Source organism: Malaclemys terrapin, chromosome 1, assembly GCF_027887155.1.
Source record: "Malaclemys terrapin pileata isolate rMalTer1 chromosome 1, rMalTer1.hap1, whole genome shotgun sequence".
NCBI lineage: Eukaryota > Metazoa > Chordata > Testudines > Emydidae > Malaclemys > Malaclemys terrapin.
This window is the reverse complement of record NC_071505.1, coordinates 87,042,687-87,108,305: the sequence shown is the minus strand read 5'-3', so window position 1 is coordinate 87,108,305 and position 65,619 is coordinate 87,042,687. Positions and strand designations below refer to the sequence as shown.

At 46.1% G+C, this 65,619-nt stretch overlaps 2 protein-coding genes across 2 annotated transcripts in view; one reads left to right on the top strand and one right to left on the bottom strand.

Annotated features, from left to right (window-relative positions):
* Window positions 1–7,164: 7,164 nt before the first annotated feature.
* WDR91 (WD repeat domain 91) lies at window positions 7,165–30,194 on the bottom strand. The gene is made up of 15 exons (XM_054029122.1): window positions 29,980–30,194; window positions 25,871–26,050; window positions 24,788–24,994; window positions 22,735–22,818; window positions 21,022–21,152; window positions 19,084–19,261; window positions 18,633–18,791; window positions 16,215–16,414; window positions 15,695–15,845; window positions 13,694–13,788; window positions 12,641–12,809; window positions 11,539–11,647; window positions 10,005–10,117; window positions 8,377–8,574; window positions 7,165–7,719 (listed from the first exon to the last, which is right to left on the bottom strand). Exons 1-15 carry the CDS (start codon window positions 30,100–30,102, stop codon window positions 7,555–7,557), a joined length of 2,262 nt encoding a protein of 753 aa, XP_053885097.1. The 5' UTR covers window positions 30,103–30,194; the 3' UTR covers window positions 7,165–7,554.
* Window positions 30,195–35,025: 4,831 nt separating this feature from the next.
* The window catches only part of STRA8 (stimulated by retinoic acid 8), a 33,124-nt gene continuing 2,530 nt past the window's right edge, over window positions 35,026–65,619 (top strand). Inside the window, exons 1-7 of the mRNA XM_054016216.1 lie at window positions 35,026–35,232; window positions 37,103–37,178; window positions 38,630–38,714; window positions 39,158–39,310; window positions 52,248–52,518; window positions 54,794–54,870; window positions 58,010–58,121. Coding sequence (XP_053872191.1) covers window positions 35,041–35,232; window positions 37,103–37,178; window positions 38,630–38,714; window positions 39,158–39,310; window positions 52,248–52,518; window positions 54,794–54,870; window positions 58,010–58,121 — 966 coding nt within the window. The 5' untranslated portion in view covers window positions 35,026–35,040. The remainder of the gene's footprint in view (window positions 35,233–37,102; window positions 37,179–38,629; window positions 38,715–39,157; window positions 39,311–52,247; window positions 52,519–54,793; window positions 54,871–58,009; window positions 58,122–65,619) is intronic.

Genomic DNA, 65,619 nt, shown 5'->3' with positions numbered 1-65,619 from the left:
GAACAGCATGCCAACAATCTGATTCACAAACCTGCTCGAGAGGAAGAGCCAAGATTATTTGTACAGCTTCCTGACTAGGAGATGGAACTCTTCAGTGTAAGCTACTGACCTGTTGCCATTAATCACTGGATAATGTATGATATAATCTTGTGACTCTTTCTATTAAGTGTTTATAATATGTTTTCTTTGAAACTAGCCTATGAAGGGGTCACAATTGGACATGACAATGAAATCTGTATTGGCCTAAATGTATACAGAGGGGTAAAGAGTCTCAACAGTTGGTACTTCTTATTTAGGTGTCTGACTTTCAGAAGAGCAGTGCACACAACAGCTCCCACTGAAGTGAGCACGAGATTCTTGGCTCAGCTTTCTTGAAAATATGGATTTGGGTGTCTAATTTTATGTAGACACTTTTGCAAATCTTGGCATTCATGTGTGTAAGGGTGTAACTAGTTCCATGAACACTGTAATTTCTTTAACTGGTACATAACAAACCAACACTTTAGTCCTGCCAAACAGATGTCGGATAGTATCAGACAGGTGGACGGACACACATACTACACTTACACAGGTGTGTCTATAATTTCAGCTAACTCAAACTAAGAGCAATATTCTTACAACGTCTCTGTGCATGAATGCCCAAGGGTGCTTACTAAAAGAAACAGCTTCATCCTGAAGCCAGAGGAGAAGCTGTTCAGATGGAAGTCGGGCTCTGGCCAGTCAAGATGTTTTATGTTAAGGTGATCCTCTTGAGATGAAAGTTTTTCAGGGGGAGGGGAAGTTTAATGTCCTGATCTTTCTTCCACTGAAGTTAAATAAGAGCTTTGGACTTCAGTGAAAGTTGATCAGGCCCTTTACTGTCAGAACAGTTGGCTGGTTTAGGAAAAAGAATAGGTGGGTAGCTTATTGTTGCAGAAGAGAGGAAAATCTAGAAATAAAGTAACCGTTGGCTAGAGTAAGACATTGGAGCATAATTCCTGAAGGGGAGATGGGCCAAAAGGAAATAGGTAGACAAATATATATTTGTAAAGTTGAGATTTTGCTTTTAAGACAGTAAAATAATAGGTAGGAATGAATATGAAGAACTGTTAAAGAGCAGGTGCTACCTTTAAAAGGTTCTCCACAACAAAAGGAACGTCTCTATGCACACGGTTATTCTTATCTAACCACGTGGGGAATAGAGGGGTTGGGTTCATCTTGTTTCTAAATTCTAGGGTTTATTTTGGGATTCTTGCATACGAATTGCATGCAGTGTAAGAACTGTCCTCTCTGGCTTGAGGCGACAGGTGTGCTACAGTGATGTGAACCCACAGTTGATGAATTCTAGAATGTGTAGCAGGTAATAATAAACCTGATGTGATCACGCTCCAGATTGGAGCAACACACTGTAGAAAACTGAGGAGTTCACAAAATGTATAAGCACCTTCCCAACATCAAGCAGTGAAGTGAGGTTGTGGCTAAAGGCTGAGAGTTATGAAGTCCACAGGCTTTGCCTCCCATAGACTTCCTAGGGGTCAGATTTTGATGCCCTTATGCAAACTAAACAGAACATTATCCCATTGATTTCAGTGAGATTACTCCAATTGAATAGCACCTTTGTTCACAAGCAAAAGTATCTAAATTCTGTTTTTCCATTCTTTGCAACATTTAAAAAGTCATGACTTTTTAAATTGCAACGTGGAATTTCCTGACTTGATCAAAGGATCTGAGAGGGCAGTGGGAGCTTTTGATTGCTCAGCCCTTTTGAAAAGCCGGCCATTAAGATGCTTTGTCACTGACTGAAGAGCCTGATTTTAGGTTGAAAATCTTGGCCTGTGTGTGTGTGTTTAGGATCATGTCACAGTACCTATACTTAGCCACTGATCCCTCTCTAAATAAAAAAACTGTTTGGCCTCAATTATCTAAGTGTATGTGTGGATAATGAAGGGTTGATATGACTCCATGATAACATCTTATATCATACGCCCCATAAACTCAAACTCCTGTGTAACTTTACTTATGTGAGTATTGCCATTGAATTATATGGGACTACTCACCTGAATAAAATTACACACTTGCTTTTATTTACAAGATTAGAGCCACAAAACCCACTTCATTGCATACACTGATCAACTCCTTAATTGACTTAAAAACTGCACAATCTTCCCTCTTTTCTTTTATGTTCTTTGTACCTTTCAAACACATTCCTTGTAGGAGAATAATACAATTAATCGCATCAAAAAATTTCATGTAACCTCTTTTGTGCCTGTGAGGTGCCCTTATCTGTGCTTCACATGAACACTGAAAATGACATGTTATGCGCCTCTGATCTTCAAAACTGAGTGATATTGTTCAAAACTGAGTATGCATTTACAAATGTTAACTGAAAATAAAATGTAAAAGGAGATTGTTTCTATTGGATGATACAAAACCAGCCCCATTTGGATTTACTTTGTTAATTTCTTCTAGTGCCTCATGTTTGAATGACAACTTTTTTTTTATTGTTTATATCTCCTTTTGTGTACTTCAGGTGTTACAGTTCTCAGCTCTCTCTCCCAGACTCAACTGCAAAGAATTAATTGGAGGCTAACTTTATTGCTTCATGGCTCTTGCTGTGCAGCCAAAAACATTTAGAAACCTGAAACGATCTCCCTATGAAATGTGAAGTTGCTGCATGAAGCAATTTGGTCTAATTAAAAATATTTCCAACATTTATTCTCTTCAGCATCACCAACAAAATCCCACTCTGCAGAAGCAAATACTTTTTCTTGATGACTAGAGAGAAAGGAATCTGCAGATATTTTAGCCGAATCTCTCGTTCTGTGCGGTTGACCAGCCAGAAGGCTGAGCAGATTGATTCTCGTGTATTGGGACAACAGCTTGCAGTGTAATGTAATAGAGACAAAATACGAAGGGCCACACTCAAAAACACAATATAGATAGGAAGCATCTACAGGACCAGTCACTCAGGCCTGACCACAGTGGCTTGAGCAAACTAGGTAACTCATTATTCTAATCCTGAAAACACATACATCATTGCATGCAGTGTTGTTATAGCCCTGTTGGTCCCAGAGAGCCAAGGTGGGGGAGGTAATATCTTTTATCGGACCAACTTCTGGTGGTGAGAGAGACAAGGTTTCGAGCTGTCTCTTTTCAAGCCAGTTAGCTGCATAAGCTTGAAAGCTTGGCTCTCTCACCACCAGAAGTTGGTCCGATAAAAGATATTTCCTCATCCACCTTGGCTCTCTAACACATATACCAGTAACTTAACTCATGAGTTTCCTACTTGTGTGTGTGTGTTTCTAGGCTCTGGCCCTAAGTTTGCAAGAATCAGAGATTTGCTGATGTATGAAGGAAAGACCTGTTTTGACAACACATAGATATATCTAATATTGAGTTAATAAGAGAATGGTGAATATAAGAGAGCTAATCCGATAGATAGACCATTTAACTCTGGGGTGTCTTACAACATTCTACTCCCATTAAGGGGACAGGTGATTTTGGATGGGTGAACAACATATCATTCAGGGTTTTTTTTTCATTCTCATCAGTCGTTGTGATAAAGGGCAGGAGAGTAGATTTTTTTGGTTGGAAGTGGCAAATTTTCATGAGTTTTGCAAGGCTGCCTTGGGTGTTCCTAGACTGGCACCTGACTAGCTATTAATTCCCCTTTTGTAATAGGGTTATCAAGTGCAACTGCTTGCTCTTCACTAAGTATTTTGAGTTCATTTATCTAAAAAACACATCACTTCTAACTGGACTGTAAGTAGCCATAGATGTATGATGCCTACTATAAAACTGTTCCCAAACCTGATTTATTGGAGTGGGATCACTGGTAATAGTACCATCCTCGACAATGATAGATGGAGCAGTAGGAATCTATCTACTCCATCGCTCCTGCGTATCCAAGCCAGCAGCTTACTATTTTTGTCAGCCCATTCATAATCTTTCTGCTTAGCTCTAAGTAAAATACATGGCACAGAATGGGTATTGGTCAGGCCAAATTCTTGTTTCCTAGTGCTCGGATGTTTTAGGAGATCAATCTGTGTAAATACTGTTTGATTTCTAAGACAATGTGCTTGGGAACTAGAAGCTTGGGAGATTTTCAAAGACACAAAGAGGAGTTAGACACCCAATTTCTAGAAAAAAGTGAATGGCTGTTTTTGTGCCTAACTGCCGCCATTTGTAGCTTTTGGAAATCTCTCCATTTCGTGTTTCTTTTTTAATACCTATTGGGGAAACAAACAAACAAACTGGTTGTCCCCTAACTAGCTTTTGAAAAGCTTTGTGTTCCATTCCAGGACTTGTAATATCCCTTGTATTCATGTGAATACATTCCCTTATTTGAGCATGAGCAAGTAATAGAAACACCCTCAATGTAAGGAGATAGCTAGATCACCTTTTCCAATCTTGAGGAAACAGAGTCAGCATAATTAAATCCTGTAATTAGTAAAAGAGGAGAGAGGACCAAAACCAAACTGCATCTAAAACTCTAAAGAAAATTATAAGGCAAAAAATAAGCAAAAAATTTTTATCCAAGACCATGTATTAAGATGGAGGATAGCATGCAGCATGACAATTCTGGGGTTGTTTTCCTACAGTCAGGTCTCTACTAACCCCAGCTCTTTAATCAAAGATGAAGAGAATTTAAAAACTCTTCAATGACCAACCTCAGTAAGGAAACCTACTCTTCTCTGGGTACCCGTCCTATCCCCTACCTTCCAAATCAGCCTTTTGTTTCCTAACATGGAGAGGATTACCCCTTCCCGGAGGCGACCTGTTTGCTTCCTAATATGGAGAGGCTACGTTTCCCTAGACCCTTCCTATTTGATTCCTTAGAGGGCATGCTTTGAAGCCCTATTTTACTCGCAGCAGATTGGGTAACTGAATAGCCTAATTTACGGTAAGGCCCCAAATTAGGGAACTTGTGGCTTAATTTATGAGAGGACGCTACTCCTGAGGTAATACTTGTATTGCCCTTTTTCCTGTTAGACAGGGGCCCCCCATGCAGCTGAGAGTCGTCTTGCTTCCAAGCTGGGGTTTCTGCAGAGAATTATGAAGGCAAGCTCTTATGCTTGGATCCTGCCCTCAGCTCCCTGTAGGCCAGATCCAGCCCTGAGACTCCCTTTATTCCCGCACCCACAGTCACCAAGAAAAAGAAAACAAAACACGCAAGTTTAAGCCTAATACCTGTAATCAGTTTCTTAATGTAATATCTCATCCTCAGATGTTCCAATAAGCTTCTTTCCACAGACTAGACTCTTTCCTAGTCTGGGCACAATCCTTTCCCCGGTACAGTCCTTGTTAGTTCCAGCAAGCATCTTAAGTGGAAAGCGGGGGTTTTCTCAAGACTGGAAGCCCCCACTTTCTTGTTACACCCCTTTTATAGCTTTGGCACAAGGTAGGAATCTTTTGTCTCTCTGGATCCCCATCCCTCCTTCTAAATGGAAAAGTACCAGATTTAAGATGGATTCCAGTATCATGTCCTGTGAGACCTCATTCATCATCATCCACGGGCTGGCCAACATGTACACAAGGCTTGCAGGTAAATCATAGAATATTAGGGTTGGAAGGGACCTCAGGAGGTCATCTAGTTCAACCCCCTGCTCAAAGCAGGACCAATCCCCAACTAAATCATCCCAGCCAGGGCTTTGTCAAGCCTGACCTTAAAAACCTCTAAGGAAGGAGATTACACCTCCCTAGGTAACCCATTCCAGTGATTCACCACCCTCCTAGTGAAAAAGTTTTTCCTAATATCCAACCTATACCTCCCTCACTGCAACTTGGGACTATTACTCCTTGTTCTGTATCTGCCACCACTGAGAACAGCCAAGCTCCATCCTCTTTGGAACCCCCTTTTAGGTAGTTGAAAGCAGCTATCAAATCCCCCCTCATTCTTCTCTTCTGCAGACTAAACAATCCCAGTTCCCTCAGCCTCTCTTCATGAGTCATGTGCTCCAGTCCCCTAATCATTTTTGTTGCCCTCCGCTGGACTCTTTCCAATTTTTCCACATCCTTCTTGTAGCGTGGGACCCAAAACTGAACACAGTACTCCAGATGAGGCCTCACCTATGTCGAATAGAGGGGAATGATCACATCCCTTGATCTGCTGGCAATGCCCCTACTTATACGGCCCAAAATGCCGTTAGTCTTCTTGGCAACAAGGGCACACTGTCGACTCATATCCAACTTCTCGTCCACTGTAATCCCTAGGTCCTTTTCTGCAGAACTGCTGCCTAGCCATTCGGTCTGTAGTCTGTAGCAGTGCATGGGATTCTTCCGTCCTAAGTGCAGGACTCTGCACTTGTCCTTGTTGAACCTCATCAGATTTCTTTTGGCCCAATCCTCTAAATTTGTCTAGATCCCTCTGTATGCTAGCCCTACCCTCCAGCGTATCTACCACTCCTCCCAGTTTAGTGTCATCTGCAAATTTGCTGAGGGTGCAATCCAAACCATCCTCCAAATCATTAGTGAAGATATTGAACAAAACCGGCCACAGGACCGACCCTTGGGGCACTTCGCTTGATACCGGCTGCCAACTAGACATGGAGCCATTGATCGCTACCTGTTGAGCCTGACGAACTAGCCAGCTTTCTATCCACCTTATAGTCCATTCATCCAGCCCATACTTCTTTAACTTGCTGGCAAGAATACTGTGGGAGACTGTATCCAAAGCTTTGCTAAAGTCAAGGAATAACACATCCACTGCTTTCCCCTCATCCACAGTGCCAGTTATCTCATCATAGAAGGCAATTAGGTTAGTCAGGCATGACTTGCCCTTGATGAATCCATGCCGACTGTTCCTTATCACTTTCCTCTAAGTGCTTCAGAATTGATTCCTCAAGGACCTGCTTCGTAAATAAACCCTTTCACAACCAATTGCCCTAGTCAATGAGTGCCATCAAGATTCTAAGCCACCATTACTGGCCCACACGTTGCATAATTACAATAGGACCTCAGTTACACTTCATATTTCTAGCTTCAGATACAAGAATGATACATACATACAAATAGGAGGAATATATTCAGTAGGTTATAACCTTTGTTTTGATACCTTACAAGAGACCTTTTGCATAAAACATATTCCAGTTATATCATATTCATACTCATAAGCATATTTCCATAAAACATATGGAGTGCAACATCACAATATGAATCTATTGCAGCAATAAGTACAAAGTCAAATGCAAGGGAACAGTTTATTTTAAGAAAAAGATTACATACAGAACACTGAGTTTCAGGCAGGTATTTTCAGCTGGAGCCGTTGTGTTAAAATGCAATTCAGCATTCAGCTTACATTTGCATGTAACTTCCACCTGCCCTACCCCAACCACTTAGAGTCAAGTGGTGCTTGAGGCTCCGCAGCTGCCAAAACAGATCATCTTAAGAGCGTCAGTTCTTCAGTGCAGCCACTGTTCCCGTAGCTGAACAGGTTCCTATCTGCAGTGGTTTGCTGTTTGTAAAAAAGTTTTGGTCCAGCTAATTCGCCTTCTTCTCTTCCATGTAGTTTGTTCCTCTACGGTTAATACTGGATTTCATAACACATCTGGTTCTTTCCTATCAGTGCTGCTCAGTTTAAGATTTCTGAGCAAGTAAGGTTGTTAGTTTGATCTTCCCATCCATTGAGGCAGTGAGGCAGGTCCCACAATCCATGGCTGTGCACCAGTCCACGGTGACTACTGGGGCTCTGTGTCCTCCCAGGGAGAGGCAGCTCTCCAGGATCTTCTCGTCGCTGTTCAGCTGCAACAGGGGTTGGGAAGACAGATCACAAGAACTTATTAAAGCAGGTTTCTGCAGCAGAAGCAGCATGCTCAAATGGGAATCTAAAGCCTGACATAACCTAGGAGCCCCAATAGGCCTATGGCCTTCAGTTGTGTTAGGAACAAGTTTGGGCTTTAGGTAGCAGATATGTGGAGGAGGGAAAAGGTCATTTTTCTTCCTTATTGCAATTTAAAGAGGCACCCAGTAAAAGAAAATTCATACCAGATCCAGCAAAAGCTTGCACAGAACACATCAGATCAGGTAGAGCAAAGGGGCAAAATTAACAAGCAAAATGCAACTTTGGTTGTGACTTTGGCACTAAGCTACCCTGGGCCTGTAGAAGTCTGTATCCCAGCCAACACAGATCGGATTCTTCCTAGGCATTTACAGAAAGGAAAACTGCTTCAAATGGGGCTTTTGTAACAAAACAATCTACCTGCTGTGCACCACTGCTAGTGTGTATGCACCACAACATCAGACTCACCAGCGAGCCCAGCCTGAGCTACAAGTTGGTGGTGGTCCTTTACTGGCTCAAAGCACTAACAAATTCTTGCAAAAGGCTGCAATTCCAGCCTCTGGATAAGGAAGCTTGTTTGTATCAGTTCCAACAACCCCCATTGTTTTTCATACCCTTACCTTGTAGATGATGCCCCCAGTGGAGGAACAGGTCAGCATGTAGTTTCCCTCAGCATCAAAAGCAAAAAGCCTTCCTCGCGGGACCTGGACTTGCTTATACCCACTGTACCCTGAGAGAACGAAGGGGCCTGTGGCATCCATGGGAAGGACGTACTCAGACACTTTTGAGCCACTTTTGTGAATATTCCACTGAATAAACTAGGACAGCAAAAGAGGGGATAAATGTCTCCAGTGAAATAGATTTGTGCTAGAGGTATCACAGAGTTCAGTAATATTCATAGAGTTTAAGACCAGAAAGAAACATTATGATCTAATCTGATCTGTATAACACAGCCCATAGAATCTGACCCAGTTATCCCTTTATCAAGCCCCTAATTTTTGGCTGAGCTGGAGCCAATCTTGTAAAACGACACCCAAGTGATGGGGAATCCAGCCCATCCCTAGGGTAAGTTGTCTCAATAGGTTATTGCCATCACTGGAACCTGCCTCTCCCCCGGGCTGTGCTGCCACAACGGAGATCCAAGCAGATGCTCTAAGTGGAGCCCTCCATTATACAGTGTGCTCTCTGCAGAGGACCCCTGGCTCTGGAACTCGCTCCGCATCGGTCAGGCACCCCGCCAATGCATCGCCCTTCAGGGCATGTTACAAAGCTTATCTTGATGAAGGTTCTCGGGCAGGAGAATGCTGCTTCAGGCCTGAGTTTGAGGCATGGTCCATTTTCTCTTAGTTTTAGGTTAAACTAGCCATTGCTGTTCTATGGTCCAGACTGTTGCTGGCCTCTATTTATGGTTATTAGTGGCTTTAAATAATGGTTGGACGCACTCAGCTTATGATGAAACCTTAAGCCTGGGCAGCCAATATCTTTAGTCTCATAAATCCAAATACAGCGACTAAGCGACTTCCCAGCTTCGGGCCTCCCCGGGGTTAGCCATCCCAAGAGTCACCTGACTTGTTTGGACATTTAACATATACACTGAAAGGAAGATGGGGTTTGGTTGGTTGTCTCAGCAGCACAGCGACAGGCATCAGCGCTTGTCCATCATTGACCCAGTCTCAATTAAAGGAGTAGTCCAAGGGGGAGGGCTTGCGGGGGGAATAGGAGTTCTCCACACTGGGGAAGACATTCAGGTTTAGTGTAGGAAGATACTGAAATCAGATTTTAAGGTCCTTGGGGCAAGGGCTGTGTTATACCTCTTTACAGCGCCTGGCACACTGCATGCATTCAATACACAGTGGGGTGAACAACTCTTCACCCACCTCTTCTCTCCAGTTGATCAACTACTCCCTCCTCAAACCAATCATCACTACCTCCTTATTACAATACTTGCATCACAGCGCTTGCACCCACCAGGAACTGCTCCCAGTGTGCATCAGAGGTAAGCGTCCTCCGCCCCCCACCCCCGAACATCCTTCTCCCTTGTGGATTGGCCTGCCTACCAAGATAGAGAAACGGCCCAAGAGATGGAATTGTCAATACACAATACAGAGCCCGTCCACTCTAGCTGTGCAGGAAGGAACAGCACACAGTGCAAAGACAACACAGCTGATGAGCAGGGAGAACATGTCACTACCACATTAGTCTAGGATCTTGCTACCTTCTCCTCGCTGTGAGGTCGCACAGAGCCTACCTTCCCATCTTCTCCTATGCTGTAAACTGTGTTTTCATCATAGCTGAATTCGACAGAGTAGACCTCCCCATCATGTGCCGTCCAGCTCAGAGCACACTCATGCTGCTGCATATCTGAGGGGAGAGCAATCACTGAACAGTCACTATGCACAGAGGTGGGAAACAGAGAAAGGGCTCTTAAAACTGAAGGCAGGGTGTCCTGTGTCTTCCCTCTGCCCACCATGCAGTCCCCCATTCTCCAGCCATGGGAATTTCCCTTCTACCCACCCCACCTCCAGGATCCCTCACATGTATTGTTCTTCTATTATCCACAAAGCCCTGTATCCAAGCACACTTCTTCTGGCTTTACAGAGTGTACACCCATTGCTCAGAGCATCACCAGATGAAGGGAGAGGGAGCCAATGGCAGCCCAATGGCTTCTCTGGGCAATCCCATCCAGCAGTACAACATGCCAGGACAGACCACCCCACAGAGCGTTATTTAGGAAAACAGGATAGCATTTTTCCCAGCAATCTTCTTAAGCGGGAAGACACTAGGTTTAGCACAGAACGTAGTGGTCTTAAATGCCTCCCTTCAGCTAGAGGAAGGTTCTGCCCTGGAGCGTGGAGGGGAAGTGGAACACGTAGAAAGGTAGAACTACCTCTTGTGGAGGGGTGAGGTGCAATGAGGAAAGCTGTGGAGAAGGCTGCAGCCTACCATAACAGCCCACCTGGCTGGCTACACAAATTTGTCACTAGATCAAGGACACTTGAGAGCATCAGATGCAATTTTGCCTTCCTTTTTAACCTCTAAACTCATTTGGACAGGGAAGGAAGATTGTGCATGCCAACAGCCTGATGCAGGGCCACATTGAGCCAGAGAACAAGTGACCTCCCTCAGAGAGGCCACAGTGCGTTCAGAAGACAATGGCACTCGGTCCTTTTAAACGGTCATTTCAGTCATTCTAGGATCCCCATTTCTGCCTAGCATTAGCATGGTCTCTCAGCACATCAGTCTGAAGGCTTTGCAAGGCAAGTGCAAGTCCACTGCTGACAGAGGACAGAACACTGAGCAGGGTGGGGGAGTACATTCACGGGTATAGGCTAAAGCATATGGAGAGAATGAGCTGGGAACAGCTGACGGGAAGGGGAGAGAACAGCTTGGCTGGCAGTCTGCATCTTTGGACCAGATGGTCATGCCCTACTCCAGAGCCTGGGCTCACACCAATGTGATTTTGGTGCTGAGTTAGGGGTAACTGCACTGCTTGAAGTGCCACTCTCCAGATGAGAGATTAAGCTGAGCTTCCTCCTGTTCTTAGGGGCAGGAAGGGAAGGAGAAGGATTTTACAACATTTCCAGGAGCATCCAACTTCCCCTACTAAAAACTGGTTCCAATAAATCATGCTTGCCCTGAGCAATAGCTCCCAGACAAGGAGCTGCCACATCTGCCTTTAGTCACGACACTACCCATGTGTACCTCATCGTGCTGAGGAGTACTCTGGGGACAGTTCAGCTAGGAAAGGCTGGAGAAAGTTGTCATCTGAGACCCCTGCTTACCAAAGAGACGAATTATTCCATCTGCTGCTCCAGTGACCAACAGATTGCCATTGTGGTTAAAGGCTGTGCAGTTTGTGGCAATGGGCTCTGGTTCAAGAGAAAACTGGAGCTAAAAGATAAAGTCACCATTAGTGGATTTCACTTTGTGCTTATGTCCTTACAAACCTCTTCCATGGGGCAGATACCACCCACGTATCAAGTATGTTTAGCCAGACTTCAGAGTGACAGCCCTCCCTCCACAATCTGGTATCCCACCCCCTCACTTTCACCCTACCTTTGCACCTCAAGACCACCTCTAACTGCACCCCAGGATGGTAGCTGCATTTCGTCAGGACATGTTAGTTGACAGAACCAACTGTTCAGCTTGGCTGAGTCAGAGCTTTCTTGGTCATGGGCTCCAAGACGGTGGAACCAACTTCTGCCAGTTATTAGACAGGGTCTGAGCATAGCCTGCTCAGACTGGTCATTGGGGCAGGATGACAGGGCCCATGATTCCCCTTTGAGTCTTACCCTTCCATATAAAAAGCTAGGAAGCAGACAAGCCAGGAGAGCTATATCCGCTCTGGGAAGCTTCCCTTACACAAATACGTCAATAAAAGCATCCAGATGCTACAGGCACTTTAGAAATAAAAGGAATAATGTGTTGTATGTTGATCCCTTTATGTTCAGCCTGACAACCAACACAACCAGCCAAGGCTGTGGCACTGAGCGTCCACAAGACTGTGGTTTGCTGAGCTACCTCAGCACCAGTGCTAAGTGGAGAACGTGAACCTTGAACATGTCCCTCACATGCTAAACAGGCAGCACAGGGGGTGGCAGGAGCAACCTGACTCTGCTAATTATACCTCAGACTGGGACAATGGAGGCTGGAGAAAGCAACATTCAACCATATAAGCCCTCGCAAGGGCTGGGGAAAAGAAGAAAACAAGGGGCTGGGGTATTCTGAAGGAACCCTCAAAAATAAGCCTGGTTACCCACCCAGTTGTGGTTTTATTTGGGAAGTGGAGGAAAGTGAGATTGCTAATTAAAGAGGGGGCTAGGAGAAAAAACACTTCCTTGTTCTTAGTGAGCAGATTCAAAGAGTGAAGACACAAGACAATACCTGCTGCTTCATGGTTTTAGTGTCCCACAGAAGCAGCTTCCCTGGAACTTGGTTCATGCCTCTCCCTCCAGTATCAGCAGCTGCAAGGTCCAGCTGGGTGATCAGGCTTGGCGCTGCAGCGGAACAGACAAAGGAGGCACCACTTGGGCTGCACGCAAGTGAGAGGATCCTGAAATACACAGCACCCACAGTCAGCTGGGTTCCTCTGGATAAGAAACCCAGAGAGGGAGCCTGGAGTGGGCACCTTTCCTAGCTCTCCCCCTCACCCAGGTAGAAATCCCCCCCAGAAAGGCTGCTTTGGCAAGGCCTTCAGAGCAGCAGCAGGTGGCTATGCAGGGTTAGGACTTATGCGTCTCATGACTACCTGACATGGCAACCACACCACGCCCCCAACCCAAGACAATTCTTGCTGCTAACAAAAACAATCTGTGCTGAGGGGGTTTGGTGCTGCTAGCCAGAACGCACACACATTAGCGTGCCTTCAGCAGCATCTGCTCACCCACTGGAGGAGGGGGTTATTTCCGTGTTGGGACAGAACTTGATGTTGTGCATAAAGAACATAATTAGTCATGGCAGAATGGGGTGGCCACCACGGTTAGTACTAGTTAAAAGAAATTCATACTGGACTAATTAAAAGAAACACAAAAGATGTCAGACTTCTCAGTTTAGGGATATTAAAGCCCACTAACACACTTTGGATTACAATAAGTGTCCTGCTTGTCTGCTGCTAGACTAGACCACATGCAGAGTTGATTTGTCACTTCAATGCTGTGTCCATCTTCTCGGCAAGCATCTATGTGATGACTCAGACTTAATAAGCATCCTGGAAAAAACTCTACAGAGGACTAGAAGCAGGTTGCTATCAAGAAGTAGTGTGCAATCAATCATCATCAACAATTCCTGTTACACAAGGCAGTTGTTTCACACAGGACCAGACAGAGACTGCCTTCGGAAATAGGGGCTGGGTAACAGAGTCATACGAATGCAGGAAAAACTTTGAAAGCCCATCTACTCTTCCACACACTGAGGAATGCAAGAGATTTTCAGGATTACCTGGGCATGTCTTCATCAATGTTAATTTCACAGAGATTCTTCTTGGCTTCGGTATCATAGAGACGAACTGTCCCAACCCCGCTGCCCAGCAACAGCTTGAAATCAAGCATGAGGGAAAGAAAGAGAAAGTAAGGAAGGGAGGATGATGGCTCTGTCCCTGAGCCACCACACCACATGGGAAGTCTTCTCTTTAGAACATTCACTTCTGACTACATATCAATCCATCAGAAAGTATCCTATCCCCTTGTGGATGTCCACAGGGGACTGGCTATAGTCCAAGGGAGTTTACTCTTAGAAAGCCCCTAAAGCGTGGTGTCAGTGAGAGGGGTAAGTTTATGGCCACTTAGGAAACAGGACTAGGTTAGGACCCTGGGGAGGAACAAGTCATCTTCCAGAAGCAGGATATACATTGCAGGGTGGAGCTTGGGGAGGAAGAAGAAATGGTGTCAGATTAAGAATAGAGATCTGGTGTTGAGGGAAAAGGTCATGGAGCCAACAGAATGAGTTAAGGAATAAGCAGTAGAGACTTCTAAGCAAGAAAGATTGCATTTGCATGAAAAGTCTCAGTAAGAACAAGGGAAGTGAAACACCCAAACAGCAGAACTAGCTTTAATTGGGCAGCATTTCAGACCTAGCCGTGAGACATTAGCCACTCTTTAATAAGAACAAACTTTTCTCTGTCACAGGACCATTTCCCAACCGGGATGATATAAAATCCCATTACTGTGTCCCATAGAATCACAGATAATAAAAGTTATTCAGGTAAATTGACTGCACAGAAATTAAGCCTTGTCCTATTATCCAGTAGGATAAGGAGTAGTGCTCTTCACTTCCACGGGGCCTTTCTTCTGAAAGTCTCCAACCATTTAATGAAAATTAAATAAGCTTTAGCGTCCCTGTGAGAAAGCTGTTATCCACCCAACTCTGGAAAGTGGATAACTGAATTGGCCAAGGCCACACAGCAAGTCAGGAAACAGGAGCAGGCACCCCAACTTCCAGTCCTTTGGTCCACCTACTAAAGCAGGCAGCATTGAATTTCTGCTCAATTGTTCCAGATATACTCCCACTCTCCCCTCTGTTTCAGCTCCTAGAGGTTTCTGATCTTCATCCCCTAAATTTACAACTCCCTTCCACTATCATAGATTCCAAGAACAGAAGGGACATTTGTGATCATCTCCTCTGACCTCCTATATAACTCAGGCCAGAGAACTGCCCCAAAATAATTCCTAGAGCAGATCTTTTAGGAGAACATCCAATCTTGATTTAAAAACGGTCAGTGATGGAGAATTCACCTTGGTAAATTCCTCCAATGGTTAATTATTCTCAGCATTAAAAATGTACACCATATTTCCAGTCTGAATTGGTTCATATTATACCTTTCACTGCTACATTGAAGAGCCCATTATTAAATATCCCTCCCACTCCCGATTACAGTCCTTAAGTACCTACAAGTTACCCTTTAACCTTCTCTTTGAGTCTATTTAGCTTAACAAAGACCACAATCTATCACTATAAGGCATGTTTTCTAAGATTCCTATAATTTTCGTGGCTCTTCTCTGAGCCCCCTCCAATTTATCAACATCCTTCTTGAATTGTCAGCACCAGAATGGGACACAATATTCCAGCTGTGGTTACACCAATGCCAGATACAGAGGTAGAACAACCTCTTTATTCCTACTTGAGATTCCCCTGTCTATGCACTGCAGGATCGCATTAGCCCTTTTGGTCACAGTGTTACACTCAGAGGTCGCATTCAGCTGAATAGACCACAAGCCCCAAATCTTTTTCAAAGTCACTGCTTCCAAGGACAGAGTCCCCAATCCTGTAGGTATGGCTACATTCTTTGTTCCTACATGTACATGTTGACATGTGACATTATCCTGATTTTATTTTAAGTTCAGTTAGCATGGATACCATACAGAACATGTCTGTGGATGCGTAACCCCTATTTGTTAGGCATCAGTAGCAACTCTGTAGTACACAAGTAGATATGCTACTCACCAGCCTGTCCCGTTTGGTTGCCCATTCTAAAGAGAGCAGCGGAGATTTGGAAATAGACGAAGCTTTGGTCTGCATCATGGGGTTAAAAGACCACACCTTGATGACCCCGTCTACGTCCAAGCTGGCCACCCTCCGCCCAGAGCAATCCACCCTATGCACAGAAGAAAACATCAACGAGCATTCTCCTTCCTACGTTCATGGTTAGATATGCCTCCCTCTAAACACAGTTCAACAGTCTTCCTTTGCTAGAGCGACCTGCACCAATTTAAATGAAGGTGCCGAGATACCAGGTGCAGTACAAGAATGTGGACAGAATTTCAAAGCGTAATGCCCTTTAATGACACCCTCCTGCTTTCCCATGGATTTCATTCTCCTGTGCATCACTGGCATTCCCCAGGAACAGAGGCACTGACACTATGCCAGCCACCTCAAAATGCTACCTTGGAGTAGCTCCTATACCCCCTCCCAAGGAGCTGATGATCCTATCACACCTCCACTGCATGAAAAGTGCCCCCACTACCTGCAGTGCATGATGGATGAGTGGTGCTCTCCGTATTCTTCCTGGCTCAGGACAATGAATGGCTGCTCCTGTCTGACACCTCCAGCCTCTGTGCTGAATGCGGAAGCTTTTGTGAGGGTTTCCGATTGCTCAATATGCAGCTCAGGTGAGGTTTCTGCCTCTGTAGCACCAGTCTCAGTCTTTTTCTCCACACTCTGCCCCTAAAGCAGGGAAAGAAGCCCATATAAAGTATAGCCAGGCAGCAGTACTGTGTTAAGCGACTCACATCCATCCTGACAAACTAGAGAACCAAGGAGCTGCACTACTAGAAGCACAGTTGCTGGTCAGTGGCTAAAATCCTTTTGCAAGAACTAGAAGGTTCTTTTGGAGAGAATAGCATTATTATAGTCACAGCATGTGCCTCTGGTGCTTTTCTACAACTTCCCTTGAGAAAAGAGCATCTCACACGGCGTGTCAGGGAGCTTTACAAAAAGGGTTTGGAGTTCTAGTTTTAAACTGATATTTTTCTAGTGAAAGCCTATCAAAGTTGCAGATTAACCAGACAAGTTTGTGAAGGTTTTAAACACCAATGTAGATATGTCACCTCATGTTCCTCTTCATGCCCAGTTCTACCCGGCTCAGTTTTTATTAGTTATCCAGATCATTGTTATATTTGGATTCATTATTGTATGCAGGTTCTAATCAAGATTCCAGCTACACGATGGGAACACATGGGCACAATTCAAACACTTAAAGCCAAAGAACCTATAATCTAAGTTGACAAGACCGAGAGAGGGAAGGAGAAAGAATATTATGCCCATTTTACAGACAGGAAATGGAAACATGGCGATTAAATAATCCACCTATATTCACACAAGACGTCTGTGGCAGTCAGGAACTGAACAAAAGGTATCCAGAGTCCCACAAGACCATCCCTCCTCTCATGACAAGAGATGGAAAGCAGAAGAGCTGGAGATACCTGGAGACAGCATCTTGTTACAGCATTATCTGGAGAGGTCAAGATATTCAAAAGTGTAATTGGGGATTTTTTTTTTGCATTTATACTATTGGCCTGCTTTGGGCAACAGGAGAGAATCAAATCCCATCTGCAGTCATGTGGTTGCAAAGAGCTTGTGAAACAGAAGCCTCAGAACGTCACCCTTGTTCATGTTAGTTAGCTTGGAAGGGTACACTGCTGAACGCCTGTGAAAAAACACAGCATCACCTTTCCTTTTTACCCAAGCGTGTCAAGAACACATTATACCTAAAGCAACCAGCTAAACAAAGCCAGGGAAAATAGGAAGGCCAGAGAAAACTTGTTGAGAAGCCAGCGGAGGTGCACCCAGTACTGCCAGGTTCACATAGTAATCTGGATGATCTGGCAGTGCCACCTCACCCAATCAAGTGCCACCTGGAAGGACTGATAAGCACTGCTGTCCCTACCATGTCTTCATAAGGGCCCTCAAGTCAAGGTCTCGGAGATAAGCAAATACAAGAAGCTGCTGTCATGTCCCTTTTACTGTAGGGTTTGCACCAATAACACAAGGCTGTTTTATGTGGCACTACTGACCTACAGGTTTTCTAAAGCCTAAAATGTAGCTTTTCACTGAGTGGCTCCTGTTCTGCAACCTGCCTACCCACAGCAAATCCGCTCTTCTATACAAGAGATGTTGCTAACTCTTACAAGTAAGTATCAGAGGGGTAGCCGTGTTAGTCTGGATCTGTAAAAGCAGCAAAGAGTCCTGTGGCACCTTATAGACTAACAGACGTATTGGAGCATGAGCTTTGCATGCATCCGACGAAGTGGGCATTCACCCACAAAAGCTCATGCTCCAATACGTCTGTTAGTCTATAAGGTGCCACAGGACTCTTTGCTGCTCTTACAGGTAAGGCCTCAAGCCTCTGCATTTCTGCCCAGGAAAACCCGTCAAACTGTTCTCCACAGCCCAGGCTGTTACAGTGAAGAAAGAGTTGTCACTGGAATCAGAGCTGCTAGCTTCTCTGGGACAGCACCACTTTTTAAAGATAGGGATTTTAATTCTGGCTGACAGCTGGTCACCAGCTTGTACTGAGGTCTTATCACTAGGTATCACTGCTGATGAAGTGCGATCAGAACTAAACATCATGCATTTGAAGATGCAGAGCTGGGGCCCACTGAAGATGGTGGGGACAGGGGAAGAGGGGGGAGACAGGAGAGACCACTCTTCTAACTCCTGCTTTACACCCAGATCCCTCCTCTATTCTGCTAGGAATCTGCAGAAATACTCTAAGAATGGGAAAAGAGTAACTGATTAGCGAGAATAACTGACCTTTCATACAGCTGAGCAGCATTAGAATATCAGGCTAGGGATTTTACAAAAAACGTGCATCTGCCTTACTAAGTTCTACTGCACTGTACAACAGTACAATGCCAAGACCACCTGCGATATCTCCAAATACCTGGGAAGTTACTTTTGATAAAAGCTCCTTTCTTTCCTTCCCATGATCCTGCAGACGCCTCTGACGCTGCGGTACTGAGCTAGGCTCACTTGCTGTCAGCCCAGCGAAGTGACTCTTTACATCCTTGCAGCCTGTTGCCACCTCCTTTCCTTTGGTGCTCTGGAAGGCAAAGAGAAGATCTGTAAAACCTGAGCCCTGTTAATACCTGTGCCAGACCTTTGAACAAAAAGCAAAACGGAAGGCAAAATACCAGCTGCTCTCAGACTAGAGCAGCTGGTATTTTGCAGCACTAGAATGACTGCCATTCAGTCCCGGGATCCAGATGAGAACAAGATGGTAGGATAGTAGGAGACGTTTTCCAGGTTCAAGGATAAGCCAATAGCAGACGTGGCACAGGTTAGCTCCTTGGCTATTCAAGCATCATCTTACAATGAACCCACTGGAAAATTACCTGATGGTTTGATGGTTCTTTCTTCCCTAACAATATCCCACCAGCCTGCGTTGGGGAGACTCCAGTTGTCAGAGCTGATCTAGAAGGGCCCTTCTTACCCTGAGAGAGCAGGGAGGATAGGAAGCCCCCTCGGGATTGAAGGGAGTGTGCGGTGCTCCTCTGGCTGCGTGTCATATCACTGGTTTAAAAAAATAAAAATAAGAGACACCTGAAAGGGGTGTAACCAACCTGGACAGAGATCTAATAACCAAGGAGTGGAGACTGCATTGCTTCTAGTTTCCAAAACACAGAGATTAATTCCCCAGTGACTGAACCACCCTCTGCTAAAATCAGGTTTTAAAAACAAAAACAAAACAAACACTCACAGTGTCAACACTCTCAGCCCAGGGGAATTCATTCAGAATTCAGCCAACAAACTAAAGCTGCCTTTCAAAGACCCTGGGAGGCACTGTGCCCATGTCAGGCTTTTACGGAGGTGTTTTCAGGGTTGGGAAAACCTTTAAGAAGATTCCAATCAGGTACTTAAGAGAGACTCTTGAAAACACTAAGGCTAAAGTTTTCAGAAGTGCCCACTAATCTTGGATTCCCAATGCGAGACGTCAGTGGGCCTTCCCAGCAGTGCTGAGCACCCCCAATTCCAACTGACTTCACCAATAATATTAATAAATAGCTCTCATAGCCAAATTCATGTTCCTAGGAGAATCTTGTAAAATGTAAACATGCAAACTGAATTCAAGTTTGAAGACTCGGCCTCACAAAAAAAAAAAAAAAGTTTAATTCAATACACGCCAGCCAGCTAGACAATCTTGCATCATCATTTGCATAGCCATAATCTCCACTAGGGCTCACTGGTTTCAGATTGGCCAACAGGCACACACTTTAAAATAGCATTTTTGGAGCCAGCTGATTGGTCTGGTGGTTCTGAGTGTCACTATGCAGCTCAGAAGAGAGCCTTTTGCTCACGTGAACAAGTGCTGCGAGAACTGTAAGGTCACCCCCTTGCAGCAGGGAAGTGTCTTAAGAACACAAGAACAGTTATATTGGGTCACACTAAAGGTCCATCTAGCCCAGGATCCAGTCTTCTAACTGTGGCCAATGCCAGGCGCTTCAGAGGGAATGAACAGAACAGGTAATGATCAAGCGATCCATCCTCTGAAGCCCATTCCCAGCTTCTGGCAACAGAGGCTAGGGACAACATCCCTGCCCATCTTGGCTATTAGCCATTGATGGATCTATCCTCAATCACCTTATCTAGTTCTTTTTTGAATCCTGTTATAGTCTTGGCCTTCACAACATCCTCTGGCAAGGAATTCCACAGTTTGACTGTGCATTGTGTGAAGAAATAAGTCCTTTTGTTTGTTTTAAACCTGCTGCCTATTAATTTCATTGGGTCACCCCTAGTTCTTGTGTTATGAGAAGGAGAAAAAACAAACAAACAAACCACTACTTCTTGCTCAACAGCAACCTAAGTCACTTAGGAACAGCATTCATATTATAGGCAGGTGCCAAAGGGTGTCCCCAGCTAGCAAGATACGTAGATGTGAGGCAGGAACTCCGCCCCTCAGAGACTACAGTCATGGTCCAAAACAACATACCTCACTGAGGTAAGATGTGGTTTTGGACCATGACTATAGAAAAGTCATTTTTATAATTTAAGGGCAGAATGGCTGCTGGCATGGGAATATCAGAGCTCTGACAGGGACACAGGATAATGGGCCCCCACCAAAAGGGAAGAACAGGAGAGACAATCCATTGCTTCACACAATTCATTTCGGAGAGATGAAATCCTATCCAAGCGGGATTCTATATGAAATCTCATCATTCCACATGCTAGGTGCAGAAAGGAGGGAAAGGGCTCTCATCACAGCACCAAAGCACAAACAAAAGTTTAAGAGGCTGTCATCCCCTGCAGCTGCCTGACCCTAGCAAGACACTCACAGCTCACAGTCCCCCAGTCGATCCATGTTGGACACATAAGCAGGCAGTCTGTGGTGGACAACTGACTCCTCCTCCTCCTGCTGCAGCTCCTCTTTCTTCATTCGGTAGGTCTCAGCCTGCAAGGCAAAGAGCTACAACAAGGGAACAGAGCGGAGTTAGTTGAAGTTTCACTGGATTCCCCTCCATGTCAATGACAAGCAACATCAACACCATTTCTTAGCCCAGCAGCGCTAGTCCAACAACTCTAGTAGGTTGTGAAAAAAAAGTGGAGTTGTTCTGACTGGCTCAATGTTGAATAATTATTCAGAGCAGCAGAGAACAATCAATGGTTTGTGTGCATGAAATCACTGCCTGCTAAAACCCCTCACTTTTCTCCACAAGCAGCTGTTCTAGTGTCACTTTCCCCTCTGCCAGCAAGAATTATGAAAGCAAACTAGCTAGAGTGAGCCAGTACTTCACGAAGCTTCTGGTTTTTCAGGAATAAGAGGGACATAGATAAGAATCATATTTAATTTCTCACCTATTAGTAACATCCTAAGTGACTGAAAATGAAGGGATCTTAGGAGTCTAGTTTTCTTATCATACTGTTCACTTATCATATGTCGCTCAGCTTGGACAGTGAAATCAGAGTGATCCAGATTCACTTCTTGCTCCCCATAGATTTCAAAAGAAAGCTGCCATTTATTCACAAAAAATGCAAATTAAATCTTAAAAAAAAATAATTTAAAGCGGTCCCCTTTCTAATTTGAATATTCCAAGCCAGAAAGGGGGGGGGGGGGGGGAAGGAGTATGGTTTTACTAAGTACAATTTGAAAGTTGACACTATTTCAATCTACAAACAAAGCCAAGTAACATGGCAAGGATAAAAGACAGCTTCAGTTTGGCTGACAAAAAAAGTGCAAGATAGTATGAATTTTTAGATATCAAATTGGAAAAACACCTCTATTACTCCCTGCACATGCACTAGCCATCTTCATAAATTCCTAACAGTAAAGGTTTTCAGCCCTTGTACTGTGCATAGTCACAGGCCTTCCTTTCCCCAGGAATGGCAGATAAACAGCAGTGTCAAAAACGACAACGTTTGGCATCCTTCGGAATCTTAGGACAAGCAAACAATACAGTAGATCAGCTTCCAGTAAAACAGGATATGCATATCAGGAAGTGGAACATCTGATCATAAAGCTTTTGTGAGGCAGAGGGTAAAGTTTGGAGCTTAAACTCCTAGACAGTGTTCCTTTAAAAACTAATTTTATTTAGCACATTTGGGGAACTACACTACACTAAAATCTTGCAACACAAGAAAGGTTTAACTTAAGGTGTGATTCTAAACCAGTTTAGTGGAACTGGTGCAAAAGGCTATGTGGACACTTACTTCAGTTTTGCTTAAATTGACGGGGAACAGGTTTAAGCTAACCCAAAATAAGATATTCTTAAGCCAAAACAACAGTACTCACATAAGGGCTTGCAATGGTTTAACAAAACTAATTTTTTCAAAAAAAGTAAAACTGGTGCAACTTTCTCAAATAGACAAAGCCTGAATCTTGTCAACAAGAAGCAAAGTTAAACTGAAGCAATGGTAGAACAAAAGTAGCAAGAGTCCATTAACCCACCTCAAAATAATACACTTAAGTATCTGATTTTGGCATCCTGTTAAATACAATACACACACACACACACACACACACACACACACACACACACACACCCTCTGACCTTTTGACGCAAAATATCATTTTCTTCCTGTACGAGAGCGCTCCTCTGACATTCGGCATCAAAGTTCAAGATTACTGGGACAGGTAAGGAAGGTTAAAGAGAAACCCAAGACAACAGTATTTGCACATCCTATTTAGCCAAGACATTTCCACATAAGTTAATGCACAGAACTCGTGTGGGTTTTGCCTGATAGGCAAGTGGTAGACAGAGCAAGTGTGCTAGTCCTTAGAGCAAACATGGATAGCTAGGGGCATGGCTAAAATCATGGATTGTTAATGGGCTTGTGGCCTATTCAACTACACCTACTTTGTACTTCTGCAAAACGTACTTCTCCGTCTGGGGATCTGCAAGTGTTTTTAAAAAAACTAAAGAATTAATCTCACAAAACCTATGCAAAGTAATAGTATTATTATTCCCATTTCTTGATGGGAAATGGAGAGCCACTGAGGTTAAGTGACTTTCACTCACTCAAACAAGTGTATGGCAGAGCTAGAAAAAGAAGCCAGCTCTTCCAACTCTGGCACAAGGCAAGCCTTCTCATCGCTCTATGAAGGGGGATTGGGATTGTAGCTTGTGAACTGTGTTTACTTTCTCTCCCATGATGCTTAGCTTTTCCAGACAATATAGCGAGGCTGTGCCTAGACCAAAATCCAATAGGCAATTCTAGTTTTGTTATGGGCAAAGACCAACTCTTTGTACATCTATTCATTTGTTCAGGATCTTAATCCCATGCACACAGGCCCTAACATCTTGTAGGAGTTTCAGTGGTCTCTTTCCAGACTGAGGGTGTCTCCTGGAACAGTATAAAGAGCTGTTTTCCAAAACCAAAGATGGTCTTGATTTAAATGTGGATATTTGCTTGGAATAGTCTTAAAATGATGGCCAAGAGTCGTTTTTAATAGAACTCCTCAGTCCTGCAGCCTCTTCTCCATCCCCCCACAGAACTGTTATGCAAAGAGACACACTGTTAATATAAAAAGAACAGGAGTACTTGTGGCACCTTAGAGACTAACAAATTTATTTGAGCATAAGCTTTCGTGGGCTAAAACCCACTTCATCGGATGCATGTAGTGGAAAATACAGTAGGAAGATATATATAAACACAGAGGACATGAAAAAATGGATGTTGCCATACTAACTATAACAAGAGTAATCAGTTAAGGTGGGCTATTATCAACAGGAGAAAAAAAATTTTGTAGTGATAATCAGGATGGCCCATTTCCAACAATTGACAAGAAGGTATGAGTAACAGTAGGGGGGAAACTTAGCATGGGGAAATAGGAATTTGTTTCCCCTACTGTTACTCACAGGTGCCACAAGTACTCCTAGTTAGTCTCTAAGGTGCCACAAGTACTCTTCGTTCTTTTTGCTGATACAGACTAACACGGCTACAACTCTGAAAACTGTTAATATACAAATTGGAAGGTGACTTACAAGAACAAGCATGTAACATCTCAACTATCATTTTTTTCCTTCCGTGTAAAACTGCCCTCAGCCTGATGACATGACAGTCTTCTTCACACTGGAAAAAGAGTGGATGGAACTCCCCAAAAAAACCAAAGTCACATGAGCAGAGGGTTGTACATCCTCCCAATGAGCCATCATGAATCACCTTGCAGCAATGCCAACCTCTGCTAATCCAGAAAATGAGGGAAAGGGCTCAAGAACAAAACCTGCATCTCACAATAATTCTGTGGTCACTACACCCCCAGCCACTAACACTGGGCTAAACTCAGCTCTGACTAACTGGGAGTTACTTATGCGAGGGCCAAGTTTGGCCCTGTAAGTATAACACTAGTCTTCAATATAAAATCATTTTGTTTAATGAACTATCAATTATCTCTCCAACATCCATTGATGATCACCAAAGATATGGATTTATTTTTGAGCCTCCAATCTTAGCAACTGTCTTAAGGCAGCATTTAAAGAATTCTATACCATTAGATTCTTGGCAGTGTTGCTGTAATAAGCAGAACATCACTTTTACCCAGTTGAGGGGGTACGAGACTTAGCTACAAAACGGCAAGTATTCTTCTGAAACTAAAAGGATATGCATGCACTGAAATAAGACGCTAAGAAAGTTGTGCAGAGATACGATGAATGTGTCTGCCCACTGTCGTGAGAAATATGTGGCAAAGGCAGGGTTTGAATCTGGGGTGGGGAGGAAGGGCAAAACAAACCAATCCTTCCACTCCACTTGGTTCTGGAGTTCTGAGGCTTGCTTGAGAAAGAACTCCTGTGCCTTGTCGTTCCGGTTTGTCTGAAACACATGAAGCAAAATGTGACTTCAGTTTTACCTCCTTCTACTACAAGAAATCCAAAATATAGTTACCCTGAGCTCAGAACAGAGAGCAAAACCATACACCAGTCACACCATCAAATGGAGCAGTGGAAAGGCAACTCAAGTTAACACAAACAAAATGGAAACTATCATGTCTAAAGAATCCCAAATCTATACACTAAAAAAAATGCACTGAATCAGATCTCCTTTGTTACAATCACTAAGGTCTTGCCTATACATGGTTGGGTTTACACCCATTTAATTAAATTGATTTGAGTTAAACCAGTGCAGCTTGTGTGTTTAGACAAGGTCTAACGGCTTAAGCCCCTAGGGCAAGGAAGGGCATGTCCCAAGTTACTCTATACCTACAATTGATAGAACCCAAAGAGAATCCCATCCAGTGCTCTTTCACCAGAAGGATGGTGCCATAACATGTGTCCAGAGCAGGGGATTGGAGTGGGAGAGAACAGGTCTCCTGAAGACTTTGTTGATGGTTCTGACATCCCCCGCCCTCTCATCATCCAATTAGCCTACTGACAAGGTTCCTCATGAGCAAGTGATGTAAAGTTCCTGGTGTTGTCAAATGGAGTCACAGGGGAAGCATCACTTGTAACCTAAATCCATGAAAAAAGCACCCAGATACTACAGTGATAGGTGCCACAGAGATGCTTGTAATTAATAAAACCAACCCTTCTACACATTGACTGTCTCGTTACTGACCTCACGCAACCCCTCCACACCTAGAGCCAAAACACCAGGGCCTCTGAGTTATCAGGTCAAATATGGTAATTACTCTTTTTATTTGCATGAACACTGTTTAAGCAGAATCTTGAAAACAAATGGACTAATAAGTACCTGAACAGTGTAGACGAGGTAGTAGCGGAATAAACTGGTTTTCAGCTTGTTCACCGTAGGCCGGTATACATCCTCCAAACGACTGAAAAGGCGCCGGTCGAGATAATTCCAGTAATCCCGAAGGGCAGCCAGATCATAAGTCTGAACAAACTGCTGCAGCTGTTCCACTATTTTATCCACCTGATGAAGGAAATGGGGAACCAAAAAAGTCCGTTTGTTAGTTTCAGTCATGTGACAGTTCCACTTACACAAGAATAGATACACAGCTTGATGCGTGAGGTTTAACTACAAAAGTACGGTTGGAATCAAAGCATTTTTTGCATTAGCTATTTAAGCCAGTAAACAGATAAATGTTTTCAATTCTATAGTAACATTCTCCCCTCGACAGTATCTTTCAAATGCAGAGGGGGTAAAAGGAATACTGCCAATCTTTGGGACAAAGTTCAAATTTTGTAAACACATGCTTTTCTAAAACCTATGGCCATCAGAAATGTTTCCACACTTTTTAAAATTTCATTGATAATGTTTTTAAACAAAAATATTGCCCTATAGTTTGAAATACAAATACAAAAACCTGAAAATGAAACTAACTTTATTTATCCAAGACAAGGAAAATGCAAAAGATGAACGAAAAGCATCGTATCAAGTAAACTATATTTTTAACCTTCTTTCACTTTTAAATCACCTAGCACAAAGGTTCCCTAGCTGTGGGGCACGTCCACCTGGGGGGAGCGCAGAGGAATATTCAGGGAGCTCGGAGGGAGCACCACCCAGCCCCGCTGTTCCCAGCTCTGCTCCGGCCCCAGCCTGGGCCCCTAGCCCAGACCTCGGCTCTGCTTCCAGCCTCGGATAGATCGCATTACTGGTAAGGGGTGGGGCACAACGGAAAAAGTTTGGGGACCACTGACAGCATATTAGCAACATAGGCACAGAAGCTCATTTGTTTACAACATAGGAGCTTTATGTTGACAGTCCCTTTTAAATTGCTTCTGACACTTGAATGGTGTGGAACAATGATGTAGGACCAGGATTTCAGTGTGCTAATTTTTGATGGCCAACGTGAGATTAAAAAAAAGATTCTATGCTGGTTACAAAAACACAATAACTGAACCTGCTTAAATTCTTGTTTACTTTTCACCAGCAGATATCATCACTTTACTTTTTGCACCTTTTTTTTTTTAGCAGCTGGACAGTAACACTTCAATCACAGTTGCTTGCTGGTCCTTATGCTTGGATTTCACCTGCTGCAGGAGGTTTTAATTTTATTCAATAACTTTATTATACGTGGCTATACAGTTGGTTGCAGAGAAAGTTGGTCATCTATAAAAATATCTAGATTTAGGACCTAGAACAAGGTTGCAGTGTCACTTATGCCTCAGGCAAACAAAGATAGACACTCACTAGCATTCACAGAAACCGAGCATGTTTAGTCCTGCGGATCACAGTAAAACTGTATCCAATACTGTGTTTTCAGAGATAAGTTCTGTATAAGTATCTATATTGTCTATCTAATGCTTAAAGCTTCCAAACTGTCCATATAAAATAATTTGTTAAAACGTCATGAACAAGAATGGCTTAAGTCAAAGTTGTTGATTCTCCTCCAGATCTTTCTGCCCATCTCTCGATTACATGGAAGGTTTGCATAGAAGGTGGCTGGACTCAATGACTCAGGAGGTCCCTTCCAATCTTATGTCCCCTGTCATATTAGTACCGTCTCCAACCACAGCTCACTATGAAGCTATGAGCTAGCTAGCAGTCAGCTCAAACAGATGATAAAGTGATGGAGAGAAAGTGGGGCATATATTTATTACCTGAATGCAAATCAAATTATCTAGATTACAAAGCATTTATTGGAACCGCAGCGTGTCTTCCAATTGCAATACAAGTATCATAATCATAACAACGGCATTTCTATAGCACCTGTCACAGAAGAATATTGCGTTCTGCAAAGGGTTAGTGCACTGCAATATAGGCGGACATCTACAGCTTTCTAGGAAACTCGGCTCCTATCTGCCCAACAAGGCTTTGGCCACAGCAATCCATAAATCTGACACCTCCAGTCTAGATTATTGTACTGTACTGTGTCCGGGAATTAATGTCAACAATAAAGAGGCCACACCATGGACAAAATGTGGCTGCCCACCTCCTCAGTGAGACAGAGCACCACTGGCTTGCAAGGTTCAGACTCTGATCCCGCCGCTTGCTCCCAATTCACTCCTGTTGCAGTACAAAGCCTTGGTCTTTAAAGTCCTTAAAAGATCAGGACCTAGGTACATAAGCAACCATATTTCCACCTGTGACCTGCTAAAACAGTTACCTCTCTCTGGAACAACAGAGTTTACAAAACCCCAGCTGAACCACACAGTAGCTGGAGATAAAGTGTTCTCAGAAGAGACGAATAAGCTATAGGAATAAGCTTCCAAAGGAAGTCAGACTAATCTAGAATCCAGTGACCTTCAGGATACATTGCAAGACCCACCTCTTTAAGGAGACTAGAAAGACAGATAGGTGAGGTAACGCCTGTTATTGGACCAGCTTCTGTGTGCGAGAGGGCTTGTCTACACTTACAGCACTGCAGCTGCACCTCTGTAGTGCTTAGTGAAGATGCTATGCCAATGAGAGAGTTTCTCTCATTGGTGTAGGAACTCCACCTCCCCCAAGTAGCTAGGGTGATGGGAGAAGCCCAACACAGCACTGGCTACACCAGGGTTAGGTTGCTATAAATATGTCACTTAGTGTGGATTTTCCATAGCTCTGAGTGGCACAGTTATATCAACATAATTTGCTAGCATAGACCAAGCCAGACAAAAGCTTTTGCACTTACATAGAGCTCTTCTTCAGGTTTGGGAAACATACTCAGGTCATGTCTACACTAGCAATCTTACAGTGGCACTGCTTACCAATGTAGCTGTGCCGCTGTAAGATCTCCCATGTAGCCACTCTATGCCAACAGGACAGAGCTCTCCCATCGACATAATTAAACCACTCCCAACGAGTAGCAATAGCTATGTTGGTGGGAGAGCGTCTCCCGCTGACATAGTGTGTCCATACCAGCGCTTTTGTTGGTGTAACTTAGGTCATTCAGAGGAGTGTTTTTTCACACCCCTGAGCGACATAAGTTATAGTGACGGAAGTGCTAGTGTAGATGTAGCCTTAAGCCTTGTCTACACTCCCACTTTACAGCACTGCAACTTTCTCGCTCAGGGGTGTGAAAAAACACCCCCAAGTACTGCACGTTTCAGCGCTGTAAAGTGGCAGTGTAGACAGTGCACCAGCGCTGGTAGCCACTCCCTTGTGGGGGTGGTTTTTTTACAGCGCTGAGAGTGGTCTCTCCCACTTCTGGTGCCGCAACTACCCAGCCACGTTAAAGCACTGCCGTGGTTTTGCTAGAAAAGACATACCCTTAGAGTGTCACTGCTAAATACACAACTGGAACAGAATTTGGCATAAGTAATTAGCACATATTTCAAGGAACCATTCAAGGTGAAGTTAACACCCCTTCAGTCATCCCTCTTTAAGGAAGCATTTCCACTAAAATCAGCATTATGATAAAAGAAGTTACTCCCTAAACAGAGCCTCTACCAGGGAGTGAAGAAGAGTAGAAGACTCCACAAAGTCCATTAGGGATCTCATTGTACTGATTTATACATCTCTAGCATCTCAGGGAAGTACTCAGACACTTCAGTGATGGATGCTAAAAACTCTAAAATAGATAAGGATCTCCCAACACTAAATTCCCCAAATGCCACAATCCCACAGTAGCAGCAAACTGCCATGGGTCTGGCCTACCCATTACTCATGTAACCCACCTTGTGGTAGGTTACAGGGACACCCATCCCCTCACTGGCATTCCCTGCTGCCCCTGACACACCCACACCTTGCACCCATCACAGAGGGTACATGGCTAAGACATTGTTATTTATTACAAAGCATTTAACCTCACACCAAACCAAGAGGGCACGCTGGGCGTCCCACATTCAGGAGCTAACGTCCCGTCCTCGCCTACCTGCCCTCAGACACCAGCCCCACTCCCTCCTTCCTATCTGCTCCCCCGGGCGCCGGCCCCATTCCCTCCCCAGCGCCCCCAGCCCCCGCCCAGGCGGCCTCACCCGGAAGCCCTTCTCCCTGTCCGCCTTGATCTCCGCATCCAGCTGCTTCAGGGCGCCGGTGAAGCCGCGGAACAGCAAATACTCCCGCACCAGCTCGTCCGTGCGCTCGGCCGCCGCCGCCATCAGGCCGCTGAGCCACCCAGGCAGCCGGGTCGCGGCGCAGAGGAACCTGCCCAGGCTGCAGCGAGCCAGCGGCTCCGGACTACACGGCCCGGCCCGGCCCCGCCCCTCCCCGGGTAGCCACGCCTCCTCCCTTACACACGCCCCTTGTCTCTCCCTGCCCCCTCCCATTCAAGTTCCGCCCACCTATTTCTCCTCCTGTCACATGCCTTCTTCTCCCTGAGCATCCTGGCGGGAGGGGCTGGTGGCTGAGCCAAAAGCTGGCACCGGGCGACAGGATGTGTTACCTGATAACTGGCCTGCTCAGTTCTTTCCCAGCCGCTGTGAGATGACAGGATACTGGGCTGGAGGGACCATTGGTCTCTGACCCAGTCTGGCCAGTCTTATGTACAGCCCCAAGGGATAGTTCCATGGAGCCAAAGAGCAAAATCAATCATTTATGCTTAGACACTTGACATCCCTCATGAGTAAGAGTACCTTTTAGTCACAGCTATGTTAAGTAAAAGTCATGGACAGATCACAGGCAGTAAACAAAAATTCACGGCTCATGACCTGTCCATGACTTTTACTATATACCCCTAACCAAAACTTGGGCCAGGGGGCTTGGGATGCTCTCGGGGGCGGGGGGTGATCCAGGGGCACCCTGGGTGCTGCGGGGGTTGGCCCAGGACCCCTGCTGGTGCTGGGGGGAGGAGTGTGGGTGGCGTTGGGTGGCCCAGGACCTCTTCTGGTAGTGGATGGGGGAAGGTTGGCGGGACTGGCAGGCTCCCTTCCTGGTTCCCATCAACATGTCCCTGCAGCTCCCAGGACGAGGGGTGGCCAGGGGGGCTCTGCACGCTGCTCCCACCAAAAGCACCTGCTCCGCAGCTCCCATTGGCCAGGAACCGCAGCCAATGGGAGCTGCAGGGGTGCCGCCTGTGGGCATGTGCAGCATGCAAAGCCCCCTGGCCCCTCCGCCTGGGAGCTGCAGATGGTGGGAACTAGGGACCCCCCTCTCCCCGAGGTAAGTACCATCCCGCACCCCAAACCTCTGCCCCAGCCCTGACCCCCCTCCCACACACCCAAACTGCTGCCCGGAGCCAGCACCGGCTGCTGCAGAAGTCACGGAGGTCACAGACAGTCACGGAATCTGTGACCTCAGTGATAGACATGCAGCCTTACTCATGAGTAGTGGAACGGAGGAGGCAAGGAGACAGGAGCTGATCAACGTCCTTCTCCAAACTACTCCTGACATTAACTATGCCAATGTGACTTGGGGGGAGAGGTGGGGGCTGAACGCGACCCACAGAGTTCTAACATAGGGACTAACCACCCTCATTCCCAGTAAAGAAGTGTGGCGTACAGAGACTACAGTTCCCAGCATCCAATAGTTCACAATGCACACTGCAGGCTGCCACACTGCATGCTGGGATTTGGAGTATCTGCTGACCATACGCCTTGTTGTTTTTGCTGACCATACTTTCACACAGCAAGCTGCTCCGCTTAATGCCAGTTCCGCACACCCTTACAGATCCCAGGAAGATGGCAGTGTGTCTTTCAGTGGGACAAAGCGTGGGCACCCTCTTTCATCTGCCACATCCTTCAGCCGATCACAGTGGCAGAAAGAAAGAAAGAAAGAAAGAAAGAAAGAAAGAAAGAAAGAAAGAAAGAAAGAAAGAAGCACCAGCCTTTTAATTATTGGGCTATCTGTAAAATGAAGAAGGGGATCTTTGACAGCTTGACTAGGGCACAAAGGAGCACATGGGGGTGTTCATTTCTCCCCCGCCGAGTTTACACCCAAACACACGGCTCTGGTGTGCACAAGAACATCGATGTACACAGCCACGGGGCCGACAAGCTCCCGTGGAGACCTGACCACACTGAGCTATGAGGGGGATGGTGGCACAGCTCCTGACATGTCCTGACAGACCCATGCAGGCTCCCACTCATGCACATCGCCCCCTACTGTGCGCCCCAATACTGCAGACACCCCAACACTCCTCGCTACCCTTCCCCCCCCGCCGTTCCTAAATCACCTTTCTCTTCAGACCCCCTTCCTCTCCCCTTTCCCCTCCGACTCCCTCCTCCTACCAGTTTCTCCCCTTTCTCTTCTGACCCGCCTCTCCCCCCACCTCCTCCCCTTTCCCCTCAGACCCCCTCCTCCCACCTCTCTCCCCTTTCTCTTCTGACCCATCTCTCCTCCCCGTCCTCCCTTCACTCTTCCAACTCTCTCCCCCACCTCCTCCCTCCCCGGCTCTTTCCCGCGCTTTTGTTGCCTTCTCAGGCAGTCGCTACAATGCCAACGTTCTCGCTCCCGTCCCAGGCACCTTCCTATTGGCCTGTGGGGCGTCCCCCGAGCTGTGATTGGCTACCTGCCACGTGCTGCCGGTGTTGCTGGGCCGTGGCGGCAGCGCAAGCGAGCTGGCTTGGGGGAGCCGCAGCAGGAGCTGGGCGGTGGGTACGGGCGGGGAATGGGCGGGCTATAGAGCCACTCGGGCCGGAGGGATACTCCGCAGAGATGCCTGAGGCCTCCAGCCGCTCGGGGACTGTCTGACTGTAATTGAAGAGAGCTGGGGAGAAACCGGGAGCAGAGCCAAGAAGGGGGAAGAAGCCTATGGAAGGGGGGCAGAGCTAATAGGAGAGAGGGCAGAATTCCCAGAAAGGTGGCAGCGCCTATAAAAAGAGGGGCAGAGCTTATAGTGAAGGGGTAACGCCCATAGGAAAGGACTGAGACACAGAAGGAAGTACAGAGGCCAGGGAAATTGGGGCAGAGTCAGAGAAGGGGGCAGAGCTCACAGAAATGAAGGAAAGGCCAGAGCCTGTATACATAGTGGGGCAGGACCCAAAAAGAAAGGACAAAGGCCATAGAAAAGGGAAGCCAGAGCTCTGAAGTTGCGAAGGTTGTTGCTGAACAGTTCCTAGGGAGCCTCTTGCTATGCATTTATATGGTTTAAAATCATGTGAAGAGCAGACTTAAAAAAAATCCCTCTTTGATTCTTTAAAATGTCTCTTTCTGGGAGGATCTGAAGGAGGGATTCAGGCTTTTTATAACGATGACAGTTCTGTTTGATCTGATCTTTTTCTTTCAGTTGTGGAACTTCTGGAACCATTAGTGATAATAAATAATTATTAATAATCTCTCCCCCCCGACTGGTCTATAATAACAAAAATGTCAGCAAGATTCTAATCAGGATCTTCACCCACAAATTTAAGGGAAGGGTGAGGGCAAGGGCAAGCTAGTTTCCCCTAAATGAGTGGAAATTTAGAAATTATCATATACATAATTTGTTTTTTTATTATTTTAAAATAATTTAAAAGATGGAAGGAGGTTTTAAGGAACAGAATATGTAGGGGTATGAAAATGTGATGTGGTCGGTACTTTAGAGACTGCTCAGAAAGGATGCTAATTATGGCTCCAGTCTGGCAGTATTTAGAGAAGGAAAACTTCTAATGACTTCCAATAGTGTAGTAGTTTTGCCTGTGTAAAGATTGTGGGATTGAGTCATATTAAATTGCCTAGTTCACGTTTGCAGGGTAATTGCAGCAAGCCTTTTCAGACTTTTTTCTGGAGGATATGTTATGTCCTCAGTATGCTTATTTCTGTGCCTAAATCTATGTGTAAAAGTCATTGATAGTATCTGGAAAAGAAAATGTGAACTTTGTTTTTGATATTCATTACACATTAATTTTTTATTTATCTGGCTTTTGCCATGACTGAGAAATTCATACAAATTCATTACATCAGAAATAATAAATGGGTACCTTAAAGCATGGATACTATTCCGTAGTACAACACAAAATCAATATACCAGATATTTATTCCATAAGGAAACCAATTACCTTAAATATAATTTCCTACATGTCAGTATTATTTATGACCACCCTAATGCAATTTTAAACTATATTAGTCTATTTTAGCAACATAGGGTCTGCTCCAGCTTTCACTGAAATCAATGGGTGTTTTTCCAGTGATTTCAATGGCAGTTGAATTGGGCCTTTAAAAAGCAGATGACAGCATAAAAAAGTCATTTCTGCTTCTGTTTAATATAATTTCTGTAAGTATTTTCCTTTTTTCTTCACTACTAGCATTTAACTTAAAAGGGTATTTAGGTGATTTTAAAAGGTCTGCTTCTATTGTGTTTTCTCCCACCCCCACCTAACATCATAATTTACTGTGACATCCCACTTGACTGAGAAAATGATTATGATATCACAAAGAACAGTGTCTTCTAGTGACTTCAGTGGGAATTGAGAGCACTCAGCACATTGCAAGATGGAGCCCAGCGCATGTTATGGAAAAAGATTAACCACATCATTTCAGGGCAAGAAATAACTGCCTGCCTGCCTGAACTTAGTGTGTTTCAAGCCACACTGTACAACTAGCCCACCATTGTGGTAGATCAGCAGTTCTCAAACTGTGGGTTGGGACCCCAAAGTGGGTCACAATCCCATATTAATGGGGTCACCAGGGCTGGCTTAGACTTCCTGGGGTCCAGGGCTGAAGCCTGAGCACTATCGCCTGGGGCTGAAGCCCAAGGGCTTTAGCCCTGGGTGTTGGGACTCAGATTACAGGCTTCTGCCTGGGACTGAAGGCCTTGGGCTTAGGCTTTGGCCCCTCCCCACCTGGGGCTCCAGCTGCCTCAGGCTTCGGTCCCCCCTTCTGGGGTCATGTAGTAATTTTTATTGTTGAAAGGGGGTTGCGATGCAATGAAGTTTGAGAACCTCTGTGGTAGATCAAGTTTTACTACATATTGATAGTTTGCTTTCATAGGGAGAGGAGAAAATCATTTAACATTCCCTTCATAACCTCCTGCGGGAAATGAGCTGGATTGTTCTGCTTCAACACTCTCAACTTTACTTGTTCATCAACCCAACACACATACTGTAGTGTAGACTCACTCTATTTTTAAGTGCTATTTATTTATTTATTTCATAAAACTTAATGTTCCATTGCAGCTTTTGATGGAGACATCTGGCGACTGTAGCAGCCCATATGTCAGGGTGACTCCTGGGTTCCTGACACATCTGCAAGATTTGGAGCCCCAAGTGGCAAGAAGACGCTTATCTCAGGCACGACACCGGGCTACGCTGGCAGGACTCTTCAACAACCTGCGGAAAACTGTGTTTTCTCAGTCAGACAATTCAGCATCAAAGGTATGGAGAAGAAACTCTGTTTACCGATAAATATTTGAAAGACAAAGTGTAGTTAACCAAAGTAATCATTCTGATCACGATATCTTTTGGGGTTCATGTATGTGTGTAATCTTATCATGTGCAACTTTCCCTGTGTCTCTTCTATTTGTATAAATACTCTCTTCAGAGCAAGAAAACTAAGTGCCTTCTATTGTTACTGGCATGAGTTTATCATGTGACTTGTCTCCACTTTGTAGATTTTGAGCTTCTTCATAATGGCAGTATTTTGGAAGCTAGTCAAGGAATACCATGATTAAATTTCATCCTTGACGGACAGCTGTGAAATCAAAACTAGTGGGTTGTGGTTAGAAAGAGGGGAAAGTAGTTAATTCAGCCTCATGAGTTAATTTATACAGAGGGGGGAAGCAAACTGGGGAAGTATGTAAAAATAAAAAATCAAGCTGTAACATTTCCTGTGTTTTACTAGTTTTAGAAAATGTTTAAGCAAAATGGACTATATAAAAACAAGTGAAACAGCGCTGGTTTGGCACTAAAATGCTACCAGGGAGGAAGAATGTTATTGTGGTCAAGGCACAGGAAAAGGTATCAGGAGTCTTGGGTTCTGTTCCTAGCTCTGCCACTGACTCCCTTCAATAAATCATTTAGGTTATGTGTGCTTCAGTTTCCTGGTTTGTAAAATGGGGATGGTAATGCATATTTCAAAAGGGTATGTCCTTGTAAAGAGCCTTGAAATCCTTGGATGGAAGGTGCTTGAGAGGTGCAAAGTATTGTTATTTAGGGATTTCACCTATTTGGACTCTAACTGTAACTTAGATTGAGGCAGGAGCTCTGATTGTTAAGTTCTGATGCAGATGCAGCCAAAGCTAATAATCATCATGGTCTCAGAAGCTAAATCCCAAACAGGATTATTTGTTTTGTCTAACAGGATTTACCATTCATTTATTATTGCTTGGAATGGAGGACTTCTGACTCTCTTTTAGAACTTTGATGAGTCCCATTGGTTTTTCCCAGCTTTACGCTGCTACCTTTGGAAGTATCACATCACAGCCATGATCCTTTTGGGTCAAGGAAGACTGGATTTCTTCAAGGGCCTGTGCACTGAGGAAGTCATTTCCTAATCCTTGTCAGTTAGTGATTGGCTTATGCCCTGAAGCATTGGATTTATATCCCCTACAAAAAAAAATCTCTCTAAAGTAATTATGGATGTTCTCATTAACCATGTAAATGTTTAATCCTTTCTTGTATCCTCTGTGTGTTTAGTCACAAGTAGACAAATTCCACCTGGAATAATTGCACTGAAGGTTGTTAGTTTACTCCAGTTTTAGATCAGTGTAACAGAGCAGAATTTGGCTAAAGAGGTCTCCTTACATAGTTCCCACTGGAAATGATCAGGAAAAATGTATGCCTACAGTCAGAAAACATCCAACAATAAGCCATAAGGTGTAAAATAGAATCAATTATGTTTTTATTATTAATTATTAATTTATTGTTATTAATAATAATAATAGTAAATATAGCACCATTGATGTACATGATATTTTACAGATATACCTCAAAGAGCAAACAGTCCCAAAAGTAAGGAATTCCAAAAAGGAATTGTTGACTGTAGAGAATGGTCAGAGTAAACCTCAAACCTGTATCTGAATAGGTACAGCATGTAAATTAAAATCTTCATTTATATTTGCCCTGATTCTTGGTTTCTTCCCTTTTTTCACATTCATCAGTGCAGTGGGCCACTTAATTGTTTTTATGGAGACATGGAGATAGCTAGTCAGCAAAAGGAAAAGGTGTAAAAGACACTTAAGGCATGTTAAAATGTCAGTCCAATCTGAACACAGGAAGATTGGTTCTGTTTTCTCTTTGTGTTTAGTGTCAGGTTTTGCGTAAAGCTAAGAATTATATCCAGGAGCTGGAGCAAACCTTGGGTACCTTGCTGAAGATGAAAGGTATTGTATGGAAATATATACCTGAAAAAGTTTCCTTGGGCTTGCCTTTCATTTACTTGTTAAGTAGGAACAGCTAGCCAAGTGGCTGAGCCAGTATTAAAGGCAAGGTGGGTGCCTTTAGGCATAGCACCAAGCAAGAGATAATGAGGAAGCATTGTGCTTCAAAGATATCCCTCTGACTCTCAGTTTCCTCCCTGCTTCCCCCTTGAACTGGTGGGCGAGGGAGGGCGGATTCAAATAGTAGTTTGTTGCTGGCCTACATCAGCAGCAAATTAAGGCTGCTCCTTCCTTTCCTCTCCTCACCCCATTTATTGCTGGCTCATCTGCACTGGCAGTGGATTGGGGAACTGTGCCCACTCCTCCTCACCCACATATTCCAGGGGTCAGTAACAGCATAGAGTGCCTTCATACAGCTGTGCACCCAAAATCCAGCTAATTAACAAAAGAGACAAAGGGAGCTTCTTCCTCCCCTTATTTTCTCTGCATAGGTGCATAGTTCAACACACAATCTGGCCCTAAGTGTACAGCTTCTTGATTCACAAACATAGCTGGGGTCCACGTTTGGACTGAAGGGCACAGAGAGAATCTATTCTGGGCTAAAAGTAGGGCAGGAGGGGGACAGAAATCCCATTCAGGGTTTCCTCACAAAAATGTAGGAAGTAAGAAGTTTTAGTTAAGGAGTTACTCCAAGGAAAATGATTAAGACAGGTAATGGTGGGTTTGTTAGTTTTTTGTTTTTGTGGCTTATTGGGTCCTCCACACACACTTTTCCGTTAGCCTATCCCAGCACTTGGAAACAAACACATTTTTTCTTCTGAATGAGGACAGTACAATGTGACTCCCTTCAGTACCTGTCACACCCTTTAATCAGCTGGATCAGTTCCTGGTGAGTGGTGTGAGGTACTCCCTCCGCTAGGGCAGAATATGCTGGTTCTGCAGTGTTCCCAGTCCCATTTCCTTGCCGCCTCACCTGACTGAGGATCTGGGAACCAGAACTAAAAATCAAGTATGTTTTCTGTTTTCAATGGTAGAGATTTGAACTCCATGGTGATAGTTTAAAGCCACTGAACACATTTTTCATGTTTTAAGTGGTGTCAGAAAGACTCCCAAAAGCCTGAAATATCAATACTTCAAACAAAGAAAATAACCACAAAATATAGTATTGACTAGTAGTCACATGGACTTTGCTTCACTGGCTGTTATTACTGAAAATCAAAGTTATCAGTTCATTGATGAGGCCAGCATTATGAAGATATCAGTGCTCATAAACTGCTGACACAGCTGGTCATGTTATGAGGAAGGACAGAATGTCCCATCCAGTATTATTTTTGTCTAATCAAAAACTCTGTGTGACACTCAAATTGTCACCATTACTCTTTTTGATTGGGCTGGACGGTGAGTGAGATGCCAAATGCTCCAGTCTGTGACATTTATCTTTCTGCTGACAATAGAGTCCTTCAATCTGGAGGATGGGAACCCGTCCAGCTTGGAGGAAGTCAAGGAGGAATATGTCAAGATGTACTTCAGCGATCACAGGTAAGGACTCACACAGATCAAAAAATGATAATACTTTGCACTAGCTTCTAAAGCACAAAGCATCTCAAAGCACTTTGCAAATATTACGGAGCAATGGTTGTCTGTCCTTGTGAGGGAAGGAAATACACAGATTGAGATGAAGAGGTTTTAACTGGCAGGCAGGAAAAAAATTATTAAAATTGGACCCTTACAGTAGCTCAGTGCGTATAAGCTCTGAGTACATTGCTGGTCTCATTCCCAGTCAGTGCATGTATTTGCCTTTCTCTCCCCGTGTAGATCATCTCCACTTAGGGGCTTTCATTAGCCCTGCAAAGCAACAACAACAACAAAAAAAGTCACCTGCTCCAAAAGAATCATTGCGACTCCAAAGTGTTCCTGGCAGGGACCGTTTTAAATTGGTTGGGAAGCCATGCATTTGGCCTTGTCCCGTGTTTTCTTTCCAGTACTGCATCCCCTTCAGATGCCATGAGTGAGAGTGGCTCTACGGTCTGGTATTTGATTCAAGAATATGAAAAAAACTCAGTGGAAGAGGATGGGAAGCCAAGACTTATCCAGTCCCCAGCCACTTCATCTCCTGATCTGATGGAGTTTGAACGGTAGGAGTATAAGTGTGTAGTATTTTAGTAGTCTTCATGTGAAACAACCCATTCAGTCACTGCATATCATGTAGCTTTCGTGGGGTCTGACTTTGGATCCCAGGATCCCCAGGCCAGCAGAGACATCAATCTCAGTCCCTGTTGGTGTGGAAACTGAGCATCTTCCATGACTCTCAATTGATTCCCTCACTCCTGGCGGGCACTTGGAGCCTGAATACTGGCATGTCCAGCCCTCCTCAGCCACAGGGCATCTCCCTGCTTCACAAGCCTTTGAAAATCTTTGAGGGTTCCCATCCTCAGGAAAGAGATGTAATGTTCTTTGAAGTATGTCAGTGTTCTAGCATGAAGCATGAGGGTTAATATCCCTTCTAAAATGTTATAATTAATTATAAGAAGTCTGAGTATTCTTGTTATCCACATAAGTGTCTGTTCTTTTTTGAATCTTTAACCTTCTGCAATCTGATCTCACTGTCATGTTGTGTATTGGGTTTTTTATAAAATTCCCTGTTGTTGCTGATAATGGTTTCATAAAAATGGGAATGCAGTTGTGCCAGCAGGTGGCACAAGTCTGCTGCTTTCATTCTACAGTTTTATCCTTTACTCCTGTAAGAATCAGAAAAAAACAGTGCTTGTAGGCAGGTAGTGTGTACAGTACCTTGAAATATGCTGTTTAATGATTTTTGTGGACTAATATCATTAGCTCCTCATGGGTTTCCCTTTCCCCTCCCTCACTGACATATGCAGAGCAAGACCTTTGCAGCAATATGTGGGATCTGTGGCATTTATCTTGAAGTGTCATGGCAGATTACAACTGCTGTATATTGAATCCTCATGGGATCTCTCCTGTCTGACACAACACAGCAGTGATCTGTCCTGTAGGAACAACTTCACCCCTTTAGTAATGTGATACCGTAGCCACGTTTTCCATCCAACACCAGGAATCACAGCTTTTTTGAATAACTGTTTGTGTCCATCATCTAAGTCATCTAAACTGGTCATCCGGGGCTGATAGCAGCACAAAGTACTATCCCCTCCAAAATGTTATCAATTCTTGCCAGCCTCTAAAGAGATTGGAGGTCCATGATTCACATTTAGGTTTTTAACACAGCCGCCTGATCCTAGTTCATCCGCTCATAAGGATCTACACCAGCCATTCCTTACCAATCAAGATCAGGACTCCATTCTGTTAGGCACTAGACAAAGGTATAGTGAGGGACACAGTTCCTTCCACTTAAATCACACAATAATAGGCAAAGGGTAGGTAGGAAACGGAGGCACAGAACAGTACTATACAGCTGGCTTCCGTGGCATTTGAACCCCAGCAGCAGCTACTTGTTAAGTGCTTTGGCTCAAATATCCCTGTATAAATTGTGCATATAAAATAAAAAAACCACTTGAAACATATTACAGTATTATAAGGGGGTCTGGATGGTTCCATGTCCGTGGTTGTTTGAGCAGAGACAATGTGATTAAGTGGCTAGGGACCTGTAGTGGGAATCAGAAGACCTGGATTATATTCCTAATTCTGCCACTGTTCAGCTGTGTGACCATGGGCGAGTCACTTCTCTGTGCTTCTGTCTCCCTGCCCACCATTCACCTACCTCATCTATCTAGACCAGCGGTTCTCAAACTTCATTGTACCGTGATCGCCTTCTAACAGCAAAAATTACTACATGACCCCAGGACAGGGGACTGAAGACCGAGCCCGCCCGGGGCAGCGGGGCGGGGGAGGGCAAAGCTGAAGCCCGAGGGCTTCTGCCCTGAATGGGGGGCATGTAACCCTAGCACTGAGCAGTGGGGCTTGGGCTTCAGACTTGCTGGGGCCCAGGCCCAACACCAGCCTTGGTGACCGCATTAAAATGGGGTCGCAACCCACTTTGGGGTCCCGACCCACAGTTTGAGAACCCCTGATTTAGACTAATGTTTTTGATGCAAAGACTGTCTCATTGAGGGTGTGGATGCATACATATATATATCAGTGCCTAGCACAATTAGGCCTTGATGGGGCCTCCGGTCATTATGGTCAGGAACCGGGGTGTGGACAGTCACACCAATCGATTGGAGCAGGAGTCAGGAGCTGGGAAACAGAACCAAGGGTCAGAACCAGAGTCAGAAGCTGGGTGCTTGAGCCAACGGTCGAACCATAGTCAAAGCCAGGAATCAGAGCAGAGCACCAGAACCAGGGTATCTGGAGTCAGAGAAGGCAGGAGCAGATCTGAGTCGAAGGCAGGAGCAAGGCTGGGACAGGGCGAGGAAACAGGGACCAGGAACAAGGCAAGGATGCAGGAACAAGGCAGGGTCTGTCTCAGCAGCAGGTCAGGGATCTGCCTTGTTGCACAGACAGGTTTCTGGATGCTTAAATAGTGTGTCTGAACCAATCAGATGTTACAGGGGGTGCTGCCAATTGAGTTTCCATAGGCGGCACTTCCCGTGGTGCCTAGTCTCCCAGGGTTTACAACTCATTGGTCATGGCTCTGCCATGGCTGCTGGGGGCTGGCATGAAAGCACTGGTCATCGGGTGCCCTCCAGACCTGTATGCTAGCTCACTGGATCCTTGTATCACTCCCCCCACCCTTTAGGGGTGCTCCTGGGGCATTGTTGGGCCAAGCTTCTCTGCATAGGCACCGACTCCGTGGGTGCGGCAGGGCTGGAGCACCCATGAGGAAAAATTAGCGGGTGATCCATACCCATCGTCAGCCAAGCTGCCCCCACTCCCTCCTCACCTGCTCCTCCCCTGAGCGCACCGCGGCCCTGCTCCTCCCCCTCCCAGCGTTTCCCACCCGCCACCTAACAGCTGTTTGGCGGCGCTTAGGACTTTCTGGGAGGGAAGGGGAGGAGTGGGGACACAGCGTGCTTGGGGGAGGAGGTGGTAAAGAGGCAGGATGGGGACAGGGACTTGGGAGAAGGGGATGGAATTGTGGTGGAGTGAGGGTGGTGCAGGGGCGGGGGGCGGGAGGAGGTTGATCACCCACGGGGCAGAGGAGAAGTCAGCGCCTATGCTTGTCTGAGTGATCCTTTTGAAAGCTCTGTACAAGTTCAGGTGTGTGAACATTACTAGCAGATTCCCAGAACTGCTCCTTGTGGTCGAAGCCTCCCCAGTCTTTGTGCTACCATAGCCTGCCCTGTTTCAATTTGGAATCCAATATAGCATGGACTTCACATTATTTGTTGTCTTGAGCTGTTCAGAGGTGGGCCTTGAGCGACCAGACAAGTTTGGCGGTTTTGCAGAGGCGGGCTGGCATGCAGGCTATTCGCCCCAAGAAATATGGGATAAAATTCTGATAAAAATTTGCAAAACATAGGAAGGGCTGCACCTCCTGAATATTCCAGGGTACTTCCCAGTTGCAAATGGCTTCCACCTTTTTTTGGGTCCATCCTAATGCCTTCCGGAGAGGGGATGTACCCCAAAAACTCAGTGGCAGTTTGGACAAAGATACCTTTCTCTAATTTTGTATATAGGCTGTGCTGTCGCAGCCTCTTCAGTACATACCTGACAGGGCATTTGTGCTGCTCATGGTTTTCTGAAAAAGACAAGTATATCACTGAGGTAGATGACTACATACTGGTCCAGAAAGTCTCTAAACACATCATTAACAAAGGTTGAAAGGTTGCAGGGGCATTAGCCAGTGAAATGGCATCACCACATATTCAAAATTCAGGTCCAGAAGGTGCACTTATCCCCCACCCGGATACACGCAAGGGTCAGAGCCAGGAATCAGAGCCGAGAGTCAGAACCAGGGAATCTGGAGTCAAGGAAGACAGGAGCAGAGCCGGGTCCAAGGCAGGATCAGAGCTGGGACAGGGCGAGGAAACAGGGACCAGGAACAAGGCAAGGACACAAGAACAAGGCAGGAGCCTCAGCAGAAGGTCAAATCTGCCTTGTTACACAAATGGCTTCCTGGAACTTCCTTCATGCTTAAACAGTGTGCCTTGGCCAGTCAGAGGTCATGCGGGGTGCCGCTTATTGAGTCTTCCCTGGCATTTCCAGTGGTGCCTTGTCTCCCAGGGTTTACAGTGCATTGACCACAGTTCTGCCAGGTGGTGGCATAGAAGTGTTGGTCACCTAAAGACATGGGTCCTAGCCCACTGGATTCTTATAACTATTGCAATACAAATACATAATGATAATATATAGTCTTTTCCTTCTTTAACTCTCATTCAAATTCAGCTCAGGTGAATAGTCACTGAAAGTTGCTATCAACAGGTGGCTGTTCAGTGCTTATGTCTCTCTAATCTATCTAGGTTTCAAAGTAGCAGCCGTGTTAGTCTGTATCCGCAAAAAGAAGAACAGGAGTACTTGTGGCACCTTAGAGACTAACAAATTTATTAGAGCATAAGCTTTCGTGGACTACAGCCCACTTCTTCGGATGCATATAGAATGGAACATATATTGAGGAGAGATATATACACACATACAGAGAGCATAAACATACATACAGAGAGCATAAACAGGTGGGAGTTGCTATAAGTATGCTCACACTTCTTATCAAACTGTCTGTACTGGGCTATCTTGATTATCACTTCAAAAGTTTTTTTTCTCTTAATTAATTGGCCTCTCAGAGTTGGTAAGACAACTCCCACCTGTTCATTCACTACATGCCTTCCAAATTCTGCAACAGAGGATGCATGGTCCTACAGACAACAGTCTCCTTCATTATACAGTCCTGATTCATCCCCAGAACATGTCCACCCTGTGCACTGAAAAAGAAAGGGTCCTATGGAAAAAATAGGTTGTGATCATGTAATTAAAAATGTTTCATAATGCATATGCACAAAAGGGGTGAGTTAAGATTGTACAGACAGCCTTAATTCTTCTTCGAGTGCTTGCTCATATCCATTCCATTAGGTGTGTGCGCGCCGCGTGCACGATCGTCGGAAGATTTTCTACCCTAGCAACACCGGCGGGTCGGCTGTGGAGCCCCCTAGAGTGGCGCCTTCATGGCGCTGAATATATACCCCAGCCGACCCGGCGCCCCCTCAGTTCCTTCTTACCGCCCCTGACGGTCGTTGGAACTGTGGAGCGCGGCATAGCTGTTCTCCACTCTCCCTAGCTTAGTTAGTTATTCGCAGTTGTAGTTATAGTTATAGTTCTAGTGTTTGTAGTTTAATAGTTAAATAGTTTTTAAAGTTGTTAGATTTGTTATAATAGTCCAGGGGACTAAGGGGGTCGTCGCCCCCTTTCTCCCCCGGCCGCGGGCCCGGGCTCATGCCCAGAGCTCCCGGCTTCAAGCAGTGCGCCTCCTGCGCTAAACCTATGCCCACGAGCGACCCGCACGACTCCTGTCTGAAGTGCCTGGGAGAGTCCCACCAAACAGATAAGTGCAAGATCTGTAAGGCCTTCAGACCAAGGACCAAGAAAGAGCGGGACTTTCGGCTCCGGCAACTCCTGATGGAGGCGGCACTTAGCCCGGACACTCCTTCTACGAGCCAGGCCCCGGCACCTAGCGCCTCGGTGCGCAGTGCCCCAACAGCACCGGCAATGCCGACAACGCGGGCGGTGTCGGACAAACCTCCCCGGCACCGGACCTCGTCGGCACCGCAGCAGGCACCTCGACGCCGGTCATTATCCCCGGGGCATAAAAAAGCCCATAAGACGGGGACCTCTGTGCCGAAGACGCCGGCTCCCCCAGTGCCGGGGGTAGAGCCGAGTGCGCCGGTGGAGCACCGGAAACAGGTGCCTCCAGCACTGTCGACTCCGGCACCGAGGCCGTTGAGTCCGGTGCAGATAGCGTCTCCACCGAGACCGGCGGTAATACAACTCCCGTCGACTCCGGAGACCTTCGTGGCGGCGAGAGACTTGATAGCTCTCACGGAGCCGGCACCGCCTCAACCACTGGCACCGACAGCACCGTTGACCCGCCCGGTCCAGTCAAGGGGGAAACCTGCCTTGATGCGCCCTCCATCACAAGGGCTGGAACCTCGGCACCGGTCCAGGTCCAGAAGCAGGTCCCCACGCCGCTCGCAGTCCCGGCACCGAATATCACCTCGGCACCGGTCGTACTCGCGGCCAAGATCTTCGTCGCGGCACCGTTCTACGTCTCGGCACCGCTATGATCGTCGGCACCGATCAACGTCGAGACGTAATTCTCGGCACTGCTACGGTCGACGCTCGACGTCGAGAGGCCGTTCCCGGCACCGGGCATACTCCAGGTCCTCGTCGAGGTCCAGATCCGGCTCCCGGCACCGACGAGGTCATCGGCACCGATCGCGGTCCCGGCACTGTTCGCCGGCACCGCGCAGAGATAGATCATCTCCGGACCGGTACCGTGCGGCACCGCAGCCCACGGGGATCGTTTCATCTCTCTCGGCACCGCCATGGCTGTCAAGATCGGTGTCTCGCTCCTCGGAGGACCTGTCGAGATCGGCATACCCCCCTCAAGGGCAAGCCGAGGAACGGAACTTGGGCCATTGGCAGGAGATGGCAGAGGACCACTCTCATGGACCATCTCACTGGTCATTTTGGACCCCGTGGGCGTACCACCAGGAGCAAGGGGCTCCAATACCATCGACCTCTCGCTCGGGTCACTCGGTTAGAAGGGCCCCAGAATCCACCATCTCTCGGCCTCCGCCAGGGGGCATGGAGGCTTCCGTGTCCACGCCACCTGACACCATAGACCCAAGTACAGGTGATGCTCCGGCCCAAGAGCAGGGGGATCAGGACCCCCCCTTGGATCCAGTACCACCGGAGGCATCTTCCTCCTCCTCTCCGGATGAGGCAGTGGCGGGCACTTCATGTACGGGTCCCCCTCCGATAGATCTTCGGGCTCACCAGGATCTCCTGCGTAGGATGGCCCGTAATATGGACCTGCAGGCGGAGGAGATAGTGGAAGTACAGGATCCTATCGTGAACATCCTCGGAGCGGATGCCCCATCGAGGGTGGCGCTACCCCTGATCCGCACGATACAAACCAATGCGGATACGATATGGCAAACTCCTGCCTCTATCCCACCCACAGCGAGAGGGGTGGAAAGGAAGTACTTTGTCCCGTCTAAGGACTACGGGTACTTGTATACCCACCCCCAACCGTGTTCACTGGTGGTGGCATCAGTGAACGCACGAGAGCGCCACGGCCAGCAGGCTGCAGCGCCTAAATCAAAAGAGGCTAAGCGGCTCGATTTGTTTGGCCGTAAGGTTTACTCAGCCGGAGGGCTGCAACTTAGAGCGGCGAACCAACAGGCGCTACTGAGCCGTTACAATTTTAACTCCTGGAACTCTATGGGGAAGTTTAAGGAGTTGATTCCCCAAGAGTCCAGGGAAGAGTTTGGAGCCATGGTAGAGGAGGGTAAGAAGGTGGCTCGGACCTCCTTGCAGGCCTCCTTGGACATAGCAGACTCAGCTGCGAGGACCCTAGCTTCGGGTATCGCTATGCGGAGGATCTCCTGGCTTCAAGTTTCGGGTTTGCCTCCGGAGCTGCAGCAAACCCTACAGGATCTGCCCTTTGAGGGACATGGATTGTTCTCAGACAAGACGGACTCTCGCCTGCAGAGCCTCAAGGACTCGAGAACAATCATGCGCTCCCTGGGGATGCATGTTGTGGGCCCTCAGCGCAGACCATTTAGGCCGCAGCCTCAGCGCTTCTACCCCCCCCGCCTCGTCAGAGACAGGACTCGACCCGGAGGCGAGGGCGAGGTGGTAGAAGAAGGTGGGCCGGCCCTCAACCCGGCCAGAACCAGGGGCCACCTAGACCACCTTCAGGCCCCAGGCAGAACTTTTGAAGGTGCGGTCGAGGACGGCGCCCCAGTCATCCCCCAGGATCCAGCCCCCTCCTTTCGGGATCGTCTCTCCCACTTCCACCGTGCTTGGTCCCTTATAACTTCGGACCGTTGGGTCCTCCGCACGGTGGAGAGGGGATACACTATCCAGTTTTCTTCTATCCCCCCCTCCCACCCCCCTTCCCCGTCCCTCTTCAGGGACCCTTCTCACGAGCAACTTCTTATACAGGAGGTTTCTACGCTCCTGACCATGGGGGCCATAGAGGAGGTTCCGATAGAGTTAAGGGGCAGGGGATTTTATTCCCGTTACTTCCTGATCCCCAAGTCCAAAGGAGGTCTGCGGCCCATCTTGGACTTGCGCGGACTCAACAAATTCGTAGTAAAGTTGAAGTTCCGCATGGTCTCTTTGGGGGCCATTATCCCTTCCCTCGATCCTGGAGACTGGTTCGCCGCCCTCGACATGAAAGACGCATACTTTCACATCTCAATTTACCCACCTCACAGACGCTTCCTGCGATTCGTGGTAAACACGGTGCACTACCAATTTGCAGTCCTTCCCTTCGGCCTATCCTCGGCCCCAAGAGTGTTCACAAAATGTATGGCTGTCGTGGCAGCGCACCTTCGTCGGCAAGGGATACAGGTGTTCCCGTACCTAGACGACTGGCTGGTGCGCGGTCGCTCCAAGGAGCAAGTTCAAGCTCACGTCCACAGAATAGTGCACACATTCAACGAGTTGGGCATCCTACTCAACAAGGACAAATCCACTCTAGAACCTACCCAGAGAATAGATTTCATCGGCGCAGTTCTAGACTCCAGACGTGCACAAGCCATCCTGCCAGACAACCGCTTTGGCACCATCACGAGCCTCATTCAAGGGCTACAGGCCTTCCCAACTACCACGGTGAGGTCGTGCCTTACCCTGCTGGGTCACATGGCTTCCTGCACGTACGTAACCAGGCATGCCAGACTTCGGCTTCGCCCACTCCAGACCTGGGTGTCATCAATATACCGTCCACATCGGGACAGCCTGAACATGGTGGTCACGGTCCCGAACTCGGTCCTGACCTCCCTCACCTGGTGGCTAGATCACAGTGTGGTCTGCGAAGGGATGCCATTTCACGCCCCACAACCCTCTCTGCATCTGGTCACAGACGCTTCATCTCTGGGTTGGGGCGCCCATCTCAACGAACACCATACCCAGGGCCTGTGGACTGCACCCCAGTTAGCCCTGCACATCAATGTTCGGGAACTGATGGCGGTGCGCCTGGCGTGCCAGGCATTTCTCAATCAACTACGTGGCCGTTGTGTGTTAGTTCTCATCGACAACACCACGGCCATGTTTTACATCAACAAGCAAGGAGGAGCACGTTCGTCAATTCTATGCCAAGAGGCCATTCGCCTGTGGGACTTCTGCATCGCCCATTCAATCCATCTCACGGCATCGTTCCTCCCTGGAGTCCAGAACACTCTAGCGGACCGACTCAGCAGGTCCTTCCAGACGCACGAGTGGTCTATCCGTCCGGACGTCATACATTCCATCTTCCAGAAGTGGGGGTTTCCCCAGATAGACCTGTTTGCATCGCGAGACAACAGGAAGTGCCACGTGTTCTGCTCCCTACAAGGTCGAGCTCCGGGCTCCCTCTCGGATGCATTTCTCCTTCCCTGGAAAGACCACCTGTTTTATGCCTTCCCTCCGTTTCCTCTGGTCCACAAGGTACTGCTCAAATTGCGCAGAGACCAGGCACAGGTAATTCTGATCGCTCCAGCGTGGCCGAGACAACATTGGTACACCACACTGTTGGAACTCTCGGTTCAAACACCGATCCCGCTTCCATTATGTCCGGATCTCATTTCTCAGGACCACGGTCGGCTGCGTCACCCCGACCTGCAATCACTCCACCTCACAGCGTGGCTGCTCCATGGTTCACCCAGGCAGAGCGGCAATGCTCGCACTCTGTCCAACAGATTCTGCTGAGCAGTAGGAAGCCCTCAACACGGACCACGTACCTGGCCAAGTGGAAACGGTTCTCATGTTGGTGCGATCAACGAGCCACGCCCCCGTTGCAGGCACCTATTCCTCTCATTTTGGAATATCTCCTCTCCCTAAAACAGCAAGGGTTGGCGATATCTTCAGTCAAAGTTCACCTGGCTGCTATATCAGCCTTTCACCCAGGGGAATTCGCGGCCTCGGTATTCTCTAACCCGATGGTCGTTAGATTCCTCAAGGGCTTAGACCGGACGTACCCACATCAGCGTCAGCCCGTCCCGACGTGGGACCTTAATCTGGTTCTTTCCAGACTCACAGGTCCTCCATTTGAACCACTAGCCACCTGTTCACTTTTGTATCTATCCTGGAAGACAGCCTTCCTCGTAGCCATTACCTCAGCAAGGCGCGTTTCTGAACTCAGGGCGCTTACATCCGAGCCCCCTTATACAGTTTTCCATAAGGATAAAGTGCAGCTTCGTCCACATCCTGCCTTTCTCCCTAAGGTGGTTTCTCCATTTCATATCAACCAGGACATATTTCTCCCGGTCTTTTATCCCAAACCACATGCCACTCGCCAGGATCAACGTTTGCATTCCCTGGACGTACGAAGGGCCCTGGCCTTCTATATTGACCGCACAAAGCACTTTAGAAAGACGACGCAACTCTTCGTTGCAGTGGCCGACCGAATGAAAGGCTCACCGGTCTCCTCACAGCGCCTATCCTCCTGGATTACGTCTTGCATCCGGACTTGCTATGACCTGGCAGGCGTCTCAGCACCGCACCTCACCGCTCACTCCACGAGGGCCCAAGCCTCCTCGACTGCTTTCCTGGCACATGTTCCGATACAGGACATTTGTAGAGCGGCGGTTTGGTCATCAGTCCACACGTTTACAGCTCACTATGCACTAGTGCAGCAGTCCAGAGACGATGCTGCATTCGGGTCAGCGGTTTTGCACACAGCAATGTCTCACTCCGACCCCACCACCTAAGTTGGGCTTGGGAGTCACCTAATGGAATGGATATGAGCAAGCACTCGAAGAAGAAAAGACGGTTACTCACCGTTGTAACTGTTGTTCTTCGAGATGTGTTGCTCATATCCATTCCAAACCCGCCCCCCGTCCCCACTGTCGGAGTAGCCGGCAAGAAGGAACTGAGGGGGCGCCGGGTCGGCTGGGGTATATATTCAGCGCCATGAAGGCGCCACTCTAGGGGGCTCCACAGCCGACCCGCCGGTGTTGCTAGGGTAGAAAATCTTCCGACGATCGTGCACGCGGCGCGCACACACCTAATGGAATGGATATGAGCAACACATCTCGAAGAACAACAGTTACAACGGTGAGTAACCGTCTTTTCTGGCATTTCCTAAATTTTGAATGCTTAACTTTACAACCTAATAATGTTTTTAAAAACATTTTATGTGTAATTTTCCAGATTTTTAATAAAAGCTAACTGAAAAAACAAAAATTCCAACATGTGGCATCATATTGACACCCACAAGGGTGATCAGCAGGATTGGAACCTTTACATCCACTGCCTAGGCTTCTGCCACTTGAGTTGAAAGAGTAACTTATAGCAGTAGTAGGTTGTTATCCTCTATGTGAACCACCACTAGGAGGGATGAGAGAGACATGCTTTGTTAGTGGGTTTCACAGATGTTTGCTGTCAGTAGAGGAATGGGTGTGACTCAGGAATCTTGAATTCCAGTCCAAGCTCCAGAGTTGAGCGAGTTCTATTGGGCACAGATTCTTCTGCCCATTCACCCCAAGTGTGATCCTATCCCCTCAAATCTGTTTTTTATCTTAGTCCTACCACTTCCTGACCTCTGGCTTCTCATATCAGTCCCATTCTTCTCTCCTAGCCAGTTTCCACTATTCAGGCTGTTCATCCCAGTCTTAGTCTCCTTGCCCAGCAAGTCCTAGGATCACTCCTCCATGCTCCCCATCCCGGTTTCCCCTCTCAGTCCCATTCTCATTTCCTCCTCAGCCCCAGTTCACCCCTGCTGGCTCCTCATCCAAGCTGTCTCTCTCCCCCACTCTGGCCTCCAGCCACTCCCCCCGCCATCCACATTCCTTATCTCTACTGGACGTCCCAGTTTCAGTGTCATCTCCCCTGCCCTGACTTCTTGTTCCAATCTCTTTGGCCATCCAGTGCCAGTCTCCCCACAACTGTCGGGCTCTTGGTCAGATCTGTCTCCCTTCTCCTTACTTCCTTTCCTACACTTCACTGGTTCTCAGCCCCAGTTGCCCAGCCCAACCTCCCCCTTGCTCCTCTGATCTCAGTGTCTCCCCTCCCCATCGCCTACTGGCTCCCCGTCTCGTTATCCTCCATTTTCTTCCCCAGTTCCCAGTCTTCTTGTCTAGCCAGCTGTAGTCTCCTTGCCCAGCAAATCCTAGTTTCCCTCCGTCCCACCAACCTCCAGTCCCCGTTCCCTCTCCCGTGCTCTTTGTCCCAGTGTTCTCCTCCTGCTCCTCCCGCAGGTCCAGCTCTTGTCCCCTCTGCATGGGAATAAGGTTGTTTCCTCCTACACACTGCTTAAGCCATCAGTGAGCACACAAGAGAGACAAGCTTCCTGCTCTCAGTTCTAGTGCTCAGACTTGGACACAGCAGAGCCTGCAGCAGCCCACAGCTGCAATGCAGGGAAAATCCTGCTCAACCCTGGGCTGGAGCATGCCCAGTGTGGATGGTAGCTTCAGGGAATTTAGCTGCTAAAATCTAATTCCCTACTGAGACTCATAACTTCGCCAAATTTGGGCATATTTTCATGGAGCTGGCAAAGGCCAGACCTTGCCAAATTTCACATCCCTGCTCCAAAGCACAAGAGCACTAGACTCTTTCAAAGAAAAAGTTGCCAGAATTTTTTAACATGGCCAAAACAATGTATTTTTCCCTAGCCTTGTTCTCAGAAACAGCTGAATTGTTTTGGCTGAAATTTTCCAAAACAATTCAGCCTGAAGCAGACACCCAGCATGGAAAATTTAGCCCAGTTAAAGTTTGGCAAAGTAAGCAGCAGCTGAAAACAGAGTCTTATAATAGTGAACGTTGGGCAACCTTAATAACAAGTGGTGCTTCCAGCCCCACCTGTATGAACAAGAGTAATTGTGCAAAGTCCTGTTGTGAGTCAGCAGCATTGGTTGGAATAGAATCTAAGACTTATTTCCCAATCGCTTGCTGGTCTAACCATTAGGCTGCTCCACCATAAACTGTTTTTAAGAGATGCTTCCCTTCCTCTTGTTACAGGTACCTGTATTTTTATAAACAGACCGTGGACCTGCTGGTTGAGAATGGGATTGTGTGTACCGAAGAGGTCACTCTTCCTGTGGTCTCCACAGCTGTTTCCCACCTATGGCAGAATCTGCCAGAGGAAAGGAGAAACAGCGTCTTGCAGTACTGTAGTCAGAGACAAAATATACTCCCAGATCCTCAGGCAGCCTGCACTGAAGGCAGTGTGAGGAACAGCAGAGCTAATAGTCAAGAAGCCAGTGGTTCATTGGTATCCACGCCCGAGGAGGTAGGTGGCAATTACTACTAGGCTTCCTGCTTCAGAAGTTCCAAACTGCAGGAAAGTTGCTAGCTACACTGAGTGTGCATCTCTTAAAGGGAAACACATTATTTTAATTAAACCTTTCCATAAGCAGCATAATACACAAGTGAATATCATTAACGGCATGGCGGTAAATGTTTACATTGAATTCTCTTACTCCTTAGCAGATCCGTAACCTTGCTCTCCTGTGGCTGCCAGTTTTTCAGTTTTGTTAAGATATCCCCAAGTACACTGGGCTTTTAATGCCAGTAGTACTGCTGTTCTGCACTGAAGTGAGGAGTCTGTAGGTAATGGTTAAGTTTGCTCCAACGTATGAGAGAGGGAGCAGGGCATCACAGTTCAGGGCAACTACACCCATATTCCCCCTCTGTGGTGTAACAAGGGCATACACTCATGGGTGGCGCATGAACCAACCGTTGGGGGGAGGCTAGTCCCTGCCCCTTCTGCCTGAGGCCCTGCCTCTCCCCCACCAGTAGCCCCTGGGCCCTCCACCCCAGCCCTGGGCCGCCCGGGCACCCAGAGTCCCAGGCGGGCGGCGCAGCCCCAGCACTGGAGAACTGGGTGGGCGGCGTGGCCCCGGAGCCCCATCCCCGGTGTCTCAGCCCTGAAGCACCAGGCAGCGTGAACATCGGCCCCAGCTGCAGGCCACCCTAGCCCTAGACGGGGGGAAGAGCAGGAAGCCGGAGGCGGTATGGGGGTGGAGTGTGGGCAGGGCCACACCGGGCTGTTTGGGAAGACTTAGCCCTGGCCTGTGATACCCGCTGCCCATGCACGCACTGTAGGCTCCCTGCTCCTCAGGCGTCACCTCTCTTGGGTGAAGACGCACATCTCTCTCCTTCCTGACTGGGGGTTTTCCATGCTGCACAGTTCCCTGCCTGCACTGTGTTATTCCCACCGAGCCAGACTAACTAAAAACAGGCCATCACCAGTGCTTTGCCTCTTCAGAGGCTATAAACAGAGGTTATAAGTTACCACGCATCTCTTCCTCAGCAAAAGTTCCTATATGCATATTACAAGCTTACTAGTCTTGTGGGGTCTCAGTAGGCCAAAGTCCTTCCAGCCATTCCCAGGAAGGATTGGGGACGCCCTTGGACAGAAGGTCCTGTCCGTTTGCCGGGTCAGAAAGCAGGCCCTGAGTCAGTTTAAACTCGGGCTATATATCCAAAAGTCCATCCTTTGTTCGCCTCTGGAGAATCCAGTCTGAACCAGTCTGTGTGGGCCTCTCTGGGTGGTGGTACTTCTCCAGAGGTGTTATAGCCTGAGTGAATTTGCCTAATCACCCCCACTGTTCTTAGTTCTTGAAAGACTGTGGTCACCCTCCCCCATGGAATTACATACAATCCCTGGCCCATAATGATATGTAAAATTAATCCCAAAAATATTGCAGGAAATGGCCATATCTGTCAGGGGGCATAAGGATAAAGATGACATACACCTACCTTCGCCTCACAAATCCTGCTTAGAACACAGCTATGCTGGACCCAATGATCAGCTCCCAGATCGTAAGGGTTTTCTTTATAATAGCATTTTATAACAGTGGGTAATAAAACTGGTTTAACTTTCATACACCAGCTTCCCCACTCCAGTGTAGTCAATTGTACAACTGAAACTGCCAGTCCAATGCATGGGGGGGGGGGGGGTCTCAGCTGAGATGGGAAGTCAGTGACCACATGATGGCTGGAATTTTTTAAAGAGAATAAGCAGAAGGTAATTGATTGTAAACATTTGTTGAAATGCTGTTTATTTGAGTGCTCAGCTGCTCAAAGAAAGATTGGGTACTTTTTTTAGTGGTGTTTTAGTAGTATTTACCTTTAATGCATAAGTGCATTGCAGCAATAAGTCATCTCAACTGGAAGGAAGTTAGGCCATTTATGTAACCGGCCTACTTACAAAATGATATTGGAGGGTTATATGTACACCAGGAGTAACAATGAACATAGCAGGGTGGGTGGAGGAGCTCATGGAATTCTACAATGCAGTGTTGGAATTTGGAGCACTCCAGGCTTCGTTGCAAGCTGGAGCACACAGCTGAATGAGATTGTTTGGGCACTGGCTGATACAGCTGAGATCTTTGGCTGAGCACATCAGTAACAGCTAGCAAAATAGACGGGGAAGCACTTGTATAATCCCTGCTTTTCATTGAGGTATTTGTAAACCATGGGCCTAAATCCAGTTCCTTTGTACAGTGTGTACATTGTGCAGTGGCTGATAGTTTTGACATCTAAAATGTTTTCTTTGGTAGATACTATTTGAAGATGCATTTGATGTTGCTGCTGGCTTCCTTGACAGAAACGAGACTCAACAAGCATCCAGTCCAGGGTAATTATAAACACACCCAGTCTGCTAGCCAGCATCCTCATCCTTTGATGCACATTAATAAGGCAGCTTCCATATTTATGTCCTCCTCCCTTAGGTCTGTTAAAGACAACTGCTTGCAGCAACTTACTCATGATCATACCATTTGTTAAGGTGTAAGAATTGGTAAGCTTGCAATTAATAGACATTTTACATTAAAATGGAAAGTACCTTCTGTGCTAATCTCAAGAATGCCCAATTAGCTAAGGATAAGTTAGCTAATTTTGAACTGTGTTCTCCTCCAGTGGAACAAAAAAAGTCTTTTTAGTAGGGTTATCGATTAATTGCAGTTAACTCATACGATTAACTCAAAAAAATTAATCGTGATTAAAAAAATTAATCGTGATTAATCACACTATTAAACAATAGAATACTAATTGATATTTATTAAATAGTTGAGATTTTTTTTACATTTTCATAGATATTGTATTCTGTGTTGTAATTGAAATCAAAGTGTATATTTTTATTACAAATATTTGCACTGTAAAAATGATAAAAGAAACAGTATTTTTCAATTCACCTCATACAAGTACTGTAGTGCAATCTTTGTCATGAAAGTGCAACCCAGAACTGTAGATTTTTTTTGTTATATAACTGCACTCAAAAGCAAGGCAATGTATAACTTCAGAGCCTACAAGTCTACTCAGTCCTACTTCTTGTTCAGCCAATCGCTAAGACAAACAAGTTTGTTTACATTTACAGGAGATAATGCTGCCCTCTTCTTATTTACAGTGTCACCAGAAAGTGAGAACAGGCGTTCGCATGGCATTGTAGCAGGCATTGCAAGGTATTTATGTGCTAGATATGCTAAACATTCGTATGCCCCTTCATGCTTCGGCCACCATTCCACAGGACATGCTTCCATGCTGATAATGCTCTTTAAAAAAATAATGCGTTAATTAAATTTGTGACTGAACTCCTTGGGGGAGAATTGTATGTCCCCTGCTCTGTTTTACCTACATTCTGCCATATATTTCATGTTATAGCAGTTTCGGATGATGACCCAGCACATGTTCATTTTAAGAACACTTTCACTGCAGATTTCACAAAACGTAAAGAAGGTACCAATATGAGATTTCTAAAGATAGCTACAGCACTCGACCCAAGGTTTAAGAATCTGAAGTGCCTTCCAAAATCTGAGTGGGACAAAGTCTGGAGCATGCTTTCAGAAGTCTTAAAAGAGCTACACTCCGATGCGGAAACTACAGAACCCAAACCACCAAACAAGAAAATCAACCTTCTGCTGGTGGCATCTGACTCAGATAATGAAAATGAACATGCGTCGGTCCGCAATGTTTTGGATTGTTATCGAGCAGAACCTGTCATCAGCATGGATGCATGTCCTCTGTAATGGTGATTGAAGCATGAAGAGACATATGACTCTTTAGCGCATCTAGCACATAAATATCTTGCGAGGCCGGCTACAGCAGTGCCAGGAGAACGCCTGTTCTCACTTTCAGGTGACATTGTAAACAAGAAGTGGGCAGCATTATTTCCTGCAAATGTAAACAAACTTGTTTGTCTGAGCGATTGGCTGAACAAGAAGTAGAACTGAGTGGACTTGCAGGCTCTAAAATTTTACATTGTTTTATTTTTGAATGTAGTTTTTTGTACTTAATTCTACATTTGTAAGTTCAACTTTCACAATAAAGCGATTGCACTACAGTACTTGTATTAGGTGAATTGAAAAATACTATTTCTGTTGTTTTTTTACAGTGCAAATACTTGTAATCAAAATAAATATAAAGTAAGCACTGTACACTTTGTATTCTGTGTTGTAATTGAAATCAATATATTTGAAAATGTAGAAAACATCCAAAAATATTTTAATAAATGGTACTCTATTATTGTTTAACAGTGCAATTAATCACAATTTTTTTAATCGCTTGACAGCCCTGCTTTTTAGACATAGTCTCCTTCACCTTTTTTAATATTTGAATGCAATAACAAATATCTTACAGAGCAGAAATGTAGTTTGTTTGACCTGAATAGTAACATCAGAGAAAGGAAAGATCTATTACATCAAGTCCTTCCCTGTGCAAGGGCTGTGTGTAGTCCGTCAAGAGAGGACATGTCATCACTCTTGATCTCAGCCAGTACCCCTAGCAAGGGCAAGGATTGTGTTTCTTAATAGAAAATCCATGTGATGGCTCAGCTCTGAAGTACTTTCGCTGCAGGTTGTGTCTTGGGTGGGATTTTCTCTCCTTGCAAGTTGTAAGTTTAGGAAAATAATTGTCCAGAAGTTTAGAAGGTCCTTTAACATGTGAGGTATGATTTGCTCTTAAACTAAAACTACACATCACACTGCTTGAGCAATGTAAATGAGAATAAATCCTTTTAGATTAACCAAAACACACTCAAATATATAATAAAACTAAATTAAATGTGTACCAGTTAAACAACAAGTGATTGTTTTTTAAAAAATGAGGGGAAGCATTCAGGCACACTGAGTTAGTGCCCAATCTGCACATGTCCCTAGCCAGCTCTTACTTTAGGACAATTGGGTCTTTTTTTGTCAGCCTGTGGTTTCAAGCAACTCAGGCCCAGAATAAAAAATATTTACTCTGTGCATTGGCAGAGTTCTCTGGGAGCTCAGGAGAAGATGCAAGGCTGGAAGTCAGGTTCAAGATTGGCAGAGCCTGCCGGGGAAGTTGCCCAGCATATGGCCACAGAGTGGCTGTTGCTAGTTGATATTCTCAGTCAACTTGTGTGACGACATAAAGCTGTCTCATTCACTCAAAATGTAACATAAAAAATAAAAGGCCTTAATTTGAACAAGGTGATGCTATAAAACATGCAGGCTGCCAGATAAATATGACTGTTACTTTGCATTATAATTAGCATACATTTTTCTCCTGGAACAATATTATCACGTCTGCCATGTATCTCTGAATTTCTTTGCTTTGATAATTGTTTCTTGTATCACATTTCTATATTTGTATAATTTATTGTGTAATGATTTCCCCGTTGTTCAGTTGTTTGCTTTTATTTTATTAATCCTGAAAATAATTATTAAGGTTTGTAAATAAATAAAAAGGAAAAGAAGCGAGCAGGAAGAGACAGGAGACTGGAAATTAAATATAATTTCTGTTTCCATTTTCAGCTCCATGTTCGCAGGCTGCACCTCAGAAAATCCAGAGGATAACCACCGGCTCTACTTGCAGATCACTGGTTTCTTAAAGGGTCTTTTCTTTGCTAACACACAGTTTCCCCAGGTAGGCCTTGCCAAAGTGTTTGTTATAGATGAGGCAGCGTATTCCTCTGAATAACAGATTGGGATTTCCATTTGATGTGCCTTTGCTCATATTCCTCAGGATCATCCAAACTGGAATCTTAGGCTTCATTATTTTTTTAATTCCTTCCATTCCAAAGATTAATAAACTCACCATTTAGGGGGCAAGGTTCAGTTGTTTTATTTTAGATGCTAGAAAAGACATGGGGGCCAAATTTAACTCTTGAATAACTTCACTGATATCACTGGAGTTGGCTGGCCCAGTGGACAGAAAGTCATTCAGATTGCAGGTTGTTTCCTCCCCCTTTTATCCCACTACTAGACAGGGAGATTGGGTCAGCCCCTGAGCTGCAGAACTTGCATGGGATGTGGGGACCCAAGGGAGTCCCTAAGTAAATCCTGTTTGCTCAACATCAGCTGTGCCTCTCTGATAGTTGCTGCTACTTCTGCTTCCTAATTTCTGTCACTTGATCATCCATGATATAAAAGATGAGGAAGGAGGGGAAAGAAGAAATAGCTGCAACCAAAATACATATTTTCTTTATTGGCTGTAGCTTGTGGGAGGGTAAAGAAGCATAGCATTTATGTCTGTCTGAATCAGGTAGTCACAATGTGCTCTCCCTTTCCTTTTTTCAAAACAATGCTATTCGAGTGTGAGTGATTTTTGTCATGAGTTTATCTCACCGCACCCAGACTGGGGAGAATGGGAAGGGGTGGTGAGACATTTAGGTCATGAAGAGACAAGCAGTGGGAATAAGAAATGGAGCTAGAGTGTGAAAGACAAAAAGATTTGTAGCATCAGAGGAAGCTATGGATTAACCTGTAGGCAGTTGACCGAGGTTGTTCATAATTCAGCTGGCACAGCCCTCAAGATAAAACCAACGTGCTGTGCACTTTCATTCCTCAGGAATACCAGGTTGTCAGTTAACAGATAATTAGAAGGGAAGCCAAGGAGAAATCACATAATAATGAATATAAACAGGCAAATTAGCCATGGCATCTGATTTAATGTAGATAACAGTACACCTAGGGAATAATACTACAAGGCAGAATACAACCTGCAAGATTTTTGGTTTGAGAGCAGCGATGCAGCTCCACATCCCAGTAGCCACAGACTCTCCACCCTGCCCCTGGCACAGTGGCTCCTGCAGGCACTCCGTTAGCTCAGGAAATTGGGCAATGCTGATGGCATAAAACACTCAGGACGGATGAGCTAGTGTCCTTAAGGTTCATGCATATGATAAAGGTGAGGTAGCAGATATAATTGTAATCAGGATGCACAATGTGTAGCTGACTGAATAATAAAATACAGCCCCTGGTCACCTTTCCCTGTAACTGTGGCACAAGAACAATACTGATCAGCTGATGGGTTTTATAGTACCTCAGTACAAACTAATTAGTGCTGCTTCAACCCCTCAAAGAATGTACAAATTTATGACTGTGACTATTTATACATATATCAAATGCAGCTGCTCTGGACAAGTTTCTGGTCGGGTTCTCAGTGCGGCGAAGGCACCCCACCTGAAAAAATACTTGTGAGCAAACCATGCAGAAGAATGGAAAGAACTGTGTACAACACAGTGCAGAAGGGGAGGCCTAAAACTGAGAATGGGAATGTTTAGATTACATGGAAGGGAAATATTTTTAACAGGGAGATCAGTTATGCAATTATATAACTTGTCCAGGGCTGCTGGTTTGAGGCCTTGTTGTAAGAGTTGCTCAACTGCAGATAAGATAAAACATTTTTAGATCTAGTGTAGAATTTTCAAAACTGTGTTAAGTTAAAGTCAGTGGGTGTTAGGTCCCTAACCTGCTTAGGTGCTTTTGTAAACTCACTTGAAAGCTATCTAGGTGCATAGGTATGTTTGAACATCTAGCCCTGAGGAGCCTAAGTCACACTGAAAGTAAATGGGACTTAGGAACAGAAGTGCTTAAGTCACTTTTGAAAATAGGACTTAAGCTCCTAAATCACTAAGGTGCCTTTAAAAATGTTAACTTCCCCCTCCTCCCCACAGTCTACAGAATCTTGCACTGGTGCGGTAGGAGGGACTAGATGAACTATGGGTGTGTCTAGATTTAATGTAAGCTCAGGCTCAAGCCATACCTCCCTTCTGTCTGCACAGAAATGTGTCTGACTCCGGGCCAGCAAGCCCTCAGCATCCATGCCCTAAGATGGGCCCAAGTCCCATCCAAATTGCACCATTTGGCAGCATGGATGCAGTTCGGGCCCCGATCTGCCAAACTCATCCTTAGAGTCTGCCAACGCTGTCCCACAATCCCTTGTTCCTAGCCTTTCTATCCCAAGACTAGCCAATCAACTCCCAGGAAGCAGACGCAGTCCCCTGGTTCAAGTTCAGCTGCTCAGCATTTAACCCTTCCATTTTATTCTGATTGCTGAAGTACTAAGAGAGTGAACCATCTCCTGCATAAGCTATGGCCACTGAACAGAAGTCCTTGTCAAGCGCACTGCTACCTGGTCATAGGCCCACTGTCAGCTTCTGGTAGATCTGTGGTGTGAGGCGAGCAAGATGTTCCACTCCAGTAAGAATCCCAGAAATGACCGTGTATTCCAAGAAATAAGCAGACAGTGCTGGGATTCAGCGGACTGGTGACCGTGAAGGGAGCAGATTAAACGGCTGACGAGTGATTACCAGAAAGCCAGGGATGAGAATGCACATCTCTGGGAACTCTCCATCATCCTGTCTCTTTAATGAGGACTTTGGGTGCTGGGTACTGAGCCCCCAGCAGTTCACGATAGCCTGGTCAGCTGGGATGACAGCCTTGTGACCCCCCAAATCTAGTATAACACTGGAGGGGAGCCAGCAGACGCTGGATCAAGTGACTGGTGCTCATACCAGTCCCCAAAGAGGTTTTGCCTCCAGAGCAAACACAGCACATTCTGGGTCCATACTCAGAGGAGCTGTTTGATGACACCCGGCGGCCTCCCCCCCCGTAGGAGCAGCCTGCAGTGGAACTGGCAGCAGAAGCAGAAGAGACAGACTGTAGCCCCAGAGCCTGGTAAGTGTTTGGCTCCATGTTTGTTGTTAATATGCCAATAGGAGGGGTTTCTGGGTTATGACCCACTGCAATTTTTATTACAAGTTGTGGGTCCACTAATGGCAAAATGCACACCAGCATCTTGGCATCAAGATGTAATTCACCACCACATGGTGAATTCAGAATGGATACTGGAAAGCGCAAACCATAGTTAAACAAGCATTTAAGATTAAATTTGTACTAGTTTCTCACACATTCTTACAGAGATGTGCTGGGATGTTAAAAGTAAGAACCGTCTATTGCTTTCCCTTTTAGTACATCACACTGTACAAATCAGCCACAACACAGCATAGGGAGCCGCCTGTGACCAGTAAAACGTATAGGGAAACGTAGTGCATGGGTGATGAAATCAGTGGCCAAAATACGGCAGGAGATTGTATGTAGTCAAGAAATTGCCAGGGAAGGGGGGATGTCTGTGCAGTTTTATGAGAGTTTGTATTATTGTGTGGGCTTGCATGTAGTCCATGGGTCGATGTAATTAGAATAGGCTGTATTGTAAGCAATAAGAAGGCAGTAATCCATGTGGGTGCTAAATTAGCATCCTGTTGATTCCCCCCCATGAATTGTGACCCAATCTCTGATGGTGATAGCTGCAAACTTTTCCTGTAGTAGGAACGCCAGATAGGGGAAGAGCATATTTTCCAGGCCCACCTTTATAGGACACCAGCTCACACCACTCACAGATTTGTTGCTCAGTCACCATAAGCTTGAAAATCTGTGGCATACACAGCTGACTTGCCACCAGTGGCATGGACTAGATCAGCAGTTCTCAAACTCCGGGTTGGGACTCCCAAAGTGGGTCACAAGTCCATTTTAATGGGGTCGCCAGGGCTGGCTTAGACTTGCTGGGGCCCAGGGCCAAAGCCAAAGCCCAAGCCCCACTGCCAAAGCGCAAGCCCAAGGGCATCAGCTCTGGGTGGTGGGGCTCAGGTTACAGGCCCCCTGCCTAGGGCTGAAGCCCTTGAGCTTCGTCTTTGGCCCTGGGCCGGTGAGGCTCGGGCGGGCTCGATCCCCCCTCCTGGGATCGTGTAGTAAATTTTGTTGTCAGAATGGGGTCATGATGCAATGAAGTTTGAGAACCCCTGGATTAGAATGTCTCCTTGCCATTCAGGACCCTGCAGGATTGTTAAGTCCTGCAGAATGTGGAAAGCCTGAAAGCACTGACAAACCCCCAAGCTACAGTTGTCTGCATTTTTTAAACATACCGCATTTTAAAATTATACCTCACAATTGTGTGTCTGCCCTTTTCACTCTGTTTAACTGAGTTGTGTCTAGGGAGTTTCTGGGGAACCAAAGCATTCCGCTGAGAAGATATTGGAGCTGAGTTTTACAAAGGGATTAATTTTGGCCTTGATATTTCACAGACACTTTTTCTGAGGAAGCACCGAAGCTTTTTTGAAGTACTGAGACGATAGTGTACTGTTTGATGTCTGCTTTCAGGCCCTTCCACCTCTGCAGCCCAGCCACAGTCTAGCAAGCGCCTGGGATTTTGAACAGTCATGAGTGGCGAAAGAGGAAGCATTTCCATGATGAACTTACGGTGGACATCTTGGACAGAGCCAGCCATCAGGACCAATACCAAAGGGAAAAGGATTCACGGCAGATGGAAAGACGCCAACAGGTTGCAGAGCACAAGGAGAGAATTGCAGCACATGAGGAGAGACTTCCAGCACAGTTTGTGGCGCAAGAACGGCCCTTGAGGGAGGAAGATAAAGTGCAGCAGAAAGACATGTTTGAGAGGCTGCTTGCGCCAATGGCTGCAAGACTTCAGGCTCCTGCCCCACCCACACTATGTCCTTAGTGCCCTCCATGGTACCATGTCGTGCAGACCAGAAGTACATTAGATGATACCATGGTTGGGTGGCCCATGCAACCAGGACTGAATTCTAGTTGGGCAGGACAAATGTACCCCCAGCAGTCCTCCACACTACTGCAGTCCTCCAGCCCCATGCAGTGGCACCAAGTGCACACTAAACAAGCTAGAAAGGGAAAGGAGAATGGGCAGCTGGGGACACGCAGAAGTAGGGAATGTAATTGTTTGCACTTATTTCACTGTTTTGCACTGTTCCATGTTGGAGTTATGCACTTTATTTTATCACCAGTTTTGATGTTGGTTTATTACTGGTGTTTTAATGGCAGCGGGCCTGCCTGACAATATTGTTTTTTGGTAATACTGCCAAGTTCACAAATAAACACTTATTTTATTTTAACTTGTATTTCCATCACTGCATCACATCATATAATGTGTATTTCAAAGAATAAAGACGAGACATGATAAGACATAGCTGAGAAGTTGTGTTCAAGCACAATTTCTCGCTATATATATTCAGATCAATCCATAAAGAAAATCGACAGTTTATGCCACACAAGCCTCCATCCCCCGCCCATGTTGTATAAGTAGTCATCTCCTCCACAATTAACAATTCATGACAATCACACACACGGCCATTCATATCATACAGCATCCGTACTTCGTTTATGTACAAATTGTTATACATAACAATAAATGTACCAGTCTCCCTCTTCCATTGGTCTAGGCAAGTCCATAATGTGGGCTCACACAGCATCCCTGATTTCTATTGCCCGAGTGCATCCTGCTGCAGCTGTGACAGGCGCACCTTCTGGCTGAGTGTACCAGTTCAGCAATCCATTACTGTCATAGGTCCACTCAGTGGCAAATGGCTCACCTTTGGATTCACAGAGATTGTGAAGAGCACAGAAAGGCACAATAATGCAGACAGCATTGATGCCACTGTAAACAGCGCTGGCGGGATTTCAGTCTGCCAAGCACACATTCAACCACCATTCTGCAACTACTGAGAGTGTAATTAAACCTTCTTTTGCCAAGGCCTTTGAGATCTGGATACAGTTTCATAAGCCAAAGCAAAAGGTGGTACGTGGAATCCCCTGCAATAACAGTGGGGACAAATACTCCATAGGACAATGTCATTTGATGGCAATAGTATCCTGGCCTGTCCATGAAGACAGACTCCCAGGGAAGACCCTAGCATCATCAACTTTTCCGTGCAGCCCACATTGGTGTTCATAAATCAGCCTCTGTGGTCTACAAGGACTTGCATAACAATGTAGTAGTACCCTTTGTGTTTATGTACTCGTGTGCTTTTTGAGGAAGGCAAAGAAGTCCCTTCAAAGGCCCCAGCACAGTTTGGAAACCCCATTCTCTCAAAACCAGCAGTTACTTCAGGGACATTGTTTATGCCTACCACCTGCCTGATTGCCTCAGAAACCTCTGCCACCACTTTAGTCTCAGTTGACTTCCCAACGCCAACCTGGTTAGCAATGGACCTGTAGCAATCTGGGGTAGTCAGCGTCTATATGGTTATAACAACCCACTTCTGGACCAGCATGGTCACCTTCATGCATGTGTCATGACACTGGAGGATCAGGACAAGCTGTTCACTTGCTCCAGAAATGTAGCTTTCTTCATGCAAAAGTTTTGTAGCCATTGCTGGTCATCCCAGGTCCACATGACAGTGTGCTCTTAGCAGTCTGTGCTTGTGGTCCTGCTCTGAAAATGTCAGTCTACTGAGGGAGCATCAGAGTCACATGCAGCCTCAGCCAATGTGAGTCTGCCATGTCTGTATTGTCCATATCCTCCGATAGGTGCCTTCAGTCGTTCAGAAAACACGACCAAACTTTCCACTACTGTCTCATGGATGCTGTGCCTGTTTCCTCAACCGGGTGAAAGCCCAAGCAGGACACCTTCTTCAAATGCTGATGCCTTCATGTTGCTGGCTCCAGTTGCTGGAGTTCGGGGTGGGTGCAGACCCAAAAGACGGCTTGGCTCGATGAGTTGGCAGGCCATGACAACTTCCTGTAAAATGCCATGGGAAGGACAGTCATGTTTTCCCACAGTGCACCATGAAGAAGAAGCTCGAGTGGCTACAGCTGGGGAGGGTGCTAAGAAGCCTGAGATGGGCTGGTTTGACTTAGGTCTGAATATTGCAGTGTGGTCATGTGTGCACAGGTGTGAGATCCAGGTGCAGCTATTCTAAACCTACAGTCAGTCACTATGGACACTCAGTACCAGGCTTACAAACACCAAGCCTGTGGGCTTGAGTCCCACAGACCCTGGGCTCACATTGCAGTGTAGACATATGTCAAAAGACCACCAGCTTTTTCACCTCTGCTTCACTGACCTCCCAAAAGGCACTCACTTTCCTTAAGTCTGTCCAGCAGAGGGACTCCTCCATCTCTTGAGTTAAGGGAAGTAGGGCCTGATCCTGAGCTACTGAAGTCAGTGGGATCCACAGAGCTAGGTGCCTTAGTCCCACTTTTAGGCACCACTGCGATCCACAGAACCTCGCTCAGCTGCTGTCTATTCCTGTAGGCGCCTACGTTTTTACTTTGGACATGCACACTGCAGCCTCATACTAGGCACCAGGCTACTGCCTGAGCACAGC

Bases quoted from the DNA above. Each gene is read 5' to 3' on its own strand.
- WDR91 (XM_054029122.1), bottom strand. From the start codon at position 30,102: ATGGCGGCGGCGGCCGAGCGCACGGACGAGCTGGTGCGGGAGTATTTG. The intron at 19,262-21,021 runs GTGAGTGTCTTG...TTTTTAAACCAG, and splicing joins CGACTGGGGGACTGTGAGCT to TGATATGACACGCAGCCAGA. The intron at 8,575-10,004 runs GTAGGCTCTGTG...TTGCTGTCCTAG, and splicing joins GCATAGGAGAAGATGGGAAG to TTTATTCAGTGGAATATTCA.